We start from the raw sequence: 71802 nt of genomic DNA on the forward strand, positions 1-71802 counted from the left end.
TTTCAATTCTCGTCCACACAGAAAACCATGATGCTTTCTGCTGCACCGCCTTTGGTGGATTGTCATTATTAATTAGGAGGCCAGGTTGGGAATTAGTTGAACAAGCTAAGCTAAGGGGGAAAATTATTATTATTATTATTTGGATTGGACCCATATCATCATGCATACCCGTTGCCGTTATCCGTATATATATAGTTTCTAGTTATAAGCCTCCTCTCATCATTTATGTAGTTCACAGAATGAAGATCAGAAAAGGACTGGACCAATTAAAATAACAAAAATAAGAATAGTGGCCGTCTTGGCCTGAGAGGAGGAGGGTAAAGATGTAAACAGCTTATTAGAGTATATTACACTAGCTAGCTAGATTAAGAGAGAGGGAACACTTATGAGTAAGCTAAGAGTGACTTAGAGAAGGCACTAATGTAAAGTAGTTAGTTATGTATGCACGTTTTGGTGAATGCTGCCATGCTGGTAAGCGAAGCATGTGGACACATACATTGCGTGAGGTGTCTGAATGCATATATAAGAAAAATAGAGAGAGAACTACTACTCATTGACATTAGCACGTGTAGGTTGGGAACTTCACTCCATCATGTCCTCTAACCTCCCCATTGCATATTACATGTTTTCTTTGTAGCCTCTTTTTTGCTATAAATTATAATAAGGAGCCTTTCTACACTAATATAATATAAAACATTATTGCCTTTAATTTCATTTGCTTCTTTCTGTTAGGCCTATCCTAATTTCTGCTCGCTTAACTTCTCTATCATAACTCAACATATACAACATATATTTCTTCCATAATCTCACCAATGATGCCATGAACTTCGCCACGGTTTAAGGACAAAGCCCAGTATCTTTTTGTCTACTAACTTAATTTAGTTTTTCACTGCTTTGAGCGCTCTGAAAGTTGGTCTTCTAAATTACTAATCTAGTTACTAGTCACGACCGGATAAGACCATATGACACACTGTATTATTCAATGTCCTTTTAATGCAAAAATAAAAAAGAATAACTAATTAACTCAATAAGGATGCTAATTTTGACAGAGTACAATAATGTAATTGTCACACGTTCCACCACATCGTGACTACTCAAGTACTATATTTAGTGCTCCCACGCTAAAACTTGTAACATTGTCACTCTTTTTTTAAGGTTCGTGATCAAGACACTTATTCTTTATATTCGTATTTTTTTTCTACGTCAACTACTCGTAGAAGTGTTAGGTTCCTAAATCCTAACTAATTAAATTTATAACATGTAGTCGCTCTTAATTTAAAGGTTCTTTTTTAGTCTTTTACAGTATCTTTTTTAAGTTGAGGAATCAAAAATTAATCAATCGCTAATCTAAACTATATGTATAAAGTGATATTCAAATTTTCAACACTTAGCTTAATCAAATTGACTAAGGAACTAACTACTAAACCAAACAAAATTTATTACTTTAAAGGTTAATTATTGTTCGGAGATTCACTCTAAGCTTTTTAGTGTTTTTTTTTTAATTGATCCTTTTATAAGACATTTTAAAAACTTGAACAGTGCTATAGAATTAGTATAATTTATTTTTGCTGAACAGCTGGTCAATAATATTTAAAAGTATGATACTAAGAATACTAAGATACTGAATTATAAATATTAGACTATTGACTAAAAATATTAATCAAAATAAATTAAAATTGATGGCGTTAAGCTTTTCACATTTTTTTTGTGATATTTTACGAACGTTAGATCTCAATGAAAGCATCACTATCATAAACTTAGGCCTAAGGAGGAGCCTAACCCAAATTAAAGACTAATTAGTAATTGCCTTATTTTGTGAAAAAACCGCTACCCTAGACTTAAAACTGCAATGTATTTAGGTAGTATGGCTCTCAAATGCGGCGGCGTTTGCTTAATAATAATAAATCTTGTGATAACGACCCATATTTTCTCCTCTTATGCAAGTTTTTAGTTTTTACCCTAATGCATTAAATCCTAATTTGGAGGCAGTGACGGACCCAGAAAATTTTAAGAGTGGGGGCAAAAAAATATATATACTAAAATAAATTTTGTTAAATATTATTAATTATATAGAGATATAAAAATTAAAGAGTTAGTGAACACTTTCATTCTTAAAATACTATTCATTATATATAATTTATAAAAAAATATTTTTTATTTCTAAAACTTGAACTTAAAATATTTTAATTAAATTATAAATACCTTATTATCCTAACTAATTTTTTATACACATTTAATAATAAAAGACTAAATTAATTAGTATATTAGCGCTTAATGATACACTAATATTTATAATTTGAAACTAGAATTATATATAAATACTAAAAAAATTAAATCTGTATACGAAAAGTATGTTTATATAAAATAACAGAAACATAATTCACAATTTTTTCTTTCTTTCTTTTTAAAATAATTAAATTTGTTATATTTTTTAATTTAATTTTGATATAATGTTAGATGAAAGATTTTATACATCTGTTTAATTATGTATTGTAATTAAAATATTTTTCTATTACTATTTCTAAAAATAAAAAATTTATTCTAAATTAGTAAATTAATCAATTTATTTTAAAATTTTATACGCAGTATAGGTACATATAATAGAACAAAAGATAAAAAATAAGCAATAAAAATGAATAAATCGAAAATAAAATAAAATATATAAAGTCACGAAGAAAATAAAATATTAGATTAATACCTAAACTACACTTGTTTGAATTAAAATTTGCAATTGAAAATATCAAAAAGAGAAACAATTAAATTGAAAGATACATAGGGTCATGGAGAACTATATAAAAAACATAAAAAATTTAAAATTTATTTTTTGATGAAGAGAAGATGACCACTAGATAAGGAATAGAAAAAAAAGTTGAAAATATAAAAATAAAAAGAGGGTTTAAGGGAATAAAGGAGTGACGACACAAGAATTAAATTTGACTAGGTTAAATAATAATTAAAATGATAGAGAAATAAAAAAAGTGAATTTGAAACTTTAGCTAATTGAGTTTAATTTATTTATAGTGGGGTCATTTAAAATTTGAAGTGGGGGCATATTATATATAACTATATTTAAAAAAAAAAAAAATAAAACACTGTGGGGGCAAATGCCCCCTCTTCTTTACTACTGGGTCCGTCCCTGTTTGGAGGAAATACGGTATTTCATATTAATTGTCCTAATAACTAATTATCACAATCTGAGGTAACTTATAAGCATGTAATAGAGTATATGGTATATAATTAAGAATTAAGAATAGTTTTCGTATGTTAAAGTGGCTTGTGGTCGTTCCTTCTGATGAAGAAGCATGCATTGTGTATCTAGTTATGTTCCTTTTTTTTGTTACCACAAGGTGTATGTATGTATTGTATGATAGTTCACGGATTGGAGATAGGGACCAATAAATGCCGCAAATGCATGAGTTGGTTCACTATGTGGTGGCCTATTGTCCCCCGATGACCATAAAAGTGGGTGCTTGCCTGCTTTCACTATTTCAATTTTGTTATTCGTGTTCAACAATTTTTCAATACACCAAAATATTGTTTCGCTAATTGCTTGAATCGTCTATTCACTATTTGACGTTAAATACAAGATTTCTGTACACACAAAAAAAAACAGATCAAAACCATTATTTTATATCTTCATAAAAAATTTAATGTATTTGAAAAATTCTTCTATCTAGATATATTATTTTTTTAAAATATTATTTGTATATAAATATATGTATAATTTAATTTATTTTTAATATATATTTTATATTAATAATTAATTTTAATAATTAACTTTAGTATATATTTAATACGGTTATTATTTTTTTAATAATTTAAAAAAAAAAACGTATTTAAAGAGGAAGGAAGTACATACAATAATTAATTCTAATCGGATTGGTATGCGGCCACGGATATTAATAAAGGTGATATTTTGCGAAAGTAAATTTCAGTATTTTGAATACAAATACTACTTTTTAATTAGGTGGTAGTTCTTACTTATGTGGCTACCTAAGAATAAGATCTACTTCAGCGGTTTGGGTTTGGTTGGTCTTTTCCATTGTAACGTATGGTAGTTACCTAATAAGAATTATGACATCGATGATATAGGATTGTTTTGGAAACATTAGTCCTATTAATTAATGAACTTGAAGATGCCCTTTATTGTAAACCATAATGAGTATGATTAACTAAGTTTTCAACTTGTTGGGGGGTACGTGAGATGCACGCACGTAGCAAAGTGACCATTGTCATTAACGTTTAAGTCGATAACATTTTGAAATGCATATTCGTGGTTGGTTCCGATTGTTACAAGTTACTAAGTTAGATCGCCAAATGTATCTAAATTCTAACTAGTTCTTGTAAAGGTCTAAAGCACTACTATCGGGTGTGGCAATGGTAAAATCCATTTTAGCCTCGGCTCAGTTACGTTGCATCGTACACAGTGTCAGTCATAACTCTTTTTTCATATTTTTTTAGTGAAAAATATAGAGAAATTAATCTTTAGGAAAACATATTCTAACTAAATTATCCCTTTTTCTTATGTTATGTAAATTAATTTTTATGCATTATCAATGTAATTTTATATATGGATCTAATTATATAACGTCACATCAGTAAAATAATTATTTCTTTTATTTTGATTACGTGAATAATTATCTAAAAAAAATAAATATAATTAAGAGAGTAAGAGACTACATAAAATTATTTATATGGTCATTGTATCAAAACTAAATTTATTATAAAAAAATGTCATTATTCTATTTCTTGAAAGTTTGACTTAGTGGAAACTATTATATTTAAATTATTTATATATAGGTATGTAAATAGACCTTACAAACAGAGTTGCTGTGGTGTAGTGGTTATCACGTCAGTCTTACACACTAAAGGTCCCCAGTTCGATCCTGGGCAGCAACAATGTTAATATTTTTGGTTGTTCAATGCAACGCACTTAAAAAGTTCAATTAAGCCAAGAAAAAACCTGACGTTTTAAGGGTAAATAGTTAAATTAATTTTTTTTAAAAGATTTTTTTAATTAAATTTGTCTTTTAAAGATCTGTCATTTTTATTGTTAATGATGTCAAAGTTTATTGATATAACACGTTAAGTGATATATCACAATACACACCTAGTAATTTGAATTGGCAGCTAACATGATAAATTTATGAAATTAAATTAAATCAATTCTAAATTAAGAGATTTTAATGCCAATAGGGTATTAAAACTCCAATGTGTGTGTTGTAGTATCACTTTTAACATGTCACTTTAATAATTTTGATGCTATCAACAAAATAAATGATAGAAGGACTAATGCAATTAATTTTAAATATTTAAAAAATGAATTTAATTAAAAAAAATCTTTTAATCTTTTAAAAACAAATTTGATCATTTATCCTAAAACTCATCAAACATAGTCCACGTTTTTGTTCATGAATATCAGGCCAATACTGAAGAGTGAAGACAGCAATATACTAGTACTTTAGATTAAACATTGTCATAAAAGGTGAATAGAAATTCAGGGAAAGACAAGGGTAATGTTCACAAGATGAAATTGTTTTTTTTTTTTTATTCTAATGTTAGTGTCTCTATCTTTTTTGTATTAAACGGGTAGATCCCTATTTTCAATGGGCCTTGGGCTAATGATAAGATAAATCATCAATTCCGTCCCATTGATTTTGCTTGTAAGTTTCTTTAATATTTTTGTGTTTACTGATTTGTTTGCATTCCTACATAAGCTTGAGGAAGTGTTTCCTTATCTATTGTTGGCAATGTGGCATTACAACAACTGAATGTTTATGGCCTAGTTCATAAAAAGCCGACGCTAAGTTTTTCTTTGTTACCATCAAATATTATTGTTAGAGACACTGTACTTTTGAGTTGTATGTATGGTAGGTGCAGTGGCGGAACTTGAAACAAAATTTTGGGGGGTCAGATAGAAAATAATTGTCAAAATATTTTTGTTATGAATCTTATTTAAGATAAGTTCGTCTAATCTCATTTTTCTGATTTGGGTGATATTGTTAAATTTAAAGCCGTTTTTCAAGATTTCGGTCCCAAAAGTTAAGGTTAAAGTCATCAGATGTAACTTTTTGAACTTTTGAAGGTTATATCTCACTTTCTTCCTAATTCATTAAAGTAAAAGAACTATCTACAGGTGTTGATATTGTAAAAGTTATATGTTCTTCTTCTTAAATATTAGCCTTCCTCTTAAAAAATGTATCAATTCTTTGATTTTTTATTATTATTATTATATATAAAAATTTGAATATATATCCTGTGAAATATGTAAAGAAGAAGTTAGAAGGACAAATATTAAAATTTATAATATTTATTGAATTTTTTTTATCAATTTATACAAATACAATAATATTAATACTTATTGAATATTCTATTATTTTTTATCATATAAAAAATTAAATTAAATAAATAGTAAAATATAAAATAATGTTAAATTAAATAAATAAAAAATATCTAATTTTTTATATTTAAACTTAAAGATAGAGAGAGTGTTGTTTATTGAACTTATTAGATACTTTAAGTCATAGTAAAGTATTTAAGTCAATTGAACTATTTTTTATTTTTTAAAAAAGTACTACTAAATTTTTTATAAAAAATTTGGGGGGCATGACCCCTTGTCTGAACTAAGCTCCGCCACTGTGTAGATGGTCCCTTTCGCTGTGATGTTTGTGGTTTCCGAAGAAATAAAGTCAAAATGAAGGGAATTGAGGTTTCATTTAAATAAATGGGTGCCTCAAGTATATAGTAGAATTTATAGCTACCTACTTTCTTGTTTGTAAAGAGAAAGCACAAGCTCGACTCAGATTCAGACTATTATATATGATGTTGTATGTTTAATTAATTCAACTGTTGATTTACTTTGTTATGTTTCCTACTGCGGTGATTACTCAAACCCAAATTCTTCTGAAAGTTTTCTTGATCATGCTTAATGGGCTGTCCCATCTTATCCTATCCTATAACATCATATAACATAACTTAAAAAGAGGGTTTCTTAAGTAGTGGAAATCCTAGATGGCTTCCTCTTGGTACATTCAATATATTTCTCATGTTATTTACTTTGTAATCATCCAATCAACTCATACACACATCACAGTTTACACAACATTATATGAACAGATAACATTAGGAGTTATCATTCATGGCACCATATATAAGGAGTTATCATTCATGAAACCTTACATGACATCATAATATTATAATATTTTTATATTTGTGTTTATCTTTTTGTCTATACATACTAGATTTGTATTGAGACAAAGATTCATCTTCATTTTCAAGACGTTCTTAGAGTGTCCGTCCTTTAAAATTTTTTCAAATTTTAATTTGGTGAATACTATAGTACCTAAGACATCGTATCTAACTTACTAAAAAAGATAAAAAAATAATATTTAATAAAATTTAAATATTTTACTTTTATTTTATATATTCCTTAAATTTTATATATTTAATAAATTTTAAATATTTAATAACTTATAAATTTTAAATATTTTATAGATTAGTAATAATTTGCGATGATGACTTGTGTATATTCCTTATTATTTGATTTGATGTATATGTTCTAATTTTAATAGGATTTAAAATTTTGATGCAGAAAATTCAGAATCGCACTGTTGTCGGGATTCTATTTGCCATTCGCCAAAAGATCTTGATCTCTTTTTTTGTAATCTTCAATTTGCATTTAATATACAAAATCAAATGAGATTTTTAAGTGATACAACACATGAACTATTCATTTTTTCTTTTTCTCTTCTAAAATTGGATTAATTTTTTTTCCACGGTCCATTCCAGAAAATTGTGGAACAAATTATGGAATACCAACAACATTTCAGCTTTGTTGCTTTCAAATGAAACTTTGAAAATTCTATGTTTATGTTATCTCTACTGCATGATTATGTTTTTCGTTCTGTGCTTAATATTGCGTACATCTTAGTTTAAATTAATGTTACTACAATAAAATATAAAATAGGAGAAAAATTATTAATAGAATACAACTTGAGCAGTCAATGACTTCATAATCTCTGTATATTCACACTTTTCAGCCTCATCTACAGCTATTGTCGTGAGTTCCTTCAATTGTTGTGATGTTTATTGGGTTCAGCCTCTAAATTTTTCGTCTTAAGAGTAAGTTCTTCAACCTAGCCATTATATTTGATTGAATCGGATGCGTGTAAAAAAAAATATGAACATTTATACCATTATTTTAATGGATCAATGAAAGAATGATTAAGTAGAAGGGATTGCATCTTAAAATATTTTGTATGGTTTTATGGATTGGCTATGGAGATTGGGTGGTACATGTTCAACCGTATTATTGTCTGTTCTGATATGGTATTATTAAAATATATTTTGGTTAATGTTTTTATTTTTATATTTTAGAAGATTTTTCATTATTTAGAATTCCCTATCGATCAATTGCATAAGAATAATAAGATATGGGTCTAACTTTGAGGTAAGTGATTAAGAACTTTGATGCCTTAGAATGAACTTATAAACACCCTCTCTGTTTTTTTCCTTCTTTGGTACGGTGTATGAATAAACTTAATGTTTGATTTGTTGTTTCCAATTAATTTTTCTTTGAATTTAAGTTTAGAATTTGAAGTTTATGAAGGTAATTATTTGCTTAATCAAATTAGCTTAATGTTGTGAATTATTTATTATATTCCATTTTAAGAGTTAATTTTTTTAAATTTAATAATGTTCTTATAAAAGTGCAACCATAAATATTTTTTATTTAGAAATTTTTCAGAACCTAAGTTGATTAGGTATAATTTTAAAATTTATTTAATAATATATAATTTTTAGACATTTTTATTTTTTTACGATTTTTTTATATATTTTTTTTTATTGTTAGGTTACAAACTCGATCAAAAACGAAGAGAAAAAACGCAAAACAAATCCTACATTCCAGTCATATCTCCTTCGACATTGCTATTAAAGATAATGATCAAGAATAAGACATCACTACTAATATAAAAAATGTCTGAAATAAAAGAAAATCACACCTAATATAAAGTCTAACACCAAATTAAAAAAAAAGTTCTTCCATTAAATACTAAGACTACAATAACTCTTGCTAAGTTGTTTCTACCTTTTATTGTATTATTCCGTCTCCAATACTGTATATAAGGCCACATCTCTATAATCATTGCCATAGTTACACACGTATATTTTTTTGGTAATTATGCAGCTTCTCATTAGCACCACAAGATTTTATTATTCTCGTTCTATGTATTGAATTTTTTTTTTAATTGTTGATGAATTTAAACTCCTTGTGTGAAGCATATTAAATTTTTATATTATTAAAACTTTAATTTGTAAAAAAAAAATTTACTTTATTTCTTTTAAAAATTCAGCCTTCAATAGTTATCATCACTTTATCTTTTAGCCTATCTCACCAAGAGTGCATCATTGATTTATGAATTACTTATGAATATTTCTAAACTTATTCTTAAATATTTTTAATCTTCTACAAATTTGTTCACAACTTTAATTTATAATTATCTTATAATATATTTATTATAATTGAGTAACAATTTTAATCTTAATTTATATACTCTTGTAATTTTTTTAAAAATAAAATTATATAACTTATAACTTACTATTAATTGGTTTTATTAAATTTACCGATGCACGGGTGCTTTTCTAGTTAACTCGATAACCCATTTAAACTTAGCCATATCTGACAATATATATATATATATATATATATATATATATTGGACCAATGAGATTACTCTTATAAAAATATATCGTGATAGGGTTGGCTAATGCACTAGTACTAATGACTTATCACCAAAAAACAAAATGCACTAATGACTAATGAGATTATTAAAAAGCACATTTTGGACTATATATATATTGGATTCGGAATCGCGTGTATATAACACACTCCCATTTTTGTTGTTTTTTTTTTTTAATTGTTTGCTTGTGTACTATTAAATTATTAAAAAAATTAATGTATGACAAATTTTTAATAATCAAAATAAGTGTTAGTTTAGAGATACATTGACGATACATTGCTATATAAAAGATAAAAAATAAATTTTAAAAAAAAATAAGTGTTAAGAAAAATAAAATACTTTCATTAAATTTTAAAGATACATCTTTTTAAAAAAATTATTTTTTTTTAAATTGACGATACATTGCTATATAAAAGATATTTTTTTTAAGTTAATCCAAACTGACTCTAAAAACACTAAAAAAATAAAAAATTATCTTTTAAAAAAGTTATAACTTATACTTTTAAAAAGATTTTTTTATTTAAAAAAATATTTTTTACATAATAAATAAAAAATATTTTTATATTATTATGTTTAAATATAATTAATAAATAAAAAACTTTTAATATAAAATATACAAACATAGAATTAATTTTATCTTTTTAAAAAAACTCAAAAAAAATTCACCCAAACAATTCTTAGAACATGGACTTCTACTCAAGGAAAGTCAAATTATCACATTGTGCAGAAGAATAGGCTACATCCTACGGCTAAAGGATTTTGTGTGTTTTAATTTTTGTGGACAGTTCTATTATATATCTAAATTTTTTTGGCAAATAAGTTTAATTAAGTTAGTTTAAATTAAACAAAAATCATTTTTATTACGCTATGTGTACACATGCATGCTTCATTAACATAAATATATTTTTTTTTGTCTTTGTGTTTATTCTTCTTTTTAAAGTTTTTTCTCATTCTTCTTCGCATTTCTCCTTTTTTATCGCGTGTTTTTTTTCTATCGTCGTTCTTTTATTGCTGCTGTTGTTGCTGCATTTTTTTTTCTTCTTAATAATTTTGCAGCATTGATTATTTTTCTTTTTTTATTTTATTCCTCTTAAGAGAATAAAACAAGAAGAATTAGAATAAAATGAAATAAAAAGAAAACGATGATGAAAAAGATGAAGAAAAAACAGTAGAATATGAAGAGAAAGAAGATGAAGAGTTTTGAATTATGTAAAATTTATCAGAATAAAAATACACCGAAATTTCCTAATAAATACACATAAATTTCTTAGTTTTTACACCAAAATTATGCCACAAAAGTACAAAAATGTCTTCTTTAATGCTGCATTTTTTCTTCTTCTTTTTTCCTTATTTCTTTCTTTTTTTTAGTTGAATGAATGTAGGTTCACCAGCTTCCTAGTAATTTTACAGCATTATGTGTTTCTTCTTTTTTATTTATTTATTTTTTATTTTTATTCTTGTTAATAGAGTAAAAGAATAAGAAAGTTGAGAAGGTAAAACAAGAAGAAAAAGATGAATAAGAAAAAAAAAGATAATGATGAAAAAGAAGAAGAAGAAGAAGCAGAAGATAAGGAGGAAGAAGAGAAAGAGTTTTAAATTATGAAGAACTTATCAGAATAAAAAATTTCTTTTTTTTACACTAAAACTTTGATACAAAAGCACAAAAATCTCTTCTTTAATACTGTATTTTTTTTTTGTTTTTCCTTATTTCTTTCTTTCTTTTAGTTGAATGAATGTAGGTTTATCCTCATCTTATTAATTTTGTAGCATTATATATTTTTTTATTTTTTTTTTTGTTTGTATTCTTGTTAAGAGAGTAAAATAAGAAGAAACTTGAGAAGGTAAAACAAAAAGAAAAAGATGAATAAGAAAAAAAGAAGAAGATGATGATGAAAAAAAAGAAGAAGCAACAGAAGATGTGGAGGAAGAAGAGGAAGAGTTTTGAATTATACAGAATTTATCAAAATAAAAATACACCAAAATTTCTTAACAAATACACATAAATTTTTTAGTTTTTACACCTAAATTTTGCTATAAAAGCACAAATATGTCTTTTTAATGCTGTATTTTTTTCTTTTTTATTTATTTATTTCTTTCTTTTAGTTAAATAAATGTAGATTCATTATTTTTATTCTTGTTAAGAGAGTAAAATAAGAACAAACTTGGGAAGGTAAAATAAGAAAGAAAAGATGAAATAAAAAAAATAATGATGATGATGATGAAAAATAAGAAGAAGAATCAGTTGCAAGACTTAGAGTAATTTATCATGGCCTAACGCAAGTAGCTATGGAATGATTAACACTTTACTACTACGATATCTCATTAGCAAGTTAATGTGTAGGAATAATCGGATAAATTGTGTGCTTTTTAGTCGGATTGTAGATAATATTCTCCCTCACTTTGAAGAAGGAAGGGTTGGGTCCCTCGTCGTTGTGCGTGCTGAGTTTTGAATTATGCAGAACTTATTCGAATAAAAAATACCAAAATTTCTTAACAAATACATATAAATTTCTTGGTTTTTACACCGAAATTATTTAATGATTACGACACACAAACTCAGTTCAAAAATAAGCACACAAACAAGACTGAATCATAAACAAAAACACATCCAAATTAATTTTGGATCAGACAACATCGTTAATATGACAAAAATTCAACGATAACGATAATAATAACGACGATATAACGATAAAGAAGATGACGATAACGATGATGATGATATAACGATAATGAAGATGATGATGGAGAAGGAGAATAAGAAAAACGAATGAAAAGAAAAAATTAAATGAAAAAGAAAAGAGGAGGAGGAGAAGGTAGTCATGGTGGTGGCGACGATGACAACGAAAAAAAAAAAGAGAAAAAAGAATGAGAAGAAAATAGCAACTGAGATGTTAGTAAGAAGAAGAAGAAGAAGAAGAGAAAAAGAAGGAGAAGGAGAAAGAGAATGAGGAGAAGAAGAAGGAGAAGGCATGTGATTTGAAAAGCAGTTATAACAACTTGGTTTGACTTGGTTAAGTATTTTGCTTGAACGTAGAGCTTTATTCTTTGGGATTTTTTATTTTACTCTGAAGTTTTCTTTAGATGAGGTGGTAGCGGATGAAAGGTGAGGAACAAAGAAGCTTCTTAAGACGGAAAGAGACAAAGTAGGAAGGGGATGGAAGCACGGAGGAGATGTGGAAGGAGACGGCAGAAATTATTAGAAGAATAGCAAAAAAAGGTTTCGGTGAATTTAGAGGGATAGAACCAAGAGATAAGGAGTTCTGGTGATGGAATACGAGTGTATAAAAAAAGATAAAGACAAAAAGGGAATGCTTTAAAAAGTGGTATTTGTGCCGCAATGCAAATAATTGAAAAAAATATAAGGCGGCTAAGAAAAAGGCAAAAGTGATTGTAAGTGAAGAAAGAACAAAAGCATATGAGGGTCTCTACCAGTCTTTAGGCACGAAGGAAGGAGAAAAATGTATATATTGAATCGCAGAGAGTCGTGAAAGAAGAACAAGAGACTTGAATCAGGTTAAGTGCATAAATGATAAAGACAGAAAGGTTTTGGCTCAAGATAAGAAAATCAATGAAAGGTGGAAGAGCTATTTCTATGAGTTATTTAATGAAGGACAAAAGACTCTTCCGAGTCTTAGTCGGTTATGCGCGAAAGAAGAAGATAAAAACTTCGACTACTATCAAAGGGTTCGAGACTTCGAGGTAAAAGAGGTTCTAAAGTGGATAAAAAATGGCAGGACAGTAGATCCTGATAATATTCCGATTGAATTTTGGAAGGGCCTTGAAGAGAAAGACATCAGTTGGTTAACTAAAATTTTGTAATGAAATTTTAAGGCCAAAGAAGATGCCAGTTGAGTGGAAAAATAACACCTTGGTACCTATTTACAAGAATAAGGGGGATATACAGAATTGCAAAAACTATAGAGGGATCAAACTCATGAGCCATACCATGAAGTTATGGGGAATGGTGATAGAACAGAGACTGAGACAAGAGATACAAGTAACAGAGAACCAATTTGATTTTATGCCAGACAGATTCATCACTGAAGTTACATACCTGTTAAGAAGGCTAATAGAGAGGTATTGTAGTAATAAAAGGGATCTATATATGGTGTTTATTGTTTTAGAAAAAGCGTACGATAGGGTGTCAAGAGAGGTCTTATGGAAAGTTTTGGAAAGAAAGAGAGTAAGGATCGCATATATTCGTGCAATTAAAGATATGTATGATGATGCTACAACTAGTGTAAAGACTCAATGTGATGTGACAGAAGAATTTTCTGTTGGTATAGGATTACACCAGAGATCATCCTTAAGTCCATACCTTTTCACATTAGTTTTGGAAGTACTCATAGAGCATATCCAAGAGTCTGTGCCATGGTGCATGCTTTTTGCCGATGATATCGTCCTTATGGGAGAGTTAAGGGAAGACCTAAATAAGAAGTTTAATTTATGGAGAGAAGCTCTAGAAGTGTATATGGTTTGCACATAAGTAGTAGCAAGACGAAATATATGGAATGTAAGTTCGACTGCCGAAGGAAAAACCCTAATATAGAGGTGAAGATTAGAGAAAACATCCTACAAAAAGTTAAAAATTTTAAATATCTTGGGTGCGTCATACAGGATGTAAATCATAAGATTCAAGCAGGTTGGTCAAAAATGGCGGAGTGCGTCTGGTTTTATATATATGTAACAAAAAAGTACCTTTAAAATTTAAAGGTAAATTATATCGCACTGCTATCAAACCGACTATGCTTTATGATAGAGAGTGTTGGACGGCCAAAAGGGAGCACGAATATAAGTTAAGCGTGGCAGAGATGAAGATTTTGAGATGGATGGGTGGTCATACGCGATTGGATAGAATAAGGAACAAAAATATAATAGAGAGAGTTGGAGTAGTACCTATTATGAAAAAGATGGTAGAATCGTGTCTCAAGTTGTTTGGACATGTGAGAAAAAGACCGACAGAGCAACCAATTAGAAGGGTGGATGAGATGGAAGATGGATAAGAGGTAGAAGGCAGAAGAAGACTTAGAAAGACCACATGAGATGGTCAAACGAGATTTATATGTAAACAGTCTCTCTGTAAACATGATACATGATAGAGTTCAATGGTGTCATTTGATTTATGTAGTCAACTCTATTTAGTGGAGCAAAACTTTGTTATTGTTGTTGTTTGTTTTAATTTTGAATATATTTTTCTTTTCAAACAAGGAATTAAGAAAATGCAGGTCAATTTAAAAATCTACGTCTCCATGTTCGTTGATTTTGTGTTTAAAGCTTCACTTTTATTTATCCGACTTACTTTTTTTGTTGGAAAAAAAAAAGAATATTATATATATATATATATATTGTAAAGAAATTGTGGAGCTATCAATCAATATCATAGAAAAATAGAGATGACAATTCCTTTCAACAACTAATTATTCAAGGGACGACAAGAAAATTACCGGAATATTTATTACATAAACCCTACTTAATTACCAATAGGACTATGCATACTTATAGCATGGAGAAGATAGAGATTAAAGATGAGATGACAAAATGTTGACCACGTTATCAAATTATAATTAAGTTCTAAACTTAATTAACCATTGTAGGCTGAGTCACATGATGTACTAATAATCATGCCACATTTGATGTTATAGATTTTCCAAGGCAAATTAAAACAAGTACGAGTTGTTCAAGTGAATTGATTTATTCACTTGTCCATTTATATATTGAGGATTAAATTCTGTTTTGTATATATAATAATTTATTGTTTAATGATAAAATTTTTAAATAAAATTTATAGTAGATTAATCTTTTGCTAATCAAATTAAGAAATATTATAGAAAATAAAAAAATTAAAACCAACATCGCTCATAGATTGACTACACAAACTTTACCTTTGGCAAAAGAATGTCTTAATTATAAGTTATAACTATTATTATATCGAAAATGTTTGATAACTAAAGAAAATTAGCCAAAAACAGTCATAACTTGCCTTATTTAGCATTTATTAATTGTTGCGACAATTATAAATACTAAATAAGACAAGTTCTAGCTGTATTTTTTGTCTACCTAACATTACCCTATTTTAAATTTATAACTTAAATTATAAATATTAAATTTTAAATTACAAATCTAAACCTTAAAATTGACTAATATAATTAACTAAAAATGAATTTTTTACACTTTCTCGGTGCATATAATGAAGATGTTGCTAAAAATATGGAATGCACAAAAGTTTACTGAGTGAAATATAACTAACATATTCTTAAACTTAAGATGATGTAAAATTAAATTTAAGCATCCTTTGTCGACCTAGTAGTAATATAAGAGGGGACGCTTCAATAAAGACGTCTAAAACGTCTTTTTTTAAAGATGTTTTTTAATAATTAATATTTAACACATATAATCGATTAAATTGTGTTACTTTTTATCAAAATTAGACAGATAAATCAATTTGACAAAAAAATAGTTAATCAAATTTTGAATCGGTCTGAATTAATATTATTTTTCATAAAAAATGATTACAATATTCCTATTATAGAAAATGACTAAAATACTTTTATTATATATATTAACTTTAAAAATTCTTAATTTTATCCTTTTTTTTCTTCTGTCGTCATAGGATTAGGATTTAGAGTTTTTAATATATATATAGAGAGAGAGATATTTTAATTAGGGATATTATAGTCATTTTTTATAAAAAAATATTAATTTAGACCGATTTAAATTTTAATTTATTAATTTTTTGGCTAAATTAATTTGTCCAGTCTAATTTTAATAAAAATAACACAATTTAATTAATTATATATATTAAATTTTAATTTTTTAAAAATATCTTTAAAAAAAAGGCGTTTTTAACATCTTTATCTAAGTATCTCCATATAAGAGAGTTAGTTGATATATGTACGTTTATTTGAAAGCCAGATTTTAGAGGATAAGGATTTTTTCTTTCTAGATTTTAATTGATTTTAGAAATGAGTGCTTATGATGAATATGCATGCTGACACTACACTAGCAAATTGTCTTCGAAAACAATCTAACTTTCTTATAATTAATTTCAAAATTTCCCAAATCTTCAAATACTGTATCCATCCAAACATCCTTGGAGATCAGAATCTTACACAAAATGACCTCAAGTGAAAAAAACAAAATGGTTTTAAAATGAATTTTTGTAAGTTGGTAGAGCAAAAGTTTATAATATCCGACATGGCAAGATGTGAAAAATGATTAATATTAATTGTGTGTAGTCCGATAAAGTGATACCCCCATGGGGGCATGCACTAGTTGCAATTTGTTTAAGATCTTGAATGAATTAATGTGGTCCCCACTATTCAATTGGGTTCATGCAAGGGAGGTTGTAAGTGGGGATGAACGTACTTCCACCCTCTTATATCTCTCAGTTGACTTCACTTTCTCTGTCTATCTAGTATCATTATCATAATAATCATGGTACCTAAATTCATCTATCTATGTTTATATGTTTGCTTCTCAGGTTTCATCTAAAAAAGAAACAAAAATTCAGCATCTATGCTTATTATAAGAAGAGAACATATATTCACATAAAGGTTTTTCAAGAATTGAAGAATATATGCAATGATTTCAACAAGTATCGAACGAAATCAAGGGTTGATGATGCAGATGTTCCCTACTCCTCCTCCTCCTCCTGGGAGCGAGGATTTGGTGTCACAACAATCTATGGAAATAGTTAATAACTCTTCTGTTGCTTCTTCTTCTTCATCTACAGCTTCTTCTTCACACTCAAGCTCCCTTCTCTTCAATCTCTCTGTTCTCAAGGACAAGCTTAATCAGGTTCAGACCCTCGTTGGTGTTATTCTCTCCCCAGATCAGAACCTTCAGGACTCAACTACCTCCATGGCTGTTTCAAGCATGAACTCCACAATCCAAGAAATCATAGTTACTGCAACTTCAATGATGTTCACCTGCCAACAGATCGCTCTCGCTTTTCCTCCTCCTCCTCCTCCTCCTCCTCCTCCAGGTACCATTGCTACTACTGTTGCTTTCGCCAACAACCACCATGAATTGCACCAACAACATCAAAGGTTATTGATCAATAATAACAATAATAATATTAGAGGTCATGGCCATGGTTTCTTTTCTAGTACTACTGATTCTGAGGCACTGGATAATTGGCTAGGTGAAAGCTATAACAATACTGGTGTTGATTGTAAGGTTAATAATAATAACGATGATGATGATCCAAGTGTTGAAATTAGTGATACCAAAGAAGGAGCAAAGAAGTTGGATATAATTGAATTGGATGCTGAGGATTTGTTGGCGAAATACACACATTACTGCAGTGTTTGTGGGAAGGGGTTCAAGCGCGATGCGAATTTGAGGATGCACATGAGAGCTCATGGGGATGAATACAAAACGAGTGCCGCATTGAGTAACCCTTTGAAGCAGAACAATAACGAGAATGGTGATTGCTTGCCGAAGAAGTACTCGTGCCCTCAAGAAGGGTGTAGGTGGAACCAGAAGCACGCAAAGTTTCAGCCATTGAAGTCAATGATATGTGCAAAGAATCACTACAAGAGAAGCCATTGTCCGAAGATGTACGTGTGCAAGAGGTGCAACCAGAAGCAGTTCTCGGTGCTGTCTGATCTGAGAACACATGAGAAGCACTGTGGGGATCTCAAATGGCAGTGTTCTTGTGGCACCACTTTCTCCAGGAAAGACAAGCTTATGGGACATGTTGCTTTGTTTGTTGGCCACCGAGCCCTTTCCATTGCCTTCCACCAATACAATAGTAAGTCTAGAATAACGTTATCTTATGCAAAAGTATAGTATAGGTAGAGAATGAAAATATTAAACAATGTGAATAATGGATATATCAGATGTTTAATTTACTAGGTGTTCGAATGTTCAATTCATTAGGTGTGCGGATGATTATTCTAATATTAAGATTTAGGTGAGTAATTTGGAATGTAGTGTGTTTTACTTGAATTGGACCAATTTTAAAACTCATTATTCATATTATTCAAGGAAGTCATTAGTTATATAGCATCACCTTTATCTTATTATTATATAAAAAAATACTAATTACTACTAAATTAGTCATTATGTATTTTTGTATATTCATACGCAATGTTTCATAAATTTTCAATCGACAGGTAAAATGTAAATTTTCAATCGACAGGTAAAAGTGAATATAATTTATTGTTTTGAGTTTTAATACGGTAATTCAATAACATATTTTTAGTTTATATTTTTAAATATTAATGACTAATTTTTTATTTTTTAATATTTTTTGATATATACATATATAATATTAATTTAATGTTTAATTTTCGATGTGTAAATAATATTTTTGTTTTCAGTATATACAAAATATTAGTTTGATGGATAACTTTTAGTTGTTATTATATATACTCTCATATTTTCATGTGATCATCACCCATTTTCCATATTTCTTTTATCAAGATATATATATATTTTGATGCTCACTTAGCTAGTTAGCTTAGTCGTCCCTTGTAACCAAGAGACAAGGAATTTTAAATTTCATTTAGGGTACATATAAAAGTATTCGATGACTAATTTCTTATCTTTAAGTAAACTATTTATGACAAAGAACTTAGTTACATTTATGATGAATAATACACACTAGGGAAGAATGGGATATATATATTCTTCGTGCATGACTTTTATTGCAAAAATGAGTTATACCTTCCGAATAGGGTTGGTTAATTCTTGTATTAATTCAAATTTTCATCACATTAAAAATTTTAGGTGCAGCTTAATGGTTGGAAATATGCATGTGTTATGGAATTTTGGCTCAGTATAGTTTGTGGTGCTGAGAAGTGACATGGCCCTTTGAAAATGAAGTGGGACGCTGCTTTGTTGCACTTCATGAATTGAGATCATCTCTCTGGTTGCTATGATTGAAAACATAGTAGTAAGAAAATAATCTCAATAATCTTCTTTAATTGATTAGCTAGCAGTTAATAATTAGTCAACAAAAGTTTTGTACATTCAAAATCTGTGTTGAAGGAATGTATCAATAATGTTATGTATAGAGATACGTATGTTACGTATAGATATAAGATTCGAATGTTGTGTTGGATCCTAAATTTATCTTTTTCTTTTAATTTTTCAAAAATATTATTTTAGTTTCCAAAATTGTACCCAAAAATCATTTTAGTATCTATTTGGTAAATCAAATGTTAGTATTTTTCCTGTGGAAGAAGTATAGGAATCAATTTTTAAGTAGTTATCATTAATGAACTTTTTTATTGTTAAATTATTTTTTTTAATCATCATATTTTAGAAATTTTAAGGTTTACTTTTAGAATTTTAAATTTTAAATTTAAAATATAAAATTAAATAGATATTAGCCGAAAAGAAAATGGCTAAAAGAAAAATTATCAACAACATACGACATGCAGTTCACAAAGTAGAAATGGTAAAAGCTGAAAATCTAACTAACAATAGTATACCACTTATAAAAACCATCATTCTATTCAAAGTTAATTATTTTTACTAATGGAAACTATTTCTCGTTTGTTTTAAATGCTGTTTTTATTTTTAATAAAAAATATGCTTTTCTTTAAAAAAAAAAGTTGAATAAATAGTCATTTTGATATATGAAGAATTTTGATTTTGTCAAAATGGATTCCAACGTTTTTTTATGACAAAATAAATCTTAAGAAATATGAATTGTTTGACAAAATAATCTCAATGTTAAATCTTCATTTTGGACGTTAACGGAGATGACTAGGTGGCACGTGAAATGCTTACATAGAGAGCTAAAGTGATTTACGTGAGATTAATTTATTTTTTAGCCTAAAAAAATCTTAAGTCCCAACTATTTTCTCCATTTTTTATTTTTTGCTCCACCAACTACTCAATTTGGGACTTAGAATTTTTTTAGGCTAAAAGATAAAGAAAAATGCTAGGGCCAGCAACATTTGGGATTTATAGCTATCAAATAGCCATCAATAAGGCTTTTAATAGTGTGAGATTAATGTGAGATTTTATCCAATGGCTCACTCTTCTTTGATGGTTACATGCTGGCCAGAATTTGATAAAATTGCTGGCCTCCTAGACTTTTCCAAAATTGAATACTCGAGCCAACCATGGGCATTAGTTTTTTCGTTGTTTGAATGAAACTAACGGTTGAGTTAAGAAATTAACTAAATTAATTGATGATAGTAAACATTATTTTATTGGACTAATTACTCAATTAGTGTTGATTATTTTTTATTAAGTGTTGCAGGCTAAAATTTATTGTGGCAGCAGCCCAATATGGAACAAGTTGAATCTATTTTAGTGGACAACAATTTCAAATAAAGCCCAATTACAAATAACAAAGAAATCACATGAGCTGAATGGTAAGTAAATATGATTCAAGCCCAAGGCATTCCTCTCAAGCTGTTCTCTCCAAAGCGTTGCCTCTAAAGTAATGTTCACTTTTTCTCTTCGGTCAGAACTCAGAGAAGAAAGAGAGAGAGTTTCGTTCCTAAGTATTCATCAAAAAAGAAAGAAAGAGAAGGGTTAAGTAAAAAGGTTGAGGTCTAATCACTCACATCAAACCATATCAAGAAAAGTCAAAAGCTAAAGGTGATTCATTTTCTTCTACATGCATTTTATTTTCCTCCCTTCATCTCCAACTTTCTGCCAATCCAATTTGGGATACATGAAAAAGATGATCTCTGATAAACACTGTTGTGAATCAAAGGCCAAGATTGTTTCTTGGGGACCAAGTAGTATCTCAAGGATTCAGATTTGGGTTTACCATTGAAAATATTTTTCTTTGCTGTCCTGAGGCTTTCGGTCAAGGAAAAAGGTCAAAACCAAAGTTTCTAATTTGAGGATTAACTGAAAAAAAATGATGTGGTAAATTCCTTCATATTTTACAAATTGTATTTTTTTTTTCAATGTATGAATCTGAGAATGTTGGAAGAGGTTAAAGCATCTATATTGCATAAACTAGAACAAAATAATAGCACCAAATGCTGCAAATATTTATAACTAAATACAAGCAAGTGTGGCAGTAAACTCAAAAAACCAATAGACCATCAAATGCTTATACCTAAATACAATTGTGGCAATAAACTCAAGAAACTAAAAAACTATCAAACAAGACTTGTTCAGTACATAACTAATATATTTCTTGTTGAGCCTTAATTTTAAAATACTAAAAAATCATCAAAAATCATTTGAAACCATAAACAAAAAAAAAACTTGCAGTTCATGTTAGGGTCTTGTCTGGGACTTGAGACTGAGACACTTGGTCCACTTTAGAGCTGAATTGTCAAGTTTGGTGTGGGTATGAATTGCATAAATCTACTTGTTATTGAAAGGCTTACTGTTCCTATAGTTTCAACACTCACACATGGCCTTATGCTTAAAGAGGTAGCCCTATTAACTGTTGTAAAAAGCTTCATCACCAATGCTGGTTCTGGATTCACTGGATTTTGAGGCCTAAATGTGGCAAATTTGGCCCTTATTGTAGTGCAGGTGGTTTGGTTGCTGCTGCAGCTGGTCTAGTTGGTCTTTGTGATGCTCATGGTGGTTTGAATGGTGTTGCAGCAGATGATCTTATCTGATCTGTTGATGTAGTAACTCTCTATGGTGGTACTTGAGGTTGGGTTGGGATGACAAATGACTTTGTTGGAACAGCAACTTTTGTCTTTTTTTGTTGTAATCCTTTCTTACTAGAATTTTCTGCTGACTTAATTTTGTGCCTAAGATAAATTCATATAATTTTGTAAGTCTCTGTTTGAGAAAAAAAAAAAAAACCATTCAGTGATATAATACGTAATGATGGTTCTTACTATAGTAGCTTATTCCTGTATCTGAAGATGCCTTTGTGTCAATGCCTCTTCTTCAACTGATTTTAGCACTTGAAGCTTACTCTAAACAAACATAGATAAAATAAGAGATCACATGCACAAAGCCAACAATATTACATATTTTTGTATTATTTTACAATATTCTACTATCATATGTTTTTTAATTATTTTGTTAGAGTATAATTAGAATCAATTAGATCAATTAGCATTATTTAGCATATATGAATATTTATTATAGGATATTACGTTTTTATTATTTTGATTCTCTTAGCACCTATAATACCCTTCTATATTGTATCATTCTATACAATTAGAATACACACAAATTCTTTCTCTACTGCTCTCTCTCTTACCTTTTCTAACATGGTATCAAAAGCATATGTTTTTTCCAAGAAATCATTCATAGCCCTTTTTTTTTTCTTCCGGTAGTGTTCTTTACCTTCGTTTTTTTGATATTTTTCTGACGCTTTGGTTCGTCACCGCCGACTAAAGGTCGGGTTCTACTTCAGGTTCTCCTCTCTCTAGACGTCATCCAACACCATTGGATCTACACCCAGGATCAACGGCACCAGACAGCGCCATGTGTCGAAGCTTTTGGTTATGTCTGTTTTATTCTTCTTCAACCTCGTGAACATAGCAAACTTGAACCTCGGGCTTGCATGTGTTATTTCCTTAGTCATGACACTAAACACAAGAGTTATCGTTGTTGGGATCCTCTCTCTAGACGTATTCGTATATCTTGTCATGTTGTATTTTGGGAGCATCACATGTTTTCTCGGTTCTCCTCATTTGAGTCCATTCTTCCTACTCAGTCACCCTTTTTCACTAACCCCAATGTTGATCTTTTTTCTAGTGATGATTCTACATGATCTATCTCGAGTCAACTTCTACAGTCTCTTACTCTTCTGCCTTCTCCATCTCCCAGTGATTCTAGACTGGAAGTTACAAGAAGCAACACAAGAGAATAGGAGGATATGACAATAACATTACGTAACAACAGCATAGGACCACATTCACAAAAGCAAACAGAAAATCACAACAATACATAGATTCTCTTTCTCTCTTAGGACCATAATCAGTTAACACTTCCAACAGAGAATAACACAACACAATACAAAAGAAAGCTACAATCAAAATCGCACTAACCTTGCACGAATTTTGGGACTAAGGAGCTCATAGTAGCTCCACGCAAGCTAAGCTACGAATGCAACAACGATGACCAACGATCCCATGTCAATTGGGGTCTTTACCGTGAGTCAGTGGAGGTCAATTGGAATGTGAAGGGGTGAAATAGGAGTTTTAGGTGTAATAATCTACCATCTGAAAAGGGCAATATTATAATCTCACATCTAACCCTTCACGTAAGCATTTAACGTGCCACCTAGACATTTCCATTAACGTCCAGAGTGAGGAGTTAACATCGAGACCATTTTGTCAAACAGTTCATATTTTTTGGGTCTATTTTGTCAAAAACAAACTTTGGAGTCTATTTTGACAAAACCAATATTTTTCGGGTGCCAAAATGACTATTTACTCAAAAAAGTTATATGTTGTGCAAACAATTGACTATATATAGTATAATTTAGAATAAACTACTATTTATAGTTTTATACCCATGAATTTTGTAAACGCTGACAAAAGTATCCATCAAACAAGAAAACTAACGTTGTATCCATAAAAGATGGATTTCGTGTGACAAAAGTACTCAAGCCCTAATTTTTTGTTGACTTTTTTAATAAAAATTCCAAATTACCCCATTCTTTATCTTCTTTCCCGAATTTCAAACTTTCACAACCCTCACCAGTCACCACCACCAGCACCTATCCTAATTACCACTGCCTTTCTTCCCTTCCCCCTCTCCATTGCCCCTATTCACCGTTACCACCACTAAATCCCAATCTCCTTCTTTCCTTCATCAGTTCATTTCTTTCAGAGTCACAAAACCTTTTCTCTTTACATACACGCGCTACCTTTTTCCTGAAATCACCTTTTGTTTTTTCACGCTTATCCACTCCATGTGGCCACCGTGGTTGAGCTTGCGGAGCCGCGTTCGCGTCACGCCGCCACCATCTTCGTCGTCGTCGCATTCCAAAACTTTTGCCACTGCCATCAAATCGATGAATGGCATCTTCATCATCAGCGTCGAGAAAGACAATTACAAATCAGAAAGGGATTTCGGGTGCTTAGTTTGATAAAGATGTTCAAACTTATCTCACTCAATTTGGTATTGATATCAACTCTACCCTCGCTTTCCTTCAAGAAAGATCAATCTCCACTGTTCATCTCTTTTGCTTCAAACCCTAATCACTATTTTCCTAAACCTAACTCACAGTTGATGAAACCCTAGGGAGCGTCGCACTCTTGCGGTGAATGGTGGATGACGGTGAATAAAAAAGAAAGGGATTGAAATTTAGTGGTGGTGACGGTAAATGGTGGCAGTAGAGAGAGGGTGAATGGTTAATGACAGTGAATGAAAAAATGAAAGGAATTTGATTTTAGTGGTGGTGATAGTGAATGGTGGCAATGAATAGGGAGAGGGGAGACAATGATAATAAAAAAGGTGCTGATGGTGGTTAGAATTGTGAAAGTTTAAAATTTGGAAAAGAAGATAAAAGGTTGGGGTAATTTGAGAATTTTATCAAAAGTAAAAAAAAAAGGTCAGATTTGGATATTTTTGTCATACGAAACTCATTTTTTATGGGTACAACGTTAATTTCTTTGTTTAATAGATAATTTTATCAGTGTTCACAAAATTCATGGATACGAATGGTAGTTTATTCGTATAATTTAAATAAAAGAATAAAATCAAGATGGTAAGTAGCTTATTCTTCTTTCAAAAAAGGTATTTTAAAAAAAATTATGCACCAAATTATTTCTAATAATGTTCACAATATATAGTTGATAAAAACATAGCTTATCTGTTTCAATTAATTACTTCTTGATAAAATAAAAGATTCAAATGAAAAACTAACTAGTTTTTAGTCCAAATCTGTTTATTTTTTTTATTTTAAATTATAAATTTTAGACTATAAATTTTAAATTGAAAACAACACATTTTAAATTTTTCAAAAAATATGAATTAAAAAATGATTTTATAACAAAAAGTTGATTTCGATGAATAATTTAAAAATTAATTTCCTATGTTCATTCTAAAATAAAATAAATAATGTTCCTTTTTCTTTTTTATAAAAGAAACAACAAAAAATAAGTTAAAAATTTGAAGAATGAATTGTCCCACCACAAAAGTTTTCAAATAGCGCGCCTTTACCGTATGGCCTATACCCGTGGATTCTATGATTCTATCCATTAGACCAGAAACAAATCCATACCGCCCAAACTCCCAAAACAATATCCAACGGTCCACGTCATCGATCCGTATGCAACCCACCCAACCAATCAAATCGCAGCACACTAACCTATATATACTCCACACTAACCAACGAGTATAATTCATCAAAACACCTTACATTCACAGCTCAAACACCAAATCTCTCTCATTTTGCTTAATCTGTGATCTGATGGCGCCGAAGACAGAGAAGAAGCCAGCGGAGAAGAAGCCGGCGGCAGAGAAGGCACCGGCGGAGAAGAAGCCTCGTGCGGAGAAGAAGATCCCTAAGGAAGGCGGTGCTGACAAGAAGAGGAAGAAGGCGAAGAAGAGCGTTGAAACTTACAAGATCTACATATTCAAGGTGTTGAAGCAGGTTCACCCTGACATCGGGATTTCGAGCAAGGCCATGGGGATTATGAACAGCTTCATCAATGACATCTTCGAGAAGCTCGCTCAAGAAGCTTCTAGACTCGCCCGCTACAACAAGAAGCCTACCATTACTTCACGGGAGATTCAAACCGCCGTCAGATTAGTACTCCCCGGCGAGCTCGCTAAGCATGCTGTTTCTGAGGGAACGAAGGCCGTAACCAAGTTCACTAGCTCTTAGATCTTAAAATGTATGCTGATGTTTTCTAAGTATTACTCTGTAATTTCGTTATGAATGGAAATGAAATCCTTATTTTGCCATTGAGGTATTTGAAACCCTATATATATATATATATATATGTTCGAAAAGTGCTATCCCTATCATCACGTGTATTCATTATTTTCAGACTCGACAACTAGTTTATATTTTTGAACTCAATTTTTAACTGTTTTCAAAATTATAAACTTAAATATTTCGTGCGACGTGTGAGTACATAAAAGTTAGTGGTTTTATTTTGTTTGGTTTCATAGTAAACGACTTCTGTAGCAATAGTGAAGTACCTTGAAAGATCATCATGAGATAAAATATCTTATAGTTGTTTATCTGTAAATGAGTGAGAAAGTTAGTCTAATAAGTATGCATAAAAAACTCCCCCGAAATATAGAGACCTCTGAGTAATTTATTAACTTCATAGTTATTAGAATGGGCTATCATGATTAAATCGTAATCTTCTATATATTTTCTATAGCTTGGTTATTTTATCTTTACTTCTCTATGACTTTTTCAGTTTTTCCTGCAAACATGCAATCTCTCGACGCAAAGAATAAAGCAAATGAAATGAGCAAAACTAGGGATGTTCAAAGGCAGGTCGGGTAGAATTTAATTAGATTCAAGTTTGATCCTAAGATTACTGGGCCAATTTTGAGATGACTCAAAAGCAAGCTGAATAAATAGGGTTAAACCAAACCTAATCTGAAAATAAGACTCGTTAAAAATAACATTCGAATTGATAAAATATGTCTTAGATTTAGGCTAGGTCGGATCTTGAACATTCCTAAGTAAAAACATGCTACACGCTACATATTAGGGAATTTATCTTTTAAAAGGTTTTAAAAGCTGAAATGACCATCAAACTACTTTTGTTATGGTTTATTGATTTAGAGGTTTAACTGGTTCAACTAGAATATTCGAATTTTTTAAAAATAATATATAAAAATATAAATAAACACCCAAAAATATATTAATAATTAAAATTATAACACTAATTAAAGTCTTATAATCTCATTTGAGAAGTATACAAACTAATGGTACAATAGCAAAATTAAGTATGAATATACTCTAATGTAAAAGGAAAAAATACAGAAATTTAAAGTATAATACTAACTAATGTCTCATAATTCTATATAAGTAAAATACAAGAGTTAAATTATAAAGAAAAATAGTCAACTAACAAAAATAAACATCAATATATATATATATATTACATGTAATAAAATATTAAAAATAAACAAAATATTTCAGTATAAATGTATTTTAATTTAAAATGTATTCGATGTCCTTAAATTTTTAATGTATATAATTTAAATTAGATGATTATATTAGTATTCTAAAAATAAATTTAATGTATAATAAAAACAATAAATAAATAAATATTCACAAAGGACAAAAAACAACTCCATGAATATGAGAGAAAAAACTTTTCTTTTGGTGGGCTTCGAAAAGTTTGGCCCAAACACCTATGTCGTACAATGTAACCTTTCTATCAAAAATTAAAAACACGACAATCCAGATAGTAGAAGTAGCAGTCGCATATCTAACAATGTAACCCTAGTGGCAAATGAGAATGCTCCTCTTTCCATAGAAAATAGATGTAGCAGCCGCATATCAAACAGCACCACTGTTCAAAACCTAGGAATAGAACATAAAACCCCCCTTTCTTTTTCTTTTGTTTTTGATCACATACATCAGAAGAGGCTCGAACACGAAACCTCTATACAGGGAGGAGGAAATGTCATCTGAACATGAGGTTATCGGCGAACCCTTTCTAATGTGTGAATGTGGTGTGTGCACTCTCTAGTACTGTAGTGTAAGGCAAGGGGAATGGGATTCAAAACATGCAAAGATTATGACAGCTCAATGGCGAATAATAATAAATGAATATATGAAATGCCAAAATTTTGCAAGATATTAGAAATCCTTTTATCCTAGTTTTCCTCTATTACCTAACCTCCTTTCATATCTTTGCTACCAAAAAAATATAACAGCTAGAGGTGATTGTTTTTCTGTACACCAAAAACGCATATCCCTGTACATAGAGGAGTGCGCTCTCCAACCAGAGAAAAAAACATATGGCCTGTGTAAAATAGGCACCTCCCAAATAAAACTTTACAACAATGTGCACCTAAAAAGTATTAGTTCTGTTCAGGCATAGGAACCGGCTTATGTAGTAATGAAGTCCCTTGAAAGATCATCATGCGATAAAATTTCTTATAGTTGTTTATCTGTAAAATGAGTGTGGAAGTTAGTCTAATAAGTAGCAACCAACAAAATCCTAAAGCAAACAAGACAACTAGTTACAAACCTCCTCTTGTTCTAGTTTTGTAAACCCAAATTTACTTGTCCATATTGATTCGGCTTCTTCAGCAGCGGGCAAAACAAGGTGTTTCACATTCAGAGATGCAAGCAGCCTCTCCATGCAAGAAAATAGGCACTGAAAGTAACCCTATACAGAGAGCAAATTCATCTTCGGTTAGAATGTTTGCTGACATTAACCCAATCACTGATTAACTTAAAAAATCATCATCATATACAATATAAAAACAAACAAGAGAAGGGTATCTTTATCACTGAAGTGAATCAAATTACCTTTCCTTGGAAATCTGCTACTGTTGCCACTAGTGGAAGCTCTGCTACTTCTAGCCCAAAGACACGAAATACGCCAGCAGAGACAACAACTTGGCTGCAAAACAATACCGAGGCAAACAAACACCATAATCAGGCATCTTTCAAGTCAAATATACAATATGGGTAAACAAAATTCCATCCTCATCCTTACTTGACAGTAAGCACCGCACAGTACATTCCACCAAAATCTTGACCCCGGATGTTCCTTCTGTTATAATGAACCATTATAAGGGAAAATTGCTTCAGATTCATATATGCCAAGAAAATCAAGTACACCAGAAGAAACACAAGATGCTTACCCAAATAGCATGGTTGGAATAAAATCACGGCCAGAATTAGAATCGACTATAGGATCAAACCTCTCCTGGAAAACCAAATATTTGAAATTAGAATAAAAATCTCACCCCACAAGCTTGGCACTCTCAAAAAAAAAAAGTAAAAGCAAAAAAAAAAAAGACTGGGTCACAATCCATCCCTAACAACAGATAACTTGACAAAATAGAAGCTACACACAAGATACCCACATGGAAGATGGCAACAGCCTTTGAAAGCAATTTTCTAGTGTCAACAGAAGCAGCACGTTTCCAGTTCAGAAGCCTCCATTTAATATCGAGACCATCCCCAGCATCTAAACCTTTCTCTTCATGTTTCCTTTTAATCAAACTTAAAAGGGAATCTGGGAGGCTATTCTCTCCACTAGCCACCAAATTCACAAGAGCAGAATGAATTTGACCACAACTTGTACCACAAAACCAATTCCCTTCAGGTAATTCCTGGTAAATAACCTCAGTCAACAACTGTATGTAACTTTGTAAAACTCAAGGCATGGACAATTTCATTCAAAAGATTAACACAAAAATAGAGGAAATTAAAATACCTCAAGGTTTTGTATGTTATGTTCCTTCAAGCACCCAACGTGATATTCTTTTTCACACTGAAAGAGCACATCAGATGTTTAAAAATAGGTATCATGACAGGTAAATATAAGCAACTAAAAATAAAGGCTTGGCAATCCATAATTCAATAAGTATTACCTGGTCACAAATGATTACTGTCCGAGGACCAAAACTTTTACTGAAATAGTGGAGTCTGCATATTACAACAAAGCAACTGGAGGTTGAGAATATTGTCCAAGTACTAACATGTAAAAGAAAATCAGACGCAAGATTAAAGATAAATGAAGCATGTTGTAACACACAAGTAATAGCAATAACTGTCTTGCATTTCCACTCCATTAGACCAGAGCAGAAAAGTTTATAAACCACACATATAAATCTAACTCAAATTCCTGAAAGAAATAATTCAGGACCATACCTGCATAAGGCACATCCACCGTGGTCAACCTTGTTAGTTTTGACAACACGTACACATCTTCGGTCTTTTGCTTGCGCATTCACATTATGCTCCCCATAAAGATTCTGACAATATTTACAATACCAAGTACCAGTTGGAATGCATGGAAGAGGAACACAATCTGGATATCAAACACACTATCAGCAATTTAGCTTACTCAGAAAATTTGCTTATTCAAATATTATAACAGAGTAACAGACACAGGATGGATCTGTGATCTGTCTGTCAAACATCATAAATCAAATTTCCATTACATTCAGAACATGCACCCATGGTTAGATATTTAGCATTGCACCCATGGTTAGATATTTAGCATTTAAAGTTCATAAATTAACTATACAAGCATTAATTCTCAGTAATAATAAAAACAATATTTTACAAAATCCTAAGCTGCTTGTAGGATGAAGTCTAAAGAACCAACAAGTAACTGGATGCCCTTCCATTTGGGTTATAAAAGTCATATGAAAGAAATATACAATGATAAATGAATTTCAGATATTTAGTAAATTATAACTAGCAGTCGTATTAAGACCAACATTATTTGAAAGGTGTTGCAGAACACTTTTCTATATTCTCAGTTAACTGTCTTTTTGAATTGACGTTTTAGAAACTGTTGTACCATGGACTTGCTCTCAACTCTCTATTCTTTTTAGGATGGCAATGGAAAAAGGCTGCAGCTATTCATTTGCTATTTCTATTTGTTATCAAGTCCCTTCTTCTGATCTGTTCATCTAACTTAAGGCATGCATCCCCAACTTGAATAAAGGATGGGGTCATAAACTGAACAGAACTTACAATATTTATGAGTTATTCATATTTTTTCCACGCTCCAACAGAACATATATTACCAAGCTAGAGTCAGGATACAAACCAAAGGAGGTGAAATTTCAATATTGGAGACATATCATAACTCCAAATTCAAACATATCAGAAAGTTTTTAATGGTGTGATCAAGGTTTCCATGACTCAAAATCAAGAAGCGTTTTGCATAAATAACTTTAAACAACAGAGAGCAAACAGTTCACCTATGTGAAAAGCTCTTGGACATCCATCACAGCACAAAAGATCCCCTCCATCTTCACAAATGCTGCAGAGGTCATCATTTTCACTGATAGCGAACCTCCGATCTTTTGATAAAGAGATGGACAAATCATGAAGTGAAACTCCATCAGGTGTGTATATGTGCAAGTAACTGCAATACAATGACTCAGTGTTAAACAGCATGTAAATGTTGGTCAATTTCACAAAAACCACAATTCAATACATAGCAGCAAAAATGGAGGCCACTTAATTTCATAAAAGTTTAAAAAAATGGGGGGAAAAGAAAAAGAAAGAAACAAGACAGAAAAAGTGATAGAAGAAAAACAGAGCTAGATACACAAAGCAGGTAAATCAGACAACCAATTTCATGCAATGCAAAATGCAGTTGCACGGCGCAGATATGCCCTACAACTACAAGCAATTCAATGAAAAGCTAGATACACAAACCAGTTTAACAACAGAGTAAAACTGTGATGAGCTGTTTAATGCATATGGCAAAATAGTAGATACTCACGGCTTGCGTCGAGATGCCAAGCCAGCATGGGCTTCAAACTGAGAGGCACTGACCTGCACATGAAAGTTTTTAAGAATTAGAAACCCAAAAAAAAAAAAAGAGAAACATAAACAATGCCCTGTATTTGGCAAAACATAGAATACATCGAAAGGAAAAGCACCTCAGATTTGCAGCAGGTACAAAAAATTCCATATCCCTTCTTGTAACCTACCAGCTTTTTCTGCTCACATAATAAAAACACACTTAGAACCAAGCAAGGAAAGTCATAAAAATAGGTAAAGCGGAAGAACTGTCAACTAAAGCAACCTCTCCATGAGCATAGTAAGCTAGTTCAGTTCCATCTGCCAGCACGTCTTCCTCGAATACCAACTTATGCAACCGTAGGTCCCTAAAAACAAAAAATAAAATAAATTGTATGATAATAATTAAATGGGAAAAAACGTAAAAGCCTGATAAGAATAAAAGATGACGAAGTTATCGCACACTATATATATATATATATATATATCCACACACATTTTGAGTTTTAAATGAAGCAAATGTTTCAGATAAGTTCTTTGCAAACATACTTTCTAGTAATTCTTCCCTGGCTCCTGCCATGAGATGTGCTATGCTTCATTCCATTGTTTAAGGACTTTGGAACTGCAACTTGCTCTGGTTCTGATTGTGGTTCTGGTGATCTGGAATAGTTAAAATGTGCATGCATTATACAACAGATAGTTGAAATTTAATAATATATCACATAGCATCAACCATGTTTATTCAAATAAAAGGAAGCACTGTGTTCATTGTAGCTCAGTGCACATCACCAGATTCTGCCTATCAAAGTGGGAAGTCATATATGAAATCAACTTGCCATCCTATTTCTAGCAAACAACAGATAAGACTCTATGGTAGAAATTATAAGCCCTCTTTTTATAGCATAGGTAGATATTGAAGTTGGGAAAATGGCTACCAAAGCTTGCAAGAGAATATCAAAGAAGAGGTCTGCAGAGTTTGCTCAACAAAGCACATGTTTATCTTAAATTCTTAAAATGTACCACATTGCACTCATTAGTCAGTATATTGTTCATAAATCACAAAAAGATACCTGGGTTGAACTGCAAATGAAACAATTGTAGTGCTAGTCATGGTGGTTTGAGAAACAGTTTTACTGCCAGTCACAGGAGTTTGGGCAACAATTTTAGTGCTAGTCACAGGAGTTTGGGCAACACTTTTAGTGCTAGTCATAGGAGTTTGGGCAACACTTTTAGTGCTAGTCACAGTATTTTGATCAACACTTTTTGTTTGACGAGGGCTAGGTTGAGTGTCTTTCAACTCCATGCACAAATCACATAGTAGTAGTCTTGATGAACCGTTGCCACCTTCAAATATATACACAACATTTCATCAGAATTACGTGTTACTACACCTGAAATGAGTACAAAAACATAGGCCAAAGGAAAGAAAATTCATTTCAAACCTCTGCAATTAAAACAGATGTTAGACTTCTTCAAAGTGAAACCACCAAGGACCTTTTGGACAGCTTCTTCCATGGTGTCCAAAGGAAAATTCCAGCATGCATTCATGATGTCACGGAGAGTATTCCCATTCTCAAGGTACATATACTCAGGAGGTCGTTTGTTCGCACTACCAGCATGCAGCTCAAACACAGTGGGTGTGACAACCTATTATCGGCATCATAGAAAAACCACATTATTTCCCTATAATATGTTAGAAGGCACAAACACAAGAATACATGTTAATTTTGCTTACCTTGTTCCCTTTACAATCCGGACAATAGCATAAAACCCCCGAGTCACGAATGACTCCTTGAAGCCCTGCTTCTCCAGGCCTCCGTGCCTAGAAATTCCTCAAATGCATCACACTCACGCCTCAAGCAAAAATTTCTCAAACACTAACACTAAAAGAGAACTATCATATAAACAAGAAAAGCAACCAGATAATACCTTCAATCCCCTGACATACTTCACTTGCAGTCCCTCAAGAATCCCGGTGGCGAGAAGGTCCTTCAGCTTGGTAGGGAACCTCTTCATGCCCCTCCTTGATCCCTTTGCTGGAGTTGGAGTTGTGAACTGTGGTGAAGCATCAGTTTCAGTCACAGCCTCAGTTTCATTCTGAACATTATCATCAGCAGCTCCAACACCTACAACAACAATAGCATCACCTTCCCCATCATTCACCATATTGGTATTCTCAGTTTTTTGCTTCAATACCGACCTAGTAAACCTCCTCATAGGCTTCTCCACAGCTACAACTCTCTTCCCCTTATCATCGTCACTGCAAACCAAAACTGGTGTTGTTATCCCAACTGCACCGTGTTCCCCAGAAGCACGTTTTTCCAAAGGTGCACTTTTATCCTCAGGAGAAACTTGCTCCTCTTTATTCTCGATTTCATCCACAACCACACGAGGCTCTTCTTCATTGATGGGTTCCTCATTGATCACAGTCTCCAGCACCACATCACCCTTTGGTTCGTCAACCTCTCCCTCCTCTATCTTCTTCTCCTCCAACAATGATTCCCCAACCTGATTATTCTTCGGCTCATCGTCGCTGTTGATATCCACCACGTCGCTCTTCGCTTCCTCCTCGCTCACGGCGTCGCCAGCCTCCTCCGAATCAATCTTCGCTGTCGCCACACCCGCCACAGCTGCCGTGTACCCATCAACCTCCTCTTGATCCTCATTCTTCGTCGCCGGCGCCTCTTCCTCCACGGAACATGACTTCCTTTGGCGCTTTCTGGCGGGACTGGGCTGAGCCGGAGGCACATTCCGGTTCTTACTGGCACGGGTGCGGCCCAAGGAACCGCCACCGATCTCGGATTGGGCCTTCATGGCGAATGCAAATTCCCTCTTGAGACCCGTCCGTACCCTAGAAAGCATCATGAACTCGTTGGAATCCGTACCCTTCGCCATACAAACAAACAAGCAATAGATTCAGCTCATGTAGACCCAACAACGCTACATGAAAACCATTCGATGAAAAAAATTCAGGTGTTGGCTGAGGCTGAGATTGGTGTTAATGAAAGGTGCGGTGGAAGAATTCAACGGAGGAGGCGTTGAATTAGGGGAAATTTTAGGGTTTCTGAGAAAGGGGGGAAATAACAGATTGAAGAATGGGAAAAGTTGAGATTTGATTTTTTATTTTTGATTTTTGAAAGGGAGAAGAAAGATAGGAAGAGACTGGATTTGGGTGTTTATTGGGGAAAGGGAAGAAGGGTTCCTTCAAGAAGGCGAAGAGCAAGGAGACACCGTGTTTTTTCCTATCTTTTCTTTTTTATTTTTTCATCCAAATTAATCCCATACCGAAACTGCCCCTGAAATCCCAAACTTATTTTTCCTATACGTTAAATTTTAAAAAAATATACAAATCACTCAAAATTTAACTTTAATATACTATTAGTATAAAATAATTTTATATGTATCAAATAAATGATCATTTAAAAAAAATATATAATGATATGACTGTATAAAATTTTTTATATTATCAATATATTAAAATTAAATTCAATAACTAATTATAATCATATCAATAAAAATAATAAATTTTTAAATTTACTATTTTAAAAATTATTTAAACGTATAATTTTAATTAAATAATTATATATTGAAATTAAGTTATTTTTTAATATATTACAAATTATTTTTTCTATTTCTTTTTAAAATTTAATTTTCATACATTTAATTATGTATTTTCAAATATTCAAATAAAAAAGGTAACCAATGTTTAAATGTATTATTTAAAAAATTATCTTATAATGTAAATTTAATTAAATAATTATTTTAATTTCTTTGCACTGTTAATATTTTAAAATTAAACTTTTTTCCCGTGATTTGAAATTTTTACTCTCGTATTTAATTTTGTATTATGAAAAACTAAAGATGTGATTGATGGGGAAAAAAATTAATACATACCATCTACTTATGAAAGTGCTCATAAACATTTAAGAATTTCAGTCCTTGTGACTTGTGAGAGTATTGTGGGTTGCGTATTTACAATTTTATTGTTGTAGTCTTTGTCCTTCTTCATTTTATTTGATTTATTTTATTTTTGTTTCTCATGTTACCTATTCATGATCTTTTAAATGTAAGAGAGAAATTATGTTAACATCTCAACTGTGTTTTTATCTTATCATGAAAAGAAAATGATAATTTATTTTTTTTAAATTACATCCAAAAAAGATAAATACTGACGAAACCTTGGAGTAGGGAGTATGCATAGGTCGCGTGATATCGGGTTTGATGTGATCCAAACCTGTCCCGAAATATATATCGGGCCTATTTATTAGACCCGAACTCGGCTCTAAACCCGATGAAATCTATACACTTTCGGGCCATGATTATACCGGGTGAAAACTGGGCCGTTAACACTACATTACCTTGATACCTTCTTATAAGCTAGCATGTGAAAATATCCAAATTTTCAAAACTCCAAACATTATTTGACATGGTAAAATTCACTTAGAAAAATATAACAAGAACCAACTCTTCTCTAAAATTAAAGCATAACCATAATCAATACTAATATTGTCTAATAACACCAAATATTTAAATCAATATAAATAATACAATATTATGTATTAGTCTAAAATTTTATGCATTCTAAACATAAAACATTAAATTATAGTCTTATAATAACTAATAGCACAAAATATTAAGGTTTACAATACTTAAATTCCACATAAGAATAGACATCATCCATCACTAATAACACAAAATATTAATTGTGTATGATGACCGAGCCATCGGGCCGACTTCGGATGACCCGAGACATGGCCCGGACCCGACCCGAAATAATGACCGGGTCTATTTTTGAGACCCTTACCCGGCCCTAGACCCGATGAAATCACACCAAAATAACCCCTAAAGTGTTTGGGGCCGGGCCGTGTCTTCGGGTCGGGCCGGGCCATGCACACCCCTGCCTTGGAGTATAATTTTATAATAAAATTAATAATCAAAATGGTCCCTAAAAGATATTTCGATTTTTATTTTCGTCTCCAAAAGAATAAATTAATCAAATTCGTCCTAAAAAAATAATGAATCTGGTCACGTTAGTTCTTTCGTCATCTCTTTTGTTAGTCCTTCTGTCATCTCCTTCTATAATAAAATTTTCCAGTGGCGGAGCCACGTTCATGAAAAAGGGGCAATGACCCCTCCCAAACTTCTAATTTTTTAGTTTAACTCTCTTTTAATTTTTAATTTTTCTCTCTTCTTAGCTTATATTTTTTATGTTCGCCCCTCCCAAAAAAATTTCTAGCTCTGCCTCTAAAATTTTCTATGAGACATTCTATCAAACATCTTATATGCATCATGCTTAACCCATCAGACTTTATCTTATGGTGAAATCTCAAGGCTTCAAGTAGAGAAAATTTATTTGCATATTCTTTGAGCATGATGTGGAAAAGTACATCGAGTTTCTCGTGGTCGTCGAAGGTGTCAAAGGCATATGAGGTTTCGAAGATGCTGTTAAACTTGCAGAACAAGTACTAGTGGTAAAAGTCGTTCTTGAGGACAAGGAAAAGGAATTAATGGAGCTCGGTGAGAGAATTGCGGATCTCTAGGAGAGCAAAAAAAAAAAAACCACCTAGCCATCAGCGATTAGAAGAGCAAGCATCAGAAAATGGCGCGGAGAGCAGCACGGTATTCAGTGATGGGAAGAGCAAACATCAGAATGAAATCTTGAGCGTTGTGGTGATGAAGGCTAGTCGGACGATATTGCGATGGTTATGAAATTCCAAAAAAAACGACATCCATGGTTATTCGGCTGCACCTTCGCCTTCATCATGTGCAAAAGTGAAGCGAAGACGGGAGGCTAACTTTGGAGGTCGCATTGGCGTCATCGGCAATAGTAGAGGCGTCGGCAGCAGGAGCAGAGGCGTTGGTGGCAACAGGACTGACTGTAACCAAGGTTGCCGGGGAGGATGGAGGATTTGCACAGTATTCCACCATAAAAGAGTAAGAAAATACTATCATTAGTAAGGGAGTTAGGAACCCAGGTCAGAGAATAATTAGGGTTGGTTTTTTTGGGTTTGGACTTGCTTTGGTTCTAGACCTTGACCAAAAAAAAAATTAATGTGCCATGTCATTATCTATTAGCGCCGTTAATAAAAAAAATAATAGAAGAACTAACATGATCATACACATTATCTTTTGAGAACGAATTTAATTAATTTATTTTTTGTCTAATTTAATGTTATTTTCTATTCTAGAGTTAGACAGAAAATTAGGCTCTACTAGATCTATAAATTTTCTGAATCGAATAATAATTAGTTTTATATAAAAATATTATAAAGATAGAAATTTTTAATGAATAGAATAAAGTTTATGTTTGCACCATTTTAAATTTATTTATATTTTTAAATTTAATTACTTATTATGTTTGCACTAGTCGCGAAAAAATTATACTATATCCCGTTTATAAGTAACAGAAGAATCTATGTTATAAAACAATGGTTACATATATCTTGGCAGTGTAAATGAAATGAAATCATTTGACAACTACAAAAATTGTGTTCTACAATATGACCTGAATTAATTTAAAAAATAAAAGTGATATAATTTGTTATAATTTTAATAGTACTGATTTGATTTTATTTTTAAATTTAATACAAGTTAATTTAAATGATTATGAATAATATTGTATAGATTTAATTTTTTTTAATTCAAATAATTTTACAAATCAAATTTTAAATGTTCCATGTTTGGATTTGGTTGACATCACTAATGAAATATGTATAATTATCTATAATGTACGGACACTAACACAGATACCGAATACAACACGATATAGATATGCTAATACACAAGTTTTAAAATTTTATAAGACAAGGGACACGCATATATATATAATATAATGTATTTTTTTAAAAAAAATAGCAATGATATTTTGATATTTTATTGATATTAAAACATAAATAAATTTTTTTATTATTTTTAAAATATTATTTTAATTATATAAAGTATTTAAAATATTTTTGTTTTAATAAATAATAATAAATACTATTTCTAAATTTATTTCAAGAATATATGTTAAGAATAAGGTTGGACACACTGATCCATGGTAGTATTTAGGTGTGTTCAAGTGTGTCCGAAATTTTTTTTATTTTTTATTAAGACATGATTGAACACGGCAGACACGCGTATCAAACGAGTGTCGTATTTAAAATGTGTCCGACACATAGACAATACAACTCAGTAAAGTATCTGTGCTTCATAGGTAACTATTGTTTTACAACATATCTCATTTAAAACGTATACATTTTTAATGGCAAGTATAAACGAGACAATTATAACTATATACTAAAAATTAATTACTAAATTAGTTATAAATATTAAATATATTTTAAAATATAAAATATATTAAAAATAAACTATACAATATATATTTATGTATAAATATATAGAAAATTAATTGTATTGTGTATATAATATTTTTATAAATAAAACAAATAATAAGATACAAGGTACGAATCATTCTAAAACTGTATATATGGGTAAAGATAAAATCTATTTCATTTATTTGAAAAAAAATTCTACAAAGATGTATATCTATAGATGATTTGTATTTCAAAATACAGAGTGCACACCAAAATTCGTAAAATGAAAATTCATTCGAAAGATTATTTTAAAGGAAAAAAATACGCTTCAGATTTTATAAACTCACTAACCATACAGTACTTTTGTTTATCGAAAAAATCTTTTGGGTGTACTTTAAATTTATATATATTATTTTGTGGATATTTTTGTCCACTCTAAATTTTTGTATGTGTATTTTTGTCTATTTATTTTATATTTTTAAAATTAAACTTTGAATCTTAAAAAATAGAAAAAAAATTTAAGATATGTTAAATTTGTTAAGATATGAAAAAACCTATTAGGATACGTAACAATGATTATCAGGAATTAAGACTCTCTGATTATAAGTAAGATTAATAGCCTAGATGTATGCCAATGTGAGAGAACAATGCACCAAACATGGATTACAAGAAAAAAGGAATGAAATAAATGGTATTTTGTTATATTTATTTTTCCGCATTTGATTTTATCCAAATTGAGTTCATTTTTTGGATTACACCGTGTTATTTTGATATTTTTTTCCTTTTTAAGTGTGTGTTTCAGATTCATATAAAAGTATTTATGAAACGCCATGTCCAATTACCATGACCGTCGTTACTGATTACAATTTACAAGTATGAGTGGATGATTATTGCCACCAGTTTACATTGTGTGTGGTTGTGAGATACTTTTAGATAGCGTTTGTTTTGAGGTACTGACACAGAGATTGGGAGACTGAGATTCAGTATTATGTTTGTTGGTTTAGAGATTGGTACTAAAATTTCTGTTTTTGTCCTCAAAATTTCAGTATTTCAGTACTTCCAAAAAGTAGCAACACAGAGGACTAAAATTTTTAGAGATAGATACTGAAATTTTAATAATATTTTATATCTAAAATACCTTCATTTTAATTAATTAATTCTAATTTTATCTTTGTATAAATTAAATTCTCAATTTATGTTTTTCACTTTGTACCAAACAAAATACTGATATTTATTTCAATCTCTATCTCTTAATCTTTGTCTCTTAATCTCAGTCTTTTCGTCTCTGTCTCTCCACCAAACACTAACTTAAAGACAATATTGTTCAAATTGAATTATGCTCTTTTGGGTAAATAATGTATATGGTAGACTAACAAAGATATCATGGTAATTCAAAGAACTATGTGAGGGCTTTTACGTCCAAAAAGTTATATTTCATATTTCGAATGAATCGTAAATACTCGCACAGTCTTTATGTATTGGTGGCGCTTTTATTTTTGAATTTATTTGTATTGCATATGATTTTAAATTACAGAAATTTCGCGGCTGGGCCAATGACCATATACTAATTCACTAAGAGTTTTTTTTTTTGGTGACTCTAATTCACAAGATTTGTGATATATAATAATCAACTTATAGCTATGTGAAGTAATAAGTTTATTTATCTGTTTAAATAAATATCGAAATGTAATAATTTATAATCAGTAATAAATTTTTAATTTTTTTAATTTAGATTTACAATAAATTAATCTTTGATTTATTGAATTGGTTTTTTAACTTTTATTATTAATTAATTTGACAATAAATTCTAAAATATAAATTAAGTATGTAATTTTTGACAATATCATGTGTGTGGCATAATAATAACACATTTAACTGCATTAAATTTTAACAGAAATTATCATCACAAAAGATTAGTTTTTATCCTGATTATAATTTTTAGTAGGTAATCTTTTTTTATTAGCCAACTCTCAATAAAAATACTAATGTAATGAGTTATAAGACTTAATGAGAATCATACCACAAAAAAAGTTAGTTTCTAACTTTCTATAATAAAAAATTTAAGATTTTATAAAACTCTTTTTTCAAATATTCGTCCAGCAAAATTCATAACAGAATAATTTAACTATTTTACGGTTATGAAATTTAAAAATTAAATTAATCAATTTATAAATTAGTTAAAAAAACTAAAAGGATTAATAATATTAATTAAAATAAAAATTTAATTTTAATATACTGATAGTATAAAATATTTTATACAATTATGCAATCACAATCATTCTTTTAGATAACTATTCACGTAATTATATAAAAAATAATTATTTTTATTAATATAATATTACATAATTAAATATATGTATAAAATTATTTTACATTGATCGTACATGAAAATTAAATTCTTAAAATAATATCGAAAAGATTAAGTATGCTTTACTTTGGTTATCAAATCATCAAACGTCTCAAATTAGTTTACAAAAAATACAACCGTGATCATGAGTTAGATAGATCCTTACATCAATATAGAGATCAATATATTATTAAATTAAATGCATGCACGACCATTTTGACTACTAACCGAAAATAAAAAAATATATTTTTATTCTTAAATTTTATAATTTTATATCAAGTAAATTTTTTTTAAAAAAAATTATTATGAATGATTACATATTTTAAAAAAATAAAAATATATTTTGTTTTGATTTTTTTGTGCACTTTTTAAATATTTATTAAAAAATTATCACAAAAATTCATATGAAATAAACAAGATATTTACTAAATTAGACCACTTTTTTTGTCATTTACAAAAAAAAAATATTTATAATAAGTTATTTTTATTATATTTTTAAATCATATTTAGTGATTGTTTTGTTAATAATATATTTCAATCTTTCGAGTATCGACACCAAACTAAATCTGTGGCAATTAAGAGGACGACCAACCATGCTACATCTTTATCTAATCTTTCTCTTCTTTCGATGTTAATTTGATCACGTAGTGGGCAATATAGTTTCATTAAGAATTAAACACAAGCAAACAAACACAACTTGGATTCCTTCCTATACATGGCCCTCGAAAGAAACGAAATTTCTTAGCTCGAGCATAATGGAACAATAGGGACCCTGATTGGTCTTTATTAGAACATGAAATATGTCATCCGTACGTAGGGTCGAGTCATATATATAAAGGGTCTGGTTGGTTGGTTGGTTGGTTGAACAACTCAACTTAATCAAGATTTTATTTTCCTTAGATTCCTCCTAATCGAAAAGAGCCATGTGTTAGGCTAGGCTTCCAAGAATTCAATTTGATTCACAACTAAACTAATAAAAAATGAAAAACCACATGGAAAATAAGGAATCCACTAATAGAGAAGAGTGTACCTTAATTTTTATATATATATCATATCATTCAAGATGCTATTGTGACCAATATATGCACCTTATTGATACACCAAAACAAGGCCAAACTTAAAATACATGAAACCTAGTAGTCATGCTTGGATACCTAGATGCATATATAGTATAAATGCCAAAGGATTGAAGTTGCCCTGAGAGAGAAATGGAGATAGGGTATTGTTGTAATTGTAATAAGTTGTACAAAATGAGGCACCACCCCCATTTCCTCCAAATTAAGATGAACATATCAAAGATCTCTCATATCATGACACCCCTCCCCACCATCACCACCATTAGGCATAAAATAGCCTAGTTGGATGGTGGGAATAAGGCATAGTGATTGCTCTAATTTGTATTTAAGAGATATAGGAATTGGAGTACCAGAGAGCTTCAATTCTTCATGTGGGAAGAAATTAAACCTGCCTGATCATATATAAGTATAAGTAAGGCCATGAAGTGGTTGATTGAAAGAGGGTTTTTAAAAGGAGTGAATGAATTAGTAAATATATATATATGCAAAAAGGGCATGTTAGCTTAACGTATTAGCATCTTCCAAAGGATATGCGACCACTACCTTCATTCATTGCTCCACACACTTGATGGCCACTCCTTTTCGCTATTAGTCATGCTCTTTTTCATTTTTTTTAATTTGCTTTTTCGGGTAAATTTTATTAGTATACTATCTTCCGTGTAAATTTTACGTTTGACGATGGACACATGCGCGCGCACCCATATATATATATATATATATATATTAATTTTTAGATAAATCATAATATTATTTTAATATTTTATTAATGTTCTTGCCTGACGCTCGGGCCGAGGTATGGGTCGGAGGCTGCCACGAGGATTCCCGCGCGACTCTCCTCACCAGGCGTCATGTTCACAATGCGAGCCTCGTCCGAGCAGTGGGAGATACCTGCAAAAGGAATCCGAAACTTAAGTCAGTTTTCACTCAAGAGAAAGCTTAGGAACAATAAAAGGTAAATAGCAAGCTTCCTGCTTTAGGGAATTGAGAGCGAGCTTAATTGTGCGTAGTGAGTACTGTGTGTTGAGGCTATCTGTGCAGCACTATTTAAGGTGAGAGGGCACGTTAATGGTTTCGAGATTCGCGGCCCCATATCCGAACTTTAGTAACATGTTTCGAAGATGAACGTTTAAAAGTTTTGATCTATCGTTCTGTTTGTTAAACGTGGTCTTTCCGAGGTATAACGGCGGTCCGATATTGTAGGTACGGATCACAGCCCCCAAGGTTGACTTGCTTTGGTCGGTGACAAGTTAAGGTTAACTTTGACTGTCGTTATACCTTTTCTGACCTGTGTCCCAGCCCCCAAGCTTAACTTGTTGCCGTTTTGTTTCTGAGAAATGCTTTGGACGCCTAAAAAAATTTTTTTTTTGAAAAGAATTAAATGGGAGAAGCGAAAGATTGCATTTATTGCTGGCTGGACTTTTGATAAGATGCTTGTAGGAATAAGTGTTAGTGGGTCCTAGTTTCTAGGTAATGATGTCTTGGGTATCTGAAAGGTTTTAACGATCGGACGGTTGGGGTTTAATTGGGTGTTTCGATCGTGTGACAGTGTATTTTAGGTTAAGGGATTTGTTCTGCGGGCAGTTTTTTTTACTTTTATTTCTTCAGAGGAGGATGGCTTCAAGAGGTTAGTGTTCTTTTCTTCTTACCCCTCTTGTGTTGCTTCTGCCAATTCTGTGATGATGAAACCGGAGGGTAAGGTTGTCGAGGTCAAGGATGACCTTTATGAATGGGTTCATGCTGATGTTAAGTGTCGGGCATCTCTTTTTCAAAATCCTAAGATGCTTGCTTCGCTTAATGTTCGCGACTGGGTTCGTAAGGGTTCTCATTGTTGTGTTGAGTTGGTCGCATGTAATGGGGAGGAGAGGGTGTGTGAGAGGAAGGGGGATTAGGCGTATTTTTATGCTTATACGGTTTTGTTTTCTGAGTTGAATGTGAAGCTCCCTTTTACTGAGTTTGAGTGTCTTGTTCTTACCTAGTTGAACTGCGCCACTTCCCAGCTTCATCCTAATGCATGGGCCTTTCTTCGGAGATTTGAGATTTTGATGTCATTTTTAGACTATGCACCTTCTCTTAACTTGTTTTTCTCTCTCTTTCAGTCAAAAGGGGTGCGTAAAGGTCTCTGGATTAACTTGAGCAGTTATCCAGGGCGATCTTTATTTGCTCTGTTTAAATCTTCTTTCAAAATTTTTAAGGAAATGTTTGTAAAAATTCGTTCTTCCGAAACTGAATATCCTTTCTTCCTTGATGAGGAGTTATGTGAGAGGTTCCCTCTGTACTGGTGTCCTGAGCCGATGCAGGTTCTTGATGCATTGGGGTGGTCTGAGGAGGAGGATTTTGTTCTTGAGTTTCTTATTGAGTGTATTTCTTCTGCTAAACTGTTGTCCACTGCTGAGCTTCTTCAGCGTGAAAATGATCCTGCTGGGTTGGCCGAGTATATTGGTGGGTTTTTGTTGTTTTCCGAGCTTTGATTGTTTTACTTGTTTCGTTTTTAACAAGTGCTTTTGTTCAAGTGGGAGGGTTCCGAGCTTATCGTCGGCCAAGATGCGGACTTTCTTGGAGAAAAAATGGGAGGTGAATGGGGGAGCTTCGGCCAGAAACATTTTGAAAGAAGCTGCTGTTGAGGGTGCACAGTCTAGTGCGGTTCCTCATGGTGAGAAAAGAAAAAGTCCTGAACCTAAGGACTCACTCGAAGTTCTTTCTGGTTTCGACTTTACCAGTGGTGGTAAAGTGAAGGGGAATTTGAAGAATCAAATGTGCCTGCATGGTTTTGTTACTGGTAGGAGCTCAGATTCCGTCTGGAGCGATCGGTTCCCTTACTCCGCTCTTTCTGAAAGGGTTGCTCAGAGCTCTTCTGATTTCCAGCTTTTGAATAGTGCTGGGAAAGAGGCGGTCGGACAATATGTTCAGGTATTTGCTTTATTGTTCTGTATTTTTGTGGTTTGCTTTAGAGCTTAATTAACGAATTCCTGGTGATGTTTTGCAGGTTGTAGCTACCAGGCTTATGTGTGTTGGTCGGGGCCTGGAGTTATCAGGTGGTCAAGAGAAAAGAGATGCTGAAAAGATCAAGGATCTTGAAAAATCGCTAAGCGAAAGGGACGGCGTGATCATGGATCTTACGAAGCGTCTGAAAGATTTAGAGGGCGGGATAGGGACTTTGCAGAATCAAGTCTGTACCCTTCAGCAGCAGTCAAATGAGTCTGATATTGAAAAAGGGAGTCTGACAGCTCGGATCCAGGAGCTTGAGAAAGTTGGCATAGAGATGTTTGCTGCCAGCTTCGACCGGGCAGTCAGTCAAGTTTCTATTTTTGTTCCCGACTTTGATGTCGGCTAGTTCGATGTTACGAAAATAGTAGTTGAAGGAAAATTGGTTGATGATGAGCCTGGGGAGAAGCCCGGGATGAAAATGTGAATGTTACTGATAAGTAATTGTGTTTGATTGTTGATCGTTGTAGACTTTGTTTGGGTAGAGCTTTGCGATGCTCTTTGTGTATTTTGGTGTGACTTGTAGTTAAAACTCTGTAGTTTTTACTTGAAATTATATATGAATGTATGCTTATTTTGCTAAATATTTCTTTTCAAAATGTGTTTTGATAAATGTGTATGACTGACTTTAAAGTGGTCGGCCTCGTTAAAACCTCCCCGAGTAAAACCCTTGTAATGGGATAAAACCTCGGTGGTAGGAAAAAGAGTACCTTCCTGCTTCAAAGGTTTACAACTGTAATGAGGTAATATTCCAAGTGCTAGGTAGATTTACTCCGTCCAGGGTTTGTAACGAATCTGCTTTGCGATCGTGGACTTGTACTACTCGTAAGGGTCCTTCCCAATTGGCTGCGAGTTTACCCTCCCCCTTTGGTTTTCAGACGTCTTCAAGTCGTCGGAGGACGAGATCTCCTTCTTGCAATGTCCGAGGTTTGACCCTCTTGTTGTATTTGCACTGGACCATTAGTTGGATCGCCTCGGATCTTGCCTTTGACTCTTCCCTTATTTCTTCCAGGGCATCCAGTTCGGATCTTCTTATTTTCTCGTTTGTATTTTCATCAAGATGACTTGTTCTGATTGACCCCTGGGATATTTCGACTGGGATCATTGCCTCGGATCCGAACATTAGCCTGAAAGGTGTTTCCTTAGTTGAGCTTTGTAGGGTTGTGTTGTACCCCCAGAGGATCTCGGGTATCAGTTCTGCCCATTGTCCTTTGGCAATTGTTACTTTTTTCCTTAAAGCTTGCAAAATGACTTTATTAGCAGCTTCCGCGATCCCATTAGATTGTGGGTGCTCAATCGAGGAAAGATGATGTTTTATGTTTAAATTTTGCAGAAAGGATGTTATTTTTTTGTCACCGAACTGTCTACCATTATCGGTGACAATGTCAATTGGTAATCCATACCGACATATAATAAATTTCCAAGTAAAATGTTTTACCTTGTCCGATGTTATTTTGGCTAGTGGTTGAGCCTCTATCCATTTCGTAAAATACTCGACCGCTACTAACAAAAATTTCACCTGTCCCTTGGAAAGGGGGAAGGGGCCGAGTATATCTAGCCCCAACCTGCGGAACGGCCATCCGATATCTGTGGTATGTAGAGTCTCGGCTAGAATATGAATGATTGGCGAGCATCTTTGGCAGTTGTCACATCTTCGGACCTTTTCGAGGCAGTCTCTTTTCAGTGTTGGCCAGTAGTATCCTGCCCTTAGAATTTTTGTTGCGAGGCTTCGTCCGCCGATGTGTGTACCACATATTCCTTCGTGTGTTTCTTCCATTGCCATAGTGGCTTCTTCATGCCCTAGACACTTGATCAAAGGACGGAAGAAGCCCCTTCTATAAAGGTCGTCTCCGATGATTGTGTAAAAGCTTGCTCGCCTTTGAAAGAGACTTGGGTTCTTTTCTTCCTCTGGTATTTTTCCGTGCTTTATGTACTCTAGATAGGGTGTTCTCCAATCATGTTCCTGTGACATGCTCATGACAATATTGTTGTGTATACTAGATTGTTCCAATGTTATATGTGATAAATTTGGTGGTGTTTGCACTTTCCTAGATGTAGCTAGTTTGGATAGTACATCATCTCGGTTATTATCATTTCTATTTACGTGTACTATTTCAAAATGTTTGAAATGTTGTGCTAAATGTTTTACCTGTGCATGATATTGTTCTAAAGAGGGTTCTCGTACCTGGAACACGTCGTTTACCTGTTGACAGGGACGGATCTAGAAAATTTAGTATGGAGGGGCCGAATTTTAGATAATTTTTTTTCATTTCATAAATATAATTAACATATAGTTATTAGAGTTAGTTTTTTAAAAAATTTATCAAATATATATATATATAATTATAAATTTTTTTCACAATTTTATTTTTAATATGATAGTTACATAAAAAAATATAACAATATCAATAGTACATTATAAAATTATAAAGTACCAATAATTTATAGTGTGTTTAGTTAAAAATGATCACATATCTTATTAATTAAAATTAATTCTTTCAAAAAATTTTAAAAATTTAAAAATAAATGATAAATTATTAATTATTTAAAAGACACAATACCTTTATAGAATACAAGATATAAAATATTTTTATAAAAGTTTTTCTTTCAACAACGTAAATTTAGAAGAAAAATAAGTATTTTTTATAAAAAAAATATCTAAAGTACATAATGTGATTACCAAAATATAACTACATAAGTTATTATTAATATAATAATATAAATTTTAAATATGTTAATATAAAATAAACAAATAATTTTTTTTAAATAGATATAGAGATTATTATATAAAAACTAATTTGAAAATTACAAAGACTTGATGATATGATATTAAATTAGTTAAGTGAAAAATATTAGTGAATTAAATAATTAACACATAAATCTATCATATAATAAAAAATAATACATATAAAAATACTAAATTATATAATACTTTTTATATTTTTAAATACATATCTCATATATAAATATAGTTTCTAAAAATGTTGGGAGGGGGGGCGAGGCCACTACTCACCCCCCTCTAAATCCGTCCCTGCCTGTTGAACTACTAGGAGGGAGTCACAATAGACCTTTATATGTTGGATCCTGCAGTCTTTTTCCAGGCGCATGCCTGCAAGGAGTGCTTCGTATTCGGATTGATTGTTGCTGACTGGAAACATGTACTTTATAGACTGTTCGGTTGAGATTCTCTCTTTGTCTTTGAAGACTATGCTAGCTCCTCCGCCGTCATCATTGGATGCGCCGTCTATGTACAGTTTCCATTATGGAAGTATGTCTTCGTTTGTTAATTCTGCTACAAAATCGGCCAGCACTTGGGACTTCAATGAGCTTCGGTACTCCATGTCATACTCTGATAGTTCTATAGACCATTTGGTTAGCCTTCCAGCCAGGTCGGGCTTTGTCAGCACTTGCCTGAGTGGTTGATTTGTTTGAACTATGATTTTGTGACTTTGAAAATAGTGTCTTAGCCGCCTTGCTGTGATTACTAGGGCGTAGGCCAGCTTCTCGATGGTCAGATATCGCTTTTCGGCATTTTGCAGAATCTTGCTGACAAAGTACACTGGATGTTGCTGTCGACCTGTTTCTGTTACAAGTACAGATGAAATTAATTTAGCAGACACTGAAAGATATAGGTGTAAAGGGTTACCAGGCTTTGGTTTTGCCAATATTGGAGGTGATGAGAGTATTTGCTTGAACTCAGTGAATGCTTTTTCGTATTCCTCTGTCCATTTGAACTTTTTCGACTTTCGCAGTGTGTTGAAAAAGTGATCCGACCTCGCTGCCATTGTTGGTAAGAACCTTGAAAGTGCGGCTAACCTTCCTGTAAGCTGTTGTAGCTCCTTGATCGTTGATGGTGACTTCATATCCAGGATTGCGTTGCATTTGTCGGGGTTTGCCTCTATACCCCTGTGTGTTAGCATGAACCCTAAAAATTTACCTCCTTGAACTCCAAATGCGCATTTTTCGGGGTTGAGCCGCATATTGTATTTCCTTAATTGATCGAATACCTCCTTCAGGTCGGTTAGATGTTCTTCCTCCGTGTTCAATTTGACCACCATGTCGTCCACGTATACCTCCATGTTTCTTCCGATCTGCTTTTGGAATACCTTGTCCATTAAGCGTTGGTAGGTGGCACCTGCGTTTTTAAGACCAAATGGCATGACCTTATAATAGAAGTTGCCTTGGTCGGTTATGAATCCTGTTTTTTCTTTGTTAGCTGGGTCCATGAGTATCTAGTTGTAACCTGAATAGGCATCCATAAAGGTTAATACTTGATAGCCAGAAGTGTTGTCTATGAGCTTGTCATTGCATGGCAAGGGATAGAAATCTTTTGGGCATGCTCGGTTCAGGTCAGTAAAGTCGACGCACATTCGCCATTTTCTCAAATTTTTCTTAACCATGACAATGTTCGCAAGCCATGACGTGAATTGTATTTCTCTGATGAAGCCTGCACTGAGTAGTTTTTGTGTTTCCTTTGTTGCTGCCTGGGTTTTTTCCTGTCCGAGCTGCCTCTTCTTTTGTCTAATTGGCCGAGCATTGGGGTCCAAAGCCAGTCTATGGCACATGACCTCGGGATGTATCCCTGTCATGTCGGCTGGGGTCCATGCGAACAAGTTAGTGTTTGCTCGGAGCAGGTCTGTTAGCTGGCGTGCATGTCCTACAGGTAAAGAGGATCCGATGTTAGTATACTTATCTCCGTCGTCTGTTAATGTTACCTTACTTAGGTCATCTGCCGGTGTGGGCCTTTGTTCATGATCGGTCCGTGGGTCTAACTCAGAGAGATCCGGCATGTCGCTGGCATTGTAAATTGAGTTTATCCTCATCGGCGGTGGTTGTTGTACTTTGAGGCCTGCATTGTAGCACTGTCTTGCTTCTTTCCGGTCTGAGTGGACTGTTGCTATGGTTCCTACTTCTGAACAAAACTTAACACACAAGTGAATAGTGGAGACTATGACTCCGAAAGCATTTAAAGATGGTCGTCCTAGGATGATATTATAGGGACTAAAGCAGTCAACAATTAAATACTGAATGTCTAGAGTTTTCGAATGAGGAGGTTCCCCTAAGGTCGTCCTCACCCATATGTAACCTGTTACGGGAATTCTTTCCCCAGAGAATCCGACTAGTTCGCCGGAGGATGGTTGTAACGCCTTTTCGTTCAGTTGCATCTTTTTGAAAGTTGATAGAAACATAATGTTGGCGCTGCTTCCTTGATCTAACAAGACCTTCCGAATCAGAAGGTCTCTGGTTGTTATGGAGATAACGACAAGGTCATCGAGGTTAGGTGCCTTGGCGTCGAAGTCTTTGCTTGTGAATGTTATGTCGGGAATTTTTTGTGTAGGCGCGTTGATTCCTGAACTGCTAACATAGTTCGATAGCTTCTTTTCCTGGCCGAGCTTGTTTCCCCGCCGCATGCGAAACCTCCTGAAATATAGTTGATGACTTTCTTTGGTGACCATTCTGCCATTGAGATTTTTCATTATTCGTTTTCAGGTTCTGTTCTGCCTCGCTTGAGGTCGGTGGATCTTTGTGAGTTTGTCTGCCGATGTATTTGTCGAGCATTCCTTGTCTCGCTAGCCTTTCCAACGTGTCTTTGGCTACTACACATTCGTCGGTGGTGTGGCCGAACTTTTGGTGAAAGGCACAGTGCTTTGTTTTTGTCAACATACCTTTGGTCTTGGTACGTTCTTGCTCTGCTCAGTGGTTTTATTAGTTTGTTGTGGAGGATTTCTTTGATTATATCCTCCCTCTTCGTGTTGAACTTTGTGTATGAGTCATACTTTGGCGTAAGTTGATGGATTTTTTGGGATCCCTGCTTTGGGACCTGTAAGGCCTATCCTCCTCTCTTATGGCTGTTGGTCTTTCGTTCCTCCGAGTTTCGCGCAGTTCTTCTATCTCGATTTGTCCGGTTGCTTTTTCGCGAAACTCTTCCAATGTCTTTGGTTTTGCCACGGCGATGGCTTTCTGGAATTTTCTGGGTCGGAGGCCGCTCTTGATGGCGTGTAACTGCACTTCCGGGTTAAGATCGGGGATCTCCATTGCTGCTGTTGTAAACCGTGTCATGTAGTCCTTCAAGCTCTCGTGCTGCCCTTGTTTGATTGTACTGAGGTAATCCGAGTCCCTCACGTATATCTTGGACGCTGCAAAGTGGTTGATAAATATCTTGGCGAACTCATCGAAGCTGTTTATGGACCCTACAGGCAAATTAGAAAACCATAATAAAGTAGTTCCATCTAAAAAGGTTGGAACAGATCGGCATAGGATGGGGTCGGAGTCACTGTTAAGGAACATCATGGATTCAAACTTTGTAACGTAGACTTTAGGATCTCCGATCCCTTTGTACGACGTTAATGTCATAGGAAGTGTGAAATTTTGGGGCATTTTGAAGCTCATTATCTCCTCGGAGAACGGATTGGTCCGTCGCCTTCCGTTTTTTGGGATCGTCTCTCCTGTCTTTGCGTTGGATTCCGACCGGTGTTCTTCGTGTTGATCAGCGTTTGTTTTCTTGCTATCAACCTTCCGATCTCTGTTGTTTTACAGTGCTGCCAGAAGTTTGGCCATCGGTTGATTTTCCGCTTGGAGGGCGGAGTTGGCGGCCATGAGGTCGGCATTGGTTTGAGAGTGTTGTTAAGTCTCAGAATGATCAGTCATGTTTTGTTCCCTGCAGAGAGAAAAGAAAACAGTGCGAACAAAGATAATTAAAGGTTAGGAATTTAGTGGGGGGTGAGAGTGAGCTTTTTTGGCCCCACGGTGGGCGCCAAATCCTGCCTGACGCTCGGGCCGAGGTATGGGTCGGAGGCTGCCACGAGGATTCCGGCGCGACTCTCCTCACCAGGCGTCGTGTTCACAATGCGAGCCTCGTCCGAGCAGTGGGAGGTACCTGCAAAAGGATTCCGAAGCTTAAGTCAATTTTCACTCGAGAGATAGCTTAGGAACAATAGAAGGTAAATGGCGAGCTTCCTGCTTTAGGGAATTGAGAGCGAGCTTAATTGTGTGTAGTGAGTACTGTGTGTTGAGGCTATCTGTGCAGCGCTATTTAAGGTGAGAGGGCACGTTAGTGGTTTCGAGATTCGTGGCCCCGTATCCGAGCTTTAGTGACGTATTTCGAAGATGAACGTTTAAAAGTTTTGACCTATTGTTCTGTTTGTTAAACGTGGTCTTTCCGAGGTATAACGGCGGTCCAATATTGTAGGTACAGATCAATTAATATTAAAATTAATTTTTAAATTATTTTTAATGTCTATTTTAATTATATAAAGTATTTAAAATATTCTTATATTTTAATAAATAATAATATATATTATTCTTAAATTTATTTTAAGAATATATGTTAAAAATAAAGTTGGATATACTAAAACGTGATGGTATTTAGGTGTGTCTAAACGTATCCTAATTTTTTTAAAACACAATTAGACACAACAAACATATAAATCAGACAAATATCAATAAATATCATGTCTGAAATATATTGACATACAGACACTATAACTCAAAAAGATATCCGTATTTGGAGACTAATTAGTTTTGAGAGTTAAATTAGATCTGCTTAATTTCAAAAAAAATTTCTACATCGACACTGTTTAGAATGGCATGCAGTGAGTTATTCATGTCACAAGCCACGCGCCATGTTTTAGAAAAGTTCACAAGCTGCATCTACGTATGGACAACGCATGTAATATCATGCGCGTGTGGTATATGCTTCATGGAACAAAATCTTATTCTTTATTTCCTCCATCATAAATATTTAAATAAATGAAAGCAAAATGTCTTTAACTATTAATTCTTTTAAGAAAAGATGTGTTAAATCTTGAAAAAGGGTGGTTTAATTCTTTAATTAAGTAGAAGTTTCGTCTCACGTTCTGATTACTAGAAATGGTGTAAAGTAATTTTGGGGTTAATTATATTGGGGTAGTTGCATTGACATGTGAGGCTTATTGTGACACATATGGAAAGCGAATAATATTAGTGCGGTTTGTGACTTAGGTCATGCACTAGCATTATACTACCAAGCAAGATTCAAGAACCTTACAACGTATATACCCAGATCGTACTTGTTTTGGAGTTTTGATTTAAATTTATGTGATTATGTCATATACTTTGAGGTTTTTGCATAATGTTGATCGTAAAAAATATATACATAGCATATATATTCATTTGTGCAATTTATTTTCAACTCGTCGCTCATAGCTCATCCAGTGCTACCTAGAATTCCAAAAGCTTCCATCTATTTGATAGCGTTTGGTGGAGAGACAGAGATGAAAAGACTGAGACTGAGAGACAAAGACTAAGAGACAGGGATTAAAATAAATCTCAATATTCTGTTTGGTGCAAAATATGAGACAGGAATTGAAACAAGAATAAAACTCTAATTTAATTTGTACAAAGGGTAAATTTGGAATTAATTAATTAAAATGAAAGTATTTTAGGTATAAAATGTTATTAAAGTTTCAGTCTCCATCTCTAAAAATTTCAGTCCCATATGTCCCTACTTTTTAGAGGTACTGAAATACTGAAATTTTAGAGACAGAAACAGAAATTTTAGTACCAGTCTCTGTCTCTGTCTCAGTACTTCAAAACAAACGCTACCTTTGTGAGGACTGAGCACTGAGAAGTAGTTTATACAAATAATTACATCTATTTTATATTTTTTAATTATATAAATAAATATACTTTTAAAAAAAATGGATGCACTTAATCTTTTCGATTCTTATTATCAGATTGGTGGTGAATTCTAAAAAAGTATGAATATTTTTTTGTTATTTTTTTTTTGTCTCACACACACAAAAATATATATATATATATATATATATATATATATATATATATATATATATAAGGGTGGGGATGAGTCCGGTTTCCGTAATTGAATTTATTATAGTGTGAAAGTGACCTATAATCATTTTGTCCTGATGCCATATAAGAAATTAAGTGTATTTAATTTACAATTTAACTACATATTCAAATATTTTTGTATCTAAATCTAATCAAACAGGTTCAAACTCAACAAAAACCACTTTTATTATATCGGCGAATATACACGCGTGTTTCAATAACGCTTCTTCATCTTTGTCTTTGTCTTCGCGTTCTTTCTTCTTCTTTTTCGTTTTCCTCTTTCTTTGTCTTCACATTCCTCCTTCTTCTTCGCCTTCCTCCTTCTTCCTTTTTGCATTCCTTCTTCTTCTTTGCGTGTTTTCTCTCAATCGTCATTTTTTTATTGTTACTATTATTGCTTCGTTTTTTCTTTTTCTCCTTTTAATTGAGGTTCATTTGGATCCAAAAATAAACCAAATTTGGTGAATACTTAACAGTAAAATCAAGTGAACTTAACTCAATTCTCAAATGAACCAAATTCAATTCAGATTTAAACAAAATGTGATAAATATTCAATCAACAAGAAAAGTACATTTCAATTCATTTCTGCATCCAAATGAACTCAATTAAACTAAGATGAACCGAATTTCTTAAGGAACAACAGATTTGGTGAACACTTAACAATAGAATCAAGTGAACCTAACTTAATTCCCAAATGAACCGAATTCGATTCAAATCTGTGAAAAACATTCAATCAGCAAGAAAAACATATTTCATTTCATTTCTGCATGCAAATGTATTCAATTAAGCTAAGAGATGAACCAAATTTTTTAAGGAATAACAAATTTAGTGAATACTTAAAAGTAGTATCAAGTGAACCTAACTCAATTCATAAATAAACCGAATTCGATTTAGATTTGAACAAACAGTTAAAAAATTAGGTAAAGAATAAAAAATTTGGCCAATACTTATCAGCAGCATCAAGTGAACCTCAATTAGCACACAAATGAACCGAAATAAACTAATAAATGAATTAAAATTATTTAATGATGGTATCAGAGAAAATCAGAATTAATAATGAAGTTAGCAAAATATTGATGTTATTGGCGATAACGATAACGAAAAAGAAAAAGAAGAAGACGCAACATTAGGGAAGAAGAAAGAGGAGGAGGAAGAGAACCTGCGTGTGTAAATTTGGAAGAAGAAGAAGAAGGAGGGGGAGGAGAACCTGCGCGAATTTAGAAGAAGAAGAAGAAAGACGAGGAGGAGGAAAAGGAGAAAGAAACAGAGAAGGAGACGAAGAAGGAGAAGTAGAAGGAGCGCGTGATTTAAAAAGTTGTTATAACAACTAAATTAGACTTGGTCAAGTATTTTGTTTGAATGTAAAATTTTATTTTTTGATTTATTATCTCAAAAACTACCTCAAAAGATAAGAATTATCACAGTTATAAGAACTATCAAATTTTTAAATTTAGACAACGTGAGATTTAATAGAGAAAATGGGCCAAGAAACCCAAAGAAAAGAAACAGCGACAAATAGTTAGAGCTTTTAGTTTCAATTGTTTTTGTTGGTTTTTTTTTTTGGGGTAAAGACGTACGATTAATTCAAGATTTAGGTATCAAGGCCCAATTGAGTCAATATACGTGGCAATAAAAAACGTTAGTTCTTTGGTCTTTTGCCTTACCAAAAATTGTTTAGCTTCATGTTTTGGTAGATAAAATAGTTGAGTCATGTCTATCAACCTTTCTGGGCTTCAAGTATAAAGTACAACAATAATATGGGTTTATATTATTCCATCTATGACCCAGAGAGAAAAATTCTATTCCACTTGCTCAAATGCTCAATGCAAATAACATCTGAATGTGCCAAGATGCATAATCCAAATCAAGATACAAGCTTTGTTTAAAAAATTAAGTAACGATAATAGTATATAGACATATGGAAGAAAACGAATTCTCTGATGGTGTATTCATTTACTGTATTGTCAATTTATTTACACATTGAGAAAATGATGATTAAGTGGGAATTGTCCAAGTGACAGTTATAGTTAACTAAGTGCTGCTAAAAAGGTACTAGCCACTCCTCCAAGTTTTCTCTGAAACGGTGCATAGCCGTAAAGTGCAATCCACGAAAACCACCCACCTTACTATAATAAAAGCATATACCCCTAACATGCTCAGTATTAAAATATAATTATGATGAATTAAGACCAATTAGCATTATTTAGCATATCTGAATATTTATTATAAGATATTACGTTTTTATTATTACGATTCTCTTAATATCTATAAATATTCTTTTATATTGTATCATTTGAGACAACTTGAATAGACAACTTAAATACACTCAATAATATATAAATCCTTCCTCTAGTCTAGTCTCTTGTTTCTAACATAATATCAGAGTAATGGTATACTCCTTGAAGAGAATAAGTTGTTTTCCTTGCGATGAAATCATCGTAGTTTTTACACTTTTTTTCTATGCCATTTTTTCTTACCTTTTGTCACTCCATTGATACTTTTTCACCTCACCGACTAGCCTGTTTTTTCTGTTTGTGTTTTTTCGAGTCGAAAGATCAAACACCATTGTCATCCGCTACTTACCTATTCTCATGAAGAAATCATATAGTTTTCGCTCTCTTTCGACAGTTTCATCTGCGTTCTCTCGTGGCAGTTCCGTTTGTGTTCTCTCGTGGCAGTTCCGTCTGCGTTTTCTCCTGGGAGTTTCGTCTACTTTGGCTCGTCGCCTCCTATTTTGTGCGTCTGTCATCGTCGTCGCATCTCTGGTCGCCCCTGTCGTCGTTGTCGTCGTGTCCCTGGTTGCCCCTGTCGTTGTTGTTATCGTCGCCGTGCTTGGTCTCCGATCTTCCTCTTCTCTGCCTGTTGTGCATTAGGTACGTGTTTTTATTTTTTTTAGGTTATTCAATATTTTAGCAATTCAGTATTTAATTAGAATTAATTGATTAATGATGTTGATTATCTAATTCTGTTGATTATATTTGGTTGATTATAACTTGTTGATTCCTGCTAGATTGTTCAATTTTTTGTTTTATAGTGTAATATATTGCTGTTGTTGTTGTATATTATTTCTGGTAGATTATTTTTCTATATTATTCCTGGTAAATTATTTCTGGTTGATTACGATGGCTTCATCAAATTAAGATACTAAGATAATAGTACTAATAAATTTTATGTTTATTTTTTGTATTAGTTATTTTTAGAATTTGAGGTTTAATGCTTATTAAAATGTTAGTGAATATATGTATTTTAAATTTTAATTTTAAGTTTTTGACTATTTTTTTTAATTTATGTGGGACTGGATTAAACGATTCAACCAGTGATCTATCGCTTTAACCAGTGACCAAGTGATCCAGTAGCTAGTTCAGACAACTATGCTTTGAGAAAGGAGAGGAGCTTGCTGCCGTGCAAAGTTGGGTTTGTTTCATATTGCGAGGAAGAGAAAGAGAAAGGGGTAGGAGTGGTAGGATTGGGGAGGACAAAGATAGGGGTAATTTGAAATTTTATTAAAAAGTCAACAAAATATTAGGATTCATATATTTTTTTTATATTGAACTCATCTTTCACGAATATGTTAGTTTTTTTATTTGATGAATTTTTTTATCAACATTTATAAAATTTATGGGTGCAAATGATTGTTTTTTCTAACAAAAAAAATCACGTGTACTTACTCTAGTTTTTCTAGTTAGTTACTTCTAGTTCATGATCGCATAGAGACAAAAAAAAAAGTAGCTAGTTGCATGGCTTTTTTTTTATATATATAGGTTGTCCACGGTAACTCCAAGGTAACAGGTTAATGATTAATTTGTCGTAAATTTGAACTCTATTTAAGGGTTTGTTGCTATCCAATAAGTTGCTACATGCACAAGCCAGGATTCGAATGCCTTACTTATGAAGACGAGTGAGTTGATTACTCGACCAATCCAAGTTGGTTTAGGATTGCTTTAATTTGTATATTTTTTTTGGTTTCCTGCTTTAATTTGTAGTTAGCAGTAGGGGTGAACGCAGATCGGATCGGATATGACCAAAATTTCGATCCGATCCGCACTAAAATCATCGAATTCAATATCCGCAGTTTTTAAGATTGGATCTGATCTGATTCGATCTGCAAATATCGGATATATCCGCAAAACACAAAAATATTTTTTAAAGTTTATTTTTATATGCGGATACCTTCATAAAATCTGCAATTCGATCTTATAAGTGTGTGGATCGGATCCAATCTGATCTGATAGCCTTGCGAATCAGATTCATATCAGCAATTTTCGCATCGGATTTGGATAAATACCGTGGATATGTGAATTGGATCCGATCCATGAACACCCCTAATTAGCGGGAGGATTATTAACAAAATTATGTATATTTTGTTATTTTTTTGGGTATTAAAATGGAGTATATTTTGCTATTTTTTTTTTGTTTGCACCAGGGTATTCATCAGGCCGAAAGCCTAATGAATTTCTCGGGTACTGCAAAGGTAAAGTGGATGACCCTCCCAAGCAAACAAGCTCCATTCCTATCATTGAGTGAGTATCGAACTCGAGAGAGATGGTTAAAGGATACAAATCCTCATCCATCTATGCCAATTTGGGTTGGTATATTTTGCTATTTTTAGTAAATATATATTGCTATTGGGTTTCAAGGCCCAATGGACTAGTGGTGTTACAATACGTATGGCCATAAAAGAAAGTTTCTCTTGAATACAAAAACGAAAAAATGGTTGCTCTTTAACCTCAAATGGGTCAACGTGTATCATCCTTTCTATGCTTCAATAAGTACAGTACAACTTGTACCCCAAAAATAAAAGTACAGTACAACAAAGATATGGCCCAATTTTATTGTTTCATGTGAGTTAAATATTTAAACCTAGATGCAAATCTTAGTTAGTAGAGTAATTAGTTCACTTATTTGTTTAAACAAATATCGAGAATTGAATATAATAATATTTATTGATTAGCGACAAACTTTTGAACTGAATTTGTATTGTGCGGGTGTGTGTAAAATGTAAACTTTTACTAAATACCAATCCAAGGTGAATTTCCAAAATTTGCACATCAAGATCCAAAATGAGTAGTATTTATTGGAAACAACAACAAAGTCTAGATCCAAGCTCTCAACAAAATGTCTTAGATACAGAAAACCTCCCCTACATGATTATTTTAGGGTGCCTTGCATTGAATTCATTGCAAGTGAAGTATAGTTGGTGGTGGAATGTGACCCGGGACATGCAATCCTCTTTCAATTTCAACAATATTTTAAGTACTATTAATTATTCATGAAAGGAAATTAAAATAGGCCTACCTAGCAAGTAAAGCAACACTAATTGCTTATTAGTAGAAGGAAAACGACTCTTTGGCATCTCTTAACAATGTTTTTGTGTTCGGTTGTTCCTGTTCCCAATCACAATCATAATATATTGTTAAATCTCATCTTCAATAAAGGGTTTCTCTGGCTCCAACCAAATTTTCATTTCATTTTAATTTCAAGGGAAAAAAGGAAAAAGAAAAAGTGGGAGTTATGTTCAATTTTGGAGATGAAAGTACCATGTACCCTACATCATTAAGGTGCAAACTGTTTTGTGGGGTTTAAGGTTGATTGGAGTTTTGCTGAAAAGAAGCTCCAGTAGATAAGAATTAAGATCAATAATTCATACAAAGGAACTGAAAGCTACCAAACATAACATCTTCCAGCTACCTTTTACGTACTATATAGATATTTATCCTCATGCAACTGTTTCTTTGTTTGATTGATATATAAAAGATATTATTGAATTTTGTGCGGCTTAATCAAATCAAATATCACTCGCTAATAGCCATGTAGCACTTTTTTTATTTTTAGTTGTAGTCACTATTTTTGTTTTACCCTTTTTGCTTACATATGAAAACAAAATAACTCTCCCTATCAAAGGGTAACAAGCATTTTTCCCATCTACCTGAATGGAACGTTGACTCTCCAGCAAAAATAACCGAAAATAATTAAGAGAGTGCCATCTACTTCATGTAGACAATAAGAACTAGGAAAATCATAAATTGCTTATCTATATTTGTTATATTACTTTGATTTGATAAGGAGAGGTTAGAGACATAGGAACATGACCCTCCGTGGCTTTAGGACTTTGCATGCAATGTGTTGGGAAATTTGTCACCTAAGATATAGGCAATCATCAACAAGTGGCTAAAAGGTAGGGTTTGAATACCCTCAGACAAGGGGCCCTATATAGTTTTGCTGGAAATAAATCATAGTTATTCTAATAATGTACAAACTATGAAACACGGACACTTCGCTGAGTTGGCGTGTCTGCGTATCGGACGCATTTCGGATACGACACTCGTTCGACACGTGTGTTTACTGTGTCCAACCGCGTCTTAATAAAAAAATAAAAAATTCTTCTCCGGACACGCCTGGACACATCTAAATACCATCACGTGTCAGCGTGTCCAATCTTATTCTTAACATATATTCTTAAAATAAATTTAGATATAGTATATATTATTATTTATTAAAACAAAAAAATATGTTAAATACTTGATATAATTAAAATAAGACATTAAAAATTTAATTTATATTTTAATATCAATAAAATATCAAAATATCATTACGATTTATCTAAAAAATTCTTTATATTTTATATATATGCGTATTCATGTGTCATATAAGATTTTAAAATTCGCGTGTCAACGTGTCCCGTGTCCTTGTCAATATCCATGCATCATAAAGTACAAATATATTATCCTAAGTTCTAAAAGATTCAATTTTTGCTGCATCATCATTGCAAATATCTAAGTCCTTTCATAATTTTTTTAAAACAGAAAAACCAAAATACAAAAGAAGACCAAACAAATTAAATCTGATTGATTGTTAGAATGCTTTTATTTATTTATGTATTAATATTCCAATGAAAGCTGAATGCACAAAATATATATATAAAGTGATAAAGTGAGGAAAGCTTATGCTGTATATGTTGTATATAAAGCAAGCTGATGATTAGGGTGAAGCCGCTTTAGGTAGACATGTTAATAATTAGAATACCTTTATCCAAATAAAGAACTTTTCTTCTTTAACTAATTATAATAATAACTAGAATCTATATATGTATACCAATGGATTTTAATATCTTAGATGAACAAAGTAACGACGAATATAAAAATGAGGTATGCGTCTACCCAAGTCTCTGTGTTGGGGACAGCCTTTTGTGAACTTAATTATTACGGCATTACCTTTCTAATCTTCCATTGCATATAGTAATAGTATAATTAACTCTCTTAGTTTAAATTAATGGCCACATGCTACACTAATTTTGTAGTATGTGGAGGATGAACGAGGCACGGAATTTACAGATAAGTGTAACTTTCCCCATTGATGATGATTAATTTGCCTGCCTTACTTTTGGATTCTCTATATGCTCAAAATCATCAATAATGAAAAGAACTTGTTGCGGATTCGGAGGATATAAGTAAAGATTATATTAAACAATGACCTCATGATTACAACAATTATCTAATCAATGTCTTGTGAATTTAAAGAATTGAATTTTGTTTTTTTTTTTTAAACTTATTTTTATATGCATACGTCTGTTTTGGTTTTAAATTTTTTAAATTTTGAATTTTAATTATTTTAAAAGATAAAATGTGATTTCTTACCATTTATTTGATAGGTGGAACTAAGAAAAAATATAAGTAAACAAATATTTAAAGAGAGAAATCATATTTTATTCTTTAAAGTGAAAATTCAAAATTTAGAAGATTTAAATTTGTCTATTTTATTATAAATAATCGAATTTTATCCGAACCCTTTTAAATTATGAAGTTTGTATAAATAATTCTTTTCTTTATATTATTGTTGATTTTATATTTTTGTTTTTATTTCATTCATGATTTAAATAATATATTTACTTTTATAAATACAAAAGAAAAGATATGTTACACCCTAACTCATCGTCTTATGTATCTTAATTTATAAATAAAGAATTTAAATTATTTATTAATTTTAACATATCAAATATATTTAGATATTAGTTTTTTTAGGGTTTAATAATTTGAGATGAAAGCTCTCTATCGTGTATATATATGGTGAATTTTAATATGTCTATATTTATGATGACTATAATGATTATATAAGTATTATTAAAATTAAAATTATATTTTTTTTATATTTTAATAAAAAAATTTAGCATTTTTTAAAAAGGCAGGGTTGCTAAATAAATAATAAAAAAATTTATTTTAATTTTAACAAAAATTTGTTAAAATACTATAACTACTATAACTGCAACTAATACAAAATAATTTATGAAAAATGTTAAAAAATTATTAGAATTTATTATTTTTAATTATTATTTAACTATTAACTCTTTTTTTAATCTAATAATCCAACAACATATTTTATACCATATTTTTAAACATTGATAATTAACGACCGATAAAAAATAATAAATTATGATGATCTTATAATATTTCTCGTATTTTATATAGACATTCGATTAAGAATAGTTAATTAAGTGTATATATATATATTTCTTTTTTTTTTTTCTGTTAAATGAGTAAATGTAGCAGTCAACAATATTTATATCTATATAACGATATTTGATTAAATATATTAGCATAAATTATTTTTATAAAAAATTAAATTCATTATTATATGAAATAATTTGTGACCATTAGTTGATTGACTACAATAAAGTTAATACTGTTTGAAAATTAGTTGATTCAGCTTTTCCTCTCATTAATTGGGCACTGAGACCATTTCTTCACAACTAATTTTCAACTCATTTTGTTTTATATTGAATGAATATTTTAGTCGAAGTATTTTCCTCAATTCATACCTAACCTAACCCCCACACTAATATTTTGTCAATTTTGCCATGCCCACTGTCTTTGACGTGAGTAATAATTCAGTGCCAGAACCTTACTTTTTAGGGATAAGAATTAAATACCACCAGTAATTAAATCCAAGATATGATAAGACTAAAATACAAACATATGACAGTATGATTAGTATCATTGACGAAATTTATGATGCATTATTTGAATATTTGACTGGGACCTATTTTTTTAATTGAAAAATTATTTATGTAAAAGGCACACAACAAACTATATAAGCATATATATAGTTTGATAGGAAGAAAAAACAAAAGCGGAGAAAAGAAAAAAGAAAAGAGAAAAAGCGGGGAAAGAAAGAGTGATGTTGGGAAGAATGCAAGACCGAAAATTCGAAACGACGGCGTTTAAGCCTTGCGTGAAAGGTGAAACTTCACGTTGGATTTAAGATTCGTAAACGTTGCCGTCAATTTGCCGGAATAAGAAAATCGAGATATCGCCACATGTCACACACTCACACAATGATGACTCCTTCGGAAAAACGTTAATTTGACGGCTCCGTTCTCCATCACCGCCGTTGACGTGTCCCCTTTTTCCTTTTCATTCCTTCGTTTCCTAAATCACCGTTTCTTCCCTCTCTCTCTCTCTCTCTCTCTCTCTCTCTCTGTGAATTTTGTTCATTTCACAGAACAGTTAGGTTTCTTTTGCTTTACTCACAAACCAAAAGCATAACTTCACTTCATTTCACTGGTAAAATCGTTCTTCACTCTCTCTCACACACAAACACATACAGTTCTCAAATTTTCTCGTAATTTTAATGCTGTCTTTTTTTGTTATTTTGCACTTATGCCTTTTAACTTTGTTTACTATTTTGGCAGGCTAAGGTGTAGTTTAGCTGTAACATTAATAATACATTCAGCTGGAAAAATTTGGTCCCCTTCATGTGCCTATTGGTACTCAACTGGCCACTGATTTTCCTTTTCTTTTACTCTGCTATGCAAATTTTAATGCATTTGAATATGGTGGTTTGTCATTGAATTGAAGTGAAGAGATCTTTTATTGTATCAGTTGCGTGCATTGTTGGAAAAAAGTGAATTAGAGAGATGGCTATTGCTGGTGTGCATAGTGTGGCTGTGATTGACTCTACACTTCTTAGGGAGTCTCATTCTCAGTTATCAGGTAGGCGAGGGGATGGAGGAGGGAGGGGAGGTGCCCGTTCATCTTCCCTCTTGCAAATGTGGCGAGAAATCGAGGATGAACACATGGCGGGTCAAGTTCAGGGGAGGTCTGGGGAGTTGTTAATTAGGCAGAGGAGTGATGGATTGATCTCGGACCTGTCGCAGGAAGATGTCCCTCGGAGAGGAGAAGGTGAAGGGCATATGATAGAAGATGCAATTTCGGGTGAGAATGAATCAGAAACATGGTCACAGTCACAAAGTCAGAATGATTCTCGTGACGATGAACATGAGGGTTTAGGCAATTCTAATTGTGAGAGCTCTTCAGATCTTGGAGAAGTTGAAAGGGAAAGAGTGAGGCAAATTTTCAGGGAATGGATGAATAGTGGTGCTGGGGATCATCGTGCATCAAATGTTCCCAGAGGAAGTGGTGGTTCAAGGAGACAGTGGCTTGGGGAAACTGAGCAGGAGAGGGTGAGTATCATTAGGGAGTGGGTACAGATGAGTAGCCAGCAGAGAGTTGTGTCTTCTAGTGAAAACAGGGAAGACCAATCTTTAGAGATCGGTAACCAAATTGATCGTGTTCGGGATGGATTCGTTGTTAATCAGCATGACGGCCAATCTGAGCATACACGGAGGGGAATCCGTAGATTGCGTGGCCGGCAGGTTCTGCTTGATATGCTCAAGAAGGCTGAGGTGGAAAGGCAAAGAGAAGTTCAGGAGTTGTTTGAACACCGGGCTGTATCCCGTTTCCCCCACCGCAATCGCATTCAGGTTGTCTCACAAATGTTCTGTATCTTTTCTTTTCTCTTTCTTTTTTTTAATATATAATTTTTATATTTACAGTATTTGCAGAATATGTGAATGAAGTGTGTGCATTGAATATTTGTTCTCCTTTGTGATTGGTAAAATACTTGATCTAGTTGAGTTAGAATCCACCTTGAGCAAAAACACTCTTTCTTTTATGCATTATTTCTGGGGGAAGATGAAGTGAAATGGTTTAGTTGCATAGACATAGTCTATGCCTCTATGGAGTATTGTAGTGTGTATTATAGAACAGAAAATCTCGTAGAAATAATTTAGAAATTTTGGATTGAAGAACTAGAAGAATAATTGAAAGTCTAGGATGTGATTTGTATCTGAGCTTTGCTCTTGCAGTTTATGATTGTTTCTCAAATTATTTTCAGGCATTGCTTAGAGGCAGGTTCTTGAGAAATGATAGATCAACTGATAATAACAGGTCCACTTCCATTGCGGAAAGTGAATTAGGTTTATTGAGGCAAAAACAGACTGTATCAGGTCTAAGGTATGCAGTTCCTAATACAATTAAGTTGAGAAGAAACTTCAAATTCTATTTCATGTAAATGCTTCTGTATTTCTTTCTTTCTCTCACTACTTACTTAGTCGTGACTTCTTTTGCTTTCCCATTGTTATTTTTACAAATTGATGATTGATGAGTGATGACAACTGGTGCTAGAGAATCATTTAAAAATTATGTCATATTATAAAGTCTCCCGACTTTTCTTTACCTGGTGGCTAAAATTCTTAATAATACCCTTCTCACCTTATTCTTCCTAAAACCAAAAGGAAATGTAACTGTTCTTTGTTGTTATTGGCCCATTTTTCATATATTACGTATATGCTTTGTGTTAATGACATTAACTTCTGAACAGGGAAGGATTCTTTTCCAGAAAGGACAATTCTGGTTGCAGTCAAGCAACAAGCAACCTTTCCGATGCCTCATCTGACACTGATGGTGATGTTAATGCAATTGAACATGCTGGAGCCAGCAGTTCACAAACTGTCCCATCTGTACATGCTAAAAAGTTGGAGTCTAATAACAGTGGAAGTGATGAAATTGGCATATCTGGCAGGGAAAACTGTTTTCAACAATCTACTTGTGAGAATCTAGACTGTCAAGATTCTGGTGCTTATGCTAATGAAATTGATCAGGCATTGGCATCAAGTGTTGAGGTTGAAGGCAGCGATAGCATTGGACAAAATGTTGTTATGGATACTGAAGATGCTTCTAGTGGCCTCACCCAACAAAGGTTGCAAATTGAAGGTAGAGATCCTAGCAATATGCAGGTAAATGAGGTACATATTGAGCAATCTGAGCTGGGTGGTATAACTGATAATGAAAGCTACTTATCACATCACAGCAATAGTATAGAGGGCAATATTGCTGCTGATGTAGATTGGGATGTATCTGTTGCTCCAGAAGTAGAGCAACCAGAAGAGGCTATTTCTGAAAATGAAGGAAGTGACTGGCATCAAACTAGCATTGAATGGAGTAGCACTGAGGATGGTGTTGACAATAATCAACTCGGTGGCTCATCAAATGAACTACCTCAAAACACATTTGGAAATGAAGATGGAGAAAATTCTCGCCTACAAGAAGGGCCTGAAGTGTGGCAGGAGGACAGCGGCTTTCAAGAGGCTGTAGAAATTTGGTTGGGAGGACCTTCTGATCATGAAGCAGCTCCAGTTGGTAGAATTCATGGATTTTATTTTCCCGAAGATGACAATGTGTACAGTGTCGAACTCAGGGAACTGCTAAGTAGGTACGTAGAAATGACTGGAGTTTCAGCCTGTATTGTAAGGGTATGGATAAGTGTCTGGATACAAAATGATGCAAATATGATAGTTATATTAAACCTTAAGATTAAGATACGGGAATATATAATATCAAGTATAATATACAACTACACACAATTGAATATCGTCATGGTTAATAAGGGTAACAAATCTACTGTTTTTAATTGAAGTAGGCAAGATTGCAAAACGAATATATGATTAGAGAAAAATAATGAGAATAGGTATTTGCTAAAAATATAAATGCTGAGGTATTACATGAATAATAATCATACGGGATGATTATGATAATTTGATGTATTCGAGTATCTTGGGTTTTAGCGCTGTTTAAAATTGAAATACGTGATTCTCAACGAAGTTTTCTTTTCTGTTTGCAGGAGAAGTGTCTCAAACCTCCTTCGCAGCAGTTTTCGTGAAAGCCTTGATCAGTTGATACAATCATACGTTGAAAGGCAGAGTCATGCTAATGTTGAGTGGGAGCTCCAAGAAACAACCACCCCTTTCTCTCCCTCGGCAGCGCAGGAGCTTGAGCAACAGAACAGGGATCCGATTGTTGGTACTCAGGATGCTGTTAATAGCTCACTTGGTCGTCAACCCTTGCCGCCACCACCTCCGCCACCGCCGATATGGGATCACCGCCGCTCCCGTCATGACAGATGGTCACCTCATGATATAAATAATCAACGCCTAGGAATGGTACGTTAATTACGTTAATTTGTAGGACTGACAGCTTTTCCTTTAGCCTCCATAATCTTGAGACTAAATTGTCCACCCTTTCCATCTTATTATTGTGTTATTATCATATGTAAATCTGTCTCACCAAGTAAGATTAACTACATATATTAGATAACGTTATATTCCATGTGAAAATTTTGGTATATCTAGATCAATGCATCTTGATACACATTTTATCTGGCACATCAATTTTGTCTGTTAAACCTTTTGAATAGAGTAAAAATAACACGGAGGGAGTAATATTCGATCATGAAATCTTATTTAGATTTTAATGAATCATTAAAATGTCATATATTTGTGTTATTATGGGAGTAATCTTTTCTGGTTCGAAATTTGCCAGGAATGGGATGTCATTAATGACTTGAGAGTTGACATGGTTAGGCTACAGCAAAGAATGAACAATATGCAGAGAATGCTGGAGACCTGCATGGATATGCAGCTTGAGTTGCAACGCTCAATAAGACAAGAGGTTTCTGCGGCCCTAAATCGCTCAACTGGTTCATCAGGTATACATTTTTTCAAGCCCACATTTTGTCTTTCTACCTGTATCATTCATTAATTCATTAGCTCTAAGACCAAGTTGAATTGATTTAATCATAGGAACACGTGACCATGATTCACCAGATGATAAATCCAAATGGGAATGCGTGAGGAAAGGGGTTTGCTGCATTTGCTGCGAAAGCAATATTGATTCTCTCTTGTACAGGTAAACTATTCAGTATCATTTTGATACATCAGCAGCCAATTTTGCTCTCGAGTTTAATCTCTTAACAAGCATTTTGTTTTTTGGTTTTTCCCTTGCAGATGTGGGCACATGTGCACATGTTCTAACTGTGCTAATGATTTGCACCGAAGTGGAAGGAAGTGTCCAATGTGTCAAGCACCAGTTGTTGAAGTAATTCGTGCTTATTCCATACTATAGTTTAGACATTAAAAAGGGGTTACATATAGCCAAAATTACAGAATCCGCACAAGTTTTTATTTCCTGGAGATTTCCAGGTACCTTATTTTTAAGTTGATGTCCTTCTCCGTCCTTTTGCTTCTTGATGTGATTACCTGTATTTATGTCAACTTGTTAAGTGCAACAATGGAACAGTTGATGGCAATTTTTTGAGGGCCATGTTTCTGAAATAAATAAAGTAAATATCGGTTTTGAGATTTTGAGTGATTGGATTTCCTTCACTTGTTTTCAAATTTTATAATACTTATGATGTAAAGTTGCATTTTCCGTTGGTAGTGTGTAGAGCGTGGAGGTTTCATAATGAGCAGAGTTACTAATTTCTTTTTTTTTTTTCGGTGTTCACAATTAGGTAATTTTTTTACTATAGTAGTCGTGTTGTTAGTTAAACCTTTGTTACTAAATGCTTGAAAAAGGAACTTTAAAATGTAGTACACTCTCATGATAGTAAGCAGTTAGATTTTTACAATCTTAAAGCGGTGACACAGTTTCCAACATAAAAGGAAAGCATATTGTTCACATCTACTCCTAAAACATGCAAAAACAAAAGAAAATACACACAGTACACATACACTTGACTATACAACAAGTTCACACAGAGAAGAAAGCTTCAACTTATGGCCTATATCAGGCATCATGGGATATATAGTTGGTGACAGCTTTGGCCCCTTCAGCAATGGCATGTTTTCCAAGCTCCCCAGGCAGAACCAGCTTCACTGCCCCTTGAATCTCCCTTGATGACAATGTCATGTGCCCTGTGTATGTTTTTAGCTTGGAAGCCTCATCAGCTAGCCTTTCAAACATGTCACCCATCAAGTTATTCAGAACAGTCATGGCCTGTGAAGAAATTCCCATGTCAGGGTGTACCTGCTTCAACACCATGTACACATATCTCTTATATCCTTCTCCACTTGACCTCTTTCTTCTCTTCTTCTTCCCTTTACCATCATTCCTTTCATGGGTCTTAGCTTTCTTTTCATCATCCTCTTTAGATGATGGCTCTTTGGGTTCTTCTTTATGAGAAACAGCTGTGGCAGTAGTGTCAATATTTTGTTCTTGTGTTTCAGCATTATGTTCTTGTTCTCCTTGGTCGTCTTGTTGAGTAGTGACAGTGGTGGTGGTGCTTGCATCTTTGGGTTGAGGAGTCCCTTCTTGAACTGGAATAATCCTCACATTTTCTTCTCCTACAACCTCGTCACCTGTCTGAATATCTTTGTTGTTCCCTCTTCTTGTTCTTTTGCTGCTGCTACCCACAATCGAAACTTGAACACTTTCTTGCACAACTTTCCTGGTGGATTTGACCACCACCTTCTGACCACGCTTTGGACCCATTCTTCCCTTCCCTTTCAAGCTTCTTTGCAGATGTTGATAGACAAACTATGAAGGTTAATGGAGTATGTATTTTTTCACTTTTTGTTTTATCTTATATAACCAGCCAAACCTAAGATGGGTTTTCTAAAAGTTGACGTGTGGATGGCCACGTGTCAAGTGGTCATGAAGCATGTAGATACGTGGGGTTAAAAAGTGAATGGTAAGTTCTGGAGTGTGATTGGAGGATGTGCCACTGTTTATGGCCTCGTTGAAAGGTTTAGTGCTTCATTTTTCAGTTACTTTTTTTTGTTCTTATCCCAAATTTATAAACTAGCATTGTACAGTGTGAGTTGTGTTACAGCAAAGTGTATTTACTGTAGTATTTATCCTTGTGTAGAATTATCTGGAAATCTTGAAGGAAGTAGCATGTTCATACATCAATTTAGTTCAAACTTCAAAGCAAAGCTGAAAACTACATGTGGGACATTTTTATTTGTTAATTTAATTTAACATTCTTTTTTTTAATTAAAAAATAGGTTATATCAACACGTGCTAGCCTGGTAAGATTACAGCAATTTGTAGATTTAGCTTCAAAATAACGAGTGTAGAGATTGTACTCTTATTTCGGGCGAAACACCATAATAAGCCAACATCATTTTAAATTTACGTATATGAGCCAAAAGGAAAATCGATTCAGCAATAAGCCAAATGGTATTTTAATGTAATTCGAACCAGGCTAGTTCGAACTGCATTTAGAAATAAATCGAACCAGGCCAGTTCGAATTAGGAAGAAAGAATTGTTGGTAAATCGAACCAGGCTGGTTCGAACTAGCAATGCATGTAATTCGAACCACCCTAGTTCGAATTATAGGTAAGTTAGGGTCTTCAAGTAATTCGAACCACCCTGGTTCGAATTACACTTAAGCTGCGTTCTTAGTAATCTGGTTCGAATTACTAGTGATTGGGCTATATAAGGAGTTCGAATCAGCCTCATTCGAACCATTCTCAGCTTCTCCTACCCCACCAAATCTCAGAGAAAACGACCCAGATTCTTTCCGACAAAGACCTGAACGGAATACTCTGCTGATGGGGGACGATCCGGCACGGTTATATCGCTTGGACGGAGTCGCCCATATAGCTGGGGTCATCAACGAGGAGGTTAGTACGGATATAACTTTGTTCTACCGGTACATGTGAGTTAGTGGTTTTGCATGCGGGTTAGATGGTGGTTTATGTTAGTGGTTTATGTTACTGGTTTTGCATGCGGTTTAGATGGTGGTTTAGTTGGCGGTTTATGTTAGCGGTTTATCTTAGTGGTTTATGTATGTGGTTTATGTAAGTGGTTTAAGTTAACGGTTTATGTTAGTGGTTTATGTTAGTGGTTTATGTTAGCGGTTTAGTTGTGGTTGTTTAATGTTAGATCTTTCATGTCAGTGGTTTAATGTTAGATCTTTCATGTCAGTGGTAATTAAGTTGGTCCTAATAATGCGGTTCATTTCTTCCGCAGCCTCAGCGATGCATCAGGAGCATGCGGCGACAGCAGGGCATGGTCCTCGATGACAGATACGTTCCGTACCTGCAGATGGCTGGTCTTTACCATCTTGCAAGGCGGAACGATAGATGGT

The 71802-nt window shown here is 32.8% G+C and overlaps 8 protein-coding genes and 1 non-coding gene across 11 annotated transcripts in view; 6 read left to right on the forward strand and 3 right to left on the reverse strand.

Moving 5' to 3' along the window:
- Window positions 1-714, forward strand: part of LOC112772883 (zinc finger protein ZAT5) — a 1933-nt gene extending 1219 nt beyond the window's left edge. Inside the window, exon 1 of the mRNA XM_025817895.3 lies at window positions 1-714. This exon is cut by the window's left edge and continues 1219 nt beyond it. Within this exon, the coding sequence (XP_025673680.1) occupies window positions 1-72 (72 nt within the window). The 3' untranslated portion in view covers window positions 73-714.
- Window positions 715-4826: 4112 nt separating this feature from the next.
- On the forward strand, window positions 4827-4899 carry TRNAV-UAC (transfer RNA valine (anticodon UAC)). The gene has a single exon. It is a non-coding gene; the product is annotated as a tRNA-Val (tRNA).
- Window positions 4900-17071: 12172 nt separating this feature from the next.
- Window positions 17072-19816, forward strand: LOC112772994 (protein SENSITIVE TO PROTON RHIZOTOXICITY 2). Its single transcript, XM_025818030.3, has 2 exons — window positions 17072-18495; window positions 19476-19816. The coding sequence occupies exons 1-2, from the start codon at window positions 17322-17324 to the stop codon at window positions 19484-19486; spliced, it is 1185 nt and encodes a 394-aa protein (XP_025673815.1). The 5' UTR covers window positions 17072-17321; the 3' UTR covers window positions 19487-19816.
- Window positions 19817-25976: 6160 nt separating this feature from the next.
- Window positions 25977-26555, forward strand: LOC112771777 (histone H2B). Its single transcript, XM_025816595.3, has one exon. The coding sequence runs from the start codon at window positions 26059-26061 to the stop codon at window positions 26473-26475; it is 417 nt and encodes a 138-aa protein (XP_025672380.1). The 5' UTR covers window positions 25977-26058; the 3' UTR covers window positions 26476-26555.
- A 1817-nt stretch (window positions 26556-28372) lies between these two features.
- Window positions 28373-35342, reverse strand: LOC112769187 (uncharacterized). The gene is made up of 18 exons (XM_025813636.3): window positions 33997-35342; window positions 33803-33889; window positions 33510-33714; window positions 33138-33411; window positions 32617-32727; window positions 32354-32435; window positions 32208-32267; window positions 32048-32100; window positions 31518-31684; window positions 30454-30613; window positions 30174-30228; window positions 30017-30073; window positions 29664-29912; window positions 29439-29503; window positions 29291-29347; window positions 29101-29194; window positions 28817-28957; window positions 28373-28736 (listed from the first exon to the last, which is right to left on the reverse strand). Exons 1-18 carry the CDS (start codon window positions 34960-34962, stop codon window positions 28647-28649), a joined length of 2973 nt encoding a protein of 990 aa, XP_025669421.1. The 5' UTR covers window positions 34963-35342; the 3' UTR covers window positions 28373-28646.
- Window positions 35343-49999: 14657 nt separating this feature from the next.
- On the reverse strand, window positions 50000-51244 carry LOC140181213 (uncharacterized). The gene has a single exon (XM_072224733.1). The coding sequence runs from the start codon at window positions 51242-51244 to the stop codon at window positions 50000-50002; it is 1245 nt and encodes a 414-aa protein (XP_072080834.1).
- A 12463-nt stretch (window positions 51245-63707) lies between these two features.
- Window positions 63708-69066, forward strand: LOC112772709 (uncharacterized). Of its 3 annotated transcripts, none has more exons than XM_025817692.3 (9): window positions 63708-64153; window positions 64282-64356; window positions 64448-65352; window positions 65766-65884; window positions 66252-67142; window positions 67551-67869; window positions 68249-68414; window positions 68509-68614; window positions 68713-69066. In XM_025817692.3, exons 3-9 carry the CDS (start codon window positions 64507-64509, stop codon window positions 68828-68830), a joined length of 2565 nt encoding a protein of 854 aa, XP_025673477.1. In that variant the 5' UTR covers window positions 63708-64153; window positions 64282-64356; window positions 64448-64506; the 3' UTR covers window positions 68831-69066. The 3 variants fall into 3 exon arrangements, with proteins under 3 accessions (XP_025673477.1, XP_025673476.1, XP_025673478.1); XM_025817691.3 differs by having other exon boundaries at window positions 64472-65352; XM_025817693.3 differs by having other exon boundaries at window positions 63716-63828; window positions 64472-65352.
- A 242-nt stretch (window positions 69067-69308) lies between these two features.
- On the reverse strand, window positions 69309-70528 carry LOC112772711 (uncharacterized). The gene has a single exon (XM_025817696.2). The coding sequence runs from the start codon at window positions 70196-70198 to the stop codon at window positions 69494-69496; it is 705 nt and encodes a 234-aa protein (XP_025673481.1). The 5' UTR covers window positions 70199-70528; the 3' UTR covers window positions 69309-69493.
- Window positions 70529-71263: 735 nt separating this feature from the next.
- Window positions 71264-71802, forward strand: part of LOC112772710 (protein MAIN-LIKE 1-like) — a 2861-nt gene continuing 2322 nt past the window's right edge. The window contains exons 1-2 of the mRNA XM_025817695.2: window positions 71264-71335; window positions 71685-71802. The exon at window positions 71685-71802 is cut by the window's right edge and continues 625 nt beyond it. Coding sequence (XP_025673480.1) covers window positions 71264-71335; window positions 71685-71802 — 190 coding nt within the window. The remainder of the gene's footprint in view (window positions 71336-71684) is intronic.

The sequence above is a fragment of the Arachis hypogaea genome, chromosome 18 (genome assembly GCF_003086295.3).
Source record: "Arachis hypogaea cultivar Tifrunner chromosome 18, arahy.Tifrunner.gnm2.J5K5, whole genome shotgun sequence".
In the NCBI taxonomy this organism is placed as follows: Eukaryota; Viridiplantae; Streptophyta; class Magnoliopsida; order Fabales; family Fabaceae; genus Arachis; species Arachis hypogaea.

Coding starts and splice junctions, on each gene's coding strand:
- LOC112772994 (XM_025818030.3), top strand. CDS start 17,322: ATGATTTCAACAAGTATCGAACGAAATCAAGGGTTGATGATGCAGATG.
- LOC112771777 (XM_025816595.3), top strand. CDS start 26,059: ATGGCGCCGAAGACAGAGAAGAAGCCAGCGGAGAAGAAGCCGGCGGCA.
- LOC112769187 (XM_025813636.3), bottom strand. CDS start 34,962: ATGGCGAAGGGTACGGATTCCAACGAGTTCATGATGCTTTCTAGGGTA. Junction 33,412..33,509: donor CATCTGTTTTAATTGCAGAG/GTTTGAAATGAA, acceptor ATATATTTGAAG/GTGGCAACGGTTCATCAAGA. Junction 32,268..32,353: donor CTTACTATGCTCATGGAGAG/GTTGCTTTAGTT, acceptor TTATGTGAGCAG/AAAAAGCTGGTAGGTTACAA.
- LOC140181213 (XM_072224733.1), bottom strand. CDS start 51,244: ATGAAAAATCTCAATGGCAGAATGGTCACCAAAGAAAGTCATCAACTA.
- LOC112772709 (XM_025817692.3), top strand. CDS start 64,507: ATGGCTATTGCTGGTGTGCATAGTGTGGCTGTGATTGACTCTACACTT. Junction 65,353..65,765: donor CCCACCGCAATCGCATTCAG/GTTGTCTCACAA, acceptor AATTATTTTCAG/GCATTGCTTAGAGGCAGGTT. Junction 67,870..68,248: donor ATAATCAACGCCTAGGAATG/GTACGTTAATTA, acceptor GAAATTTGCCAG/GAATGGGATGTCATTAATGA.
- LOC112772711 (XM_025817696.2), bottom strand. CDS start 70,198: ATGGGTCCAAAGCGTGGTCAGAAGGTGGTGGTCAAATCCACCAGGAAA.